Raw genomic sequence first — 72,089 nt, 5'->3', positions numbered from 1 at the left:
CAAATATTTTCTATGAAATCGTTTGAAGTCTTGCCGTGAAAATCATGGATATATGTGTGCATGTCATTACTTTTTTCATCCTTATAAGGAGTGATTTTGAAAAGTAGTGTGATTTGTAAAAAAGTGTTGTGACTGGGAATAGTTCTTTTGAATAGTAACAATCAACCGTCTCAAGATAAATCCCTTATTTTCAAAAAGGAATATGGTTGAAAATCATGTTCCTCTTATTGAGTAAAATTGAGTGTGTGCGTTCTAGTTTATCGATATCGAAATCATAAAAGAATCATTTTCCCCAGAAAATCCTATATTTTCTGCTACAAAATAATCGTAAGTTCTGGTTTATCGTTATCGAAATCGTAGAAATCGTTTTCTCCAGAAAATCTTATATTTTCTGCAATAAAATATTCGTAAGTTCGGGTTTATCGTTATCGAAATCGTAGAAAATCGTTTTCTCCAGAAAATCCTATATTTTCCGCTATAAAATATTCATAAGTTCGGGTTTATCGTTATCGAAATCGTAGAAACTTGTTTTCTCGAGAAAATCCTATATTTCCTACTATAAAATATTCGTAAGTTCTAGTTTATCGTTATCGAAATCGTAGAAAATTGTTTTCCATAGAGTCCTACGCTTTTTACTTTGTAAAATAGCAGTATTTCGACTCTATGCTCGTTAGGAGAAAGAATCATGGCAATTGTGGACATTTTATATGGTGAAAAGAAAGGACAGTCAACGCAACAATTGCGAACCATCACCTATCACGTATAGAACAGTCAACACAACGTGCCAAATTTTATTTATGAGGTTTTCCTTACATAAATTTCTAGTTAATATAACATATTCTAGTGAGTCGTTATAACCATACTAATCATGACGGAGTGCCTGTTTTGGCGTTTCTCAGGCGCCCTCGATTTGGAAAAGACATTTGTCACCCTAGACTGGCCAGTCTAGCTGTAGCGAACAGCGAAGGTGCGGGGTGTCAACCCCGTATAGATCTATACACAAATTCTCGCTCTCCCTACAGGAGACTCTAGCTATAACTCCTTATAGGACTTAGATGTACACTAATATTTTTATATTTAGGTACTTTTGAGATTTGTCTGACTAGAATATTAACAACCTTTTGAGCAATCGTTATAGATCCATTTTTTGTTAGATAAGTTATGAAATGTGTACTCTTTGAATAGAAATATCGTTCTCGTTCCATATCGTTGATTATGCTCGTTAACTGGGTGCTCGTGTTCGTTCCTTTTCATTTATTGGAAAATGAGTCATTTTAGTCAAGAGAAAAAGTGTCAAGTTATAATTTATATAAATTTATAATTGCTGGTTATGACACGCATTTTCTGTTTTATGACATATAGAACATTACTTGTGTTCTCGGAGGTTTTATGACAGCAACTTATGACATGCAAATATTTCTGTCATAAAGGCTCTACTTGTATATTTTCTTGACACCAACTTTTATGTTGAATATTTATAAAATACTCCCTGATAGTTTACAAAATAGTCACAACGTTTCTATTTTCAAAAAATCACTAGAAATGGTGTCCACTTAGTAAGATCTCTTTTATAACTTTTTATCTTTAGACATGAAAGCATAGATAAAGGGGTTAAGTTGGACACACTCAATAGTTGAGAGGCTCTTTTGCACAAAGTACTCTGTTCTTTATGAAATTTAGAAATCCTTCATTCATGAGTATATTACTAAATAATAATTTAATAATATTTCACACACACATACAAACATACGTATATAAGCAATTATTCAAGTATTTAGGCAAGATTTCACTTGTACTCCCCCCAAAAACATTAAAATATAGAAAAAGTGGGGTATGAAGCTCACCTTGAGTTGGTTGAGGAGTTGTTTGGAGTTATGAAGTGAAGAATATGCTTAAAATAATTAATTTTAGCATAAAATAGTGCTCTAAGGGGTTTAGGATAGGAAAAATACAAGTTTGGTGTAATTTCCGGCGTCAAAATGCCTTAAAATGGTGAAAAAGTCCGAAAATAATGAAAATCTGGAGTAGGGGTTGGTTCCTCCGAGGGTCCGAAATGGTTAGGAAGGGTTCCGGAGTCAGCTCTTAATTTGAGTCATTTGGGTCATTTCCGAAGCTGTTGGGTGAGTTCTGAAGCTCTTCTCCTGATTCTGGAGTCCACAGGCGAGATCCAGAGTGGCCTTCTCGGATCGGAAGTCGTGTGCGAGCCAACAGTCCTGACCGAGGTGCGAAACCGGCTACAACTTCCGAAGCGAGGCAGGGTGAGGCAAGTGGCTTCCGGAGCTGTGAGATTTTGGAATGGGTGGTTCGGATGAGAGGCTTCCGAAGTGGTTCCTCCTGATTCCTTAGAAGGGTGTCCGAACTAAGATGGTTCCGGACCAAGAGGGTCCTTTTGGGGTTTCCTCTTCCTGTTTTGAGCTGATTTCGACTAAGGAAGGTATTTAGGGAGATTTAAGAGAGATTTGAGATACGTGGAGAGATTTGGGAGAGATTTCACATACTTGGAGAGATTTAGGAGAGATTTCACATAATTGGAAAGATTTGGGAGAGATTCACTATTCTTGGAGAGATTTTGCATACTTAGAGAGATTTGGGAGAGATTCACTATTCTTGGAGAGATTTGCATTCTAACACTATATGGCTTCTTAGGAACCCATATTGAACACTTAGGAGTGTTAGCACAATCTAACAATAGACTTTACTTACGTGAGGATGGAATTTCCCAGCCAAAAGTGCTAGTTGTGACAGGTGAGATACATAAGAGAGCCAATGATGCCTCTATAAGTATTGTGATCCACAGATTTGCCAGAGGGATCAGCAGAGATCTTATATCCGAAGGCCATAGGGACCTTAGCTGAGGAGCAATTGTCCATAGAGTATTTCTTCAAAACTTCAGTGGTGTACTTCTCTTGATGAATGAATATCCCTTGCTGAATTTGTTTGAGTTGAAGACCTAGAAAGAAGTAAATCTCTCTATTCATGCTCATTTAAAATTTGTTTGTCATGAGCTTAGCAAAATCATTCACCATTCCTTGATCAGTCGATCCAAAGATGATATCATCCATGTATATTTGTACAAGCACAAGGTGGTTGCCGTTTGCTTTTCTAAATAACGTGGGATCAATCACTCCTCTTTTGTAGCCTGAAGAGACTAGAAATTCAGAAAAAGTCTCCTACCAAGCTCTTGGAGCTTGCTTCAGACCATAGACTAACTTATGAAGCTTGTAGCAATGGTCAGGGAATTAAATATTTTCAAAACCGGGAGGTTGTTGCAAATAAACCTCTTCTTTCAATTCCCCATTAAGAAAGGCACTCTTAACGTCCATTTGGTGTACCTTGATGTTTTTGTGGGTAGCATATGTGTAGCACCGGGTTCCTGGTACGTAACATTTATCTTAGTGTTTTTCATTTTTAGCCTTGAACTCGGCGAGTTGTAGGTCCGACTCGCCGAGTAGAGACGGGATCCAGAACACGTTTAAGTTGGCGACTCGGCGAGTCCCCGCTGTCTGATGAAACCCTAAATTTCAAGGGTTTGCACCCTATTTAAACCCTCTTATCCGCCCCCAAGCTCGCCCCCATTCACCCTCAGAGCTCTATACTTTGTTCAAGCCTTGTTCCTTGTGAGTTTGAAGCTTTTTGGTGTGTTTTCTTGAAGATTTGGTGAGGGAAGGAGTGGGGATCAAGAAGAGAAGAAGGAGACCAGGCATATTTGTGTTATCTCAGTGATTTCCTAGAGGTATAACTTAGTTTCCCTCTGTTTTCATGCTTATTGTCCTTTGTAGCTCCATGAAAGTCCTTCTTGAGCCTTTCCCCAAGCTTGTTTGTGCATTGTGGTTTGTAATAAGTTGTTAGCCTCCAGATCTAGGCATGATTGAGCTCCAGGAGCTTCGATCTACTGCCTTTATGGAGCCATATTGCATGAAAGCCCTAGATCTACTCTTTTGGTGCATTTTGAGCCCTAAAACCCTCATTGGAGTTTATTTACATGTAAAGTTGGAAACTTTACGTGTTAACCAGGCCCTAGAAACCCGGATCTATGAATGACATGAGCTAGATTCAAGCAGAATCGCGTGTATAGTATTTGCATATGGCCGACTCGACGAGTCGTTCATCTGACTCGACGAGTCGAGTCGCGAGTCCCCGAGTTTTCCCCCTTTTCGTATTTGCGGGTTGGAGTAGTGAGTTATTAGGTGTGACTCAGTGGGTCGAAAGCCAGACTCACTCATGAAGTAACTCGGCGAGTCAATGCCATGACTCGGCAAGTTCAAGGCAATCTTCTTGCCTGAAGAACAGACTCGGCGAGTTGTTCATACAGCTCGGCGAGTCTCAACATAGAGTGTTCTTCGGATGAAGATGAACTCGGCGAGTTGTTCATACAATTCGGCGAGTAGAATGAAGGACTATTGGCCTTTCGTTTAGAAGGAAAACCCGTCGAGTCAATGCCTAACTCGACGAGTAGAGACGAGTTTATGGTCAGACAAAGGGATAGGGACTCGGCGAGTCGGGTCAACTGGCAGTGACTTTTACTTCGACTCTTGGTTTCGTTGGGGGTAAATTGTAATTTTACCCCGAGGTCAGTTAGCAGTGTTTGATTAAGGGTTTTGTGGGAATTATAGCCGGAGGATTTCCGGAGCAGCAACAGCAGAAGACAGTCAGTTCCCACGCAGATCAGCGGCTACTTTGAGGTGAGTTACCTTCCAGTAGCGGTGGGTCTACGGCCACAATGCCAGCCCACCAGTAGGAGTTGTACACGAGGTTGGTGGCTGGAAGATCACCCGATGGCTACTCCTTAGGTTTAGGGTTTCAGCGTAGAGACGGGTTTATGGTCAGACAAAGGCATAGGGACTCGGCGAGTTGGCAAGCCAACTCGGCGAGTAGGGTCAACAGGCAGTGACTTTGACTTTGACTCTTGGTTTGGTTGGGGGTAAATGGTCATTTTACCTCGAGGTCGGTTAGCAGTGTTTGACTAAGGGTTTTGTGGGAATTATAGCCGAGGATTTCCGGAGCAGCAACAGCAGAAGACAGTCAGTTCCCACGCAGATCAGCGGCTACTTTGAGGTGAGTTACCTTCTACTAGCGGTGGGTTTACGGCCACAATGTCGGCCCACCAGTAGGAGTTGTATGATAGATGATTGTCTCTGTGATATTCATATAAGGTTGCTACTACCTGTGATATGTTTATGTGCTAGTATTATATGCTGCTATGTACTAGTGACAGTAGGGGGAGATAGTCCCCAGATTACCGGTCGATAGGGTCGAAGGGGCGGTCATGCCCAGCCATGCTAGATCGATTATGAGATATATGTGTTATGTGGTAGTAGTAGTAAGGGGTGAAATAGTCCCCAGTATCCGGTCGAGAGGACCGAAGGGGAGACCAGCACCCAGATATGCTAGTCAGTATCCGGTCGAGAGGACCGAAGGGGAGGCAAGCTCCCAGTTATACTGGTCAGTATCCGGTCGAGAGGACCAAAGGGGAGCCAGCTCCCAGATATACTAGACAGTATCCGGTCGAGAGGACCGAAGGGGTAGGTCGGGCACCCAGATATGCCTGACAATATATGTATGATATGTGATTGTATGGTATGTGGTATGTTGGGGGAACTCACTAAGCTTCGTGCTTACAGTTTTCAGTTTTGGTTTCAGGTACCTCATCTTCGAAGGGGAAGGAGCTAACGCGGTAGCGGTACATCACACACATGCTTTGTATTCCGCATTATGATATCTTCCTGGGGAATTGTACTCTGAAACTTTTATGTTTATAACAATGTTTTCCATACATGCAACATCTTTTGTGAAATGATATGATCGTTGAATGATTTATTCCTAAATGTTTTGCTAAGTACATGTTTTAAAATCAAAATTTTTGGCTCGTATTTTTGGGATGTTACAAGTTGGTATCAGAGCCCTGGTGTGAGGGATTCGGACACACCTTCGGGGGTGTTTGAACTCAAATCGAGGGATTAAAAGATTTTGGAAAAATAAAATGTTTTCTAAAAGGCTAAGTAAAGGGTTTTAAGAAAGAACAAAGTGTGTGATGTGCGCGACCGGCCCAGCTCAAGTAAGTATTCCCCAAAGTACCCATACAAGCTTATGTTATGCTTATCAGTTTCAATAGAACAGCATGCTAGAATAGGACTAAGGATCTAGGAGTGATGCCTTATGTGCCTGCTTTATGTGCTTCAGTGTATGAAAAGTTTCATGCTAGAATTGAGTAGACAACAGTAGGATAGCTTGTTTAGGTTATGCCTGATAGTACGAGTTTAGCATTGTATGCTAGTTCAGTTTTTCTCTACGAGGATAGAGTTGCTTGAGATTGTTTCCTTTTGTCCAAATGTTGTTTGCTTTGTGCTATGTGGGCTTGGAGTGATGGGAGTTAGCTATTAGGTGAATACGTTAAAGTCACATGTGATCAGGGTTGAATAATCTCAGAGTGTTGGATTTGACCCTATTGCGTAGCTCTTGTTTGAGTCCTAACCATTATAGGGATGAGTCCCTTACTCGAAGGATTATTCGAGCCTCGTCGCATGTGATTGTATTCAGGTAATAGCTAATTGGCATCACCAAGAGACCTTCATCAGCTGAGGACTGTGCTGGGTGGAGTCAGAGGTTTCCTAGGGTAAGCCTAGGATAAGAGTAGCAGAGATCAGCGGTAGTGAAACGGACCTGGTGGAGTCAAGGAGTCCTTGGAAAAGGTACGGATAGATGTTGAAGGTAGTATGGGCCCGTACTACTGAAAGCAGAGGATCCATACCCGAATCGAGGAAGGCCAAGATAAGACTAGGGAACTTGTAGTAGGTGTGATCCCTCCAGAGGTATCAGTATCGCTAACAGTTGTTATTTCTTTTGTATTTCAGAATGGTGGTACTACGCTCGAGGCCAGCAGTTGGCAGTACAGGAGAGGGATCGGGTTCGGGATCAGGTTTCGAGCAAGTAGATGAGGGGCTACGCGAGTTCATCGCGTCTGAGATCACCAGAGGCATCCTTGAGTCGACCCCCATTATCTTCGGGTCGATCAAGGAAGGGATATTGGAGTTGATGGAGGATCGCCTCTGGGCAATCAGGAGCGACATGGCATCTGGCCAGTTAGGATCTCGCACGCTGTCCTTCAAGGACTTTCGGGGCAGTGGTGCGCCGGATTTTCACGTGGCGAAGGACCCCATAGCTGCCAGATGATGGATTGCAGACATTGAGTCTACACAGTTGACTAGCTTCTACACTGAGGGGTCGAAGGTGGGATATGCAGCAGGATGTTTGAGAGATCGAGCTAGGGATTGGTGGGAGTCCGTTGGTGACTCGTTGGGAGCCTCGACTGTCGAGGCTATGACCTGGTCGGACTTCGTGACCAGGTTCAGGGTAGAGTTTGCGCCGGCTGTCGAGCTTCAGCAGCTGGCCAGGGAGTTCCTAGATATGAGACAGACGACGGAGACTGTGGCGGAGATCACTGCCAAGTTCCGGGAGAGGGCGTTGCTGATGCCCCAGTACGCAGGTGACGAGGATATGAGGAGGACCCGCTGTCATGATATGCTACGAGCTGATATTCGGGAGCATGTCAGTTTTTCAACTTACCCTACCCTGGACTCTATGATTGCCAGGGAAAGGGAGAGGGAGATAGATCTGGAGCACATCCGGAAGAGGAAGGCGGAGGAGGGGCATGTTATGGGGGCTTCGGGGAAGAAGCCCAAGGGATCAGATGCGGGGCCGAAAGGCCAACAGGGGCGGGGCTGCTGCAGGAAATGCGGCAAGACGCACGAGGCAGCGTGCAAGTTGGGATCGTCAGGCTGCTACAAGTGCGGCAAGTTAGGGCACTTCAGCGGGGATTGTACCGCCCCTGCACCTGTGATTCAGACATCAGAGTTGTTGTGTTTACACTGCAACCAGAGGGGCCACAAGAAGGCCAATTGCCCCCAGTTGACAACATCAGCGCCGGTTAAGGCGCCGGCTCCAGCTACCCTGTGGATTACAGATGGACGGCAGGGCAAGGCAGAGGCTCCAGTGGTGAGGAGCCGGGCATTTCAGCTGACGGCAGAGGAGGCACGCGCCGCACCCGATGTGGTGACGGGTATGATTCTTTCCCTCTACTTTATTTTTGTGATGTTATGATATTGATATGTGCTCTGTATATACGCATTAGGATCGTTCCATGTGAACGGTATTCCTTTCCAGGTGTTGTTTGACTCGGGTGCCACCCGATCATTTGTTTCCCTTGCGCTTAGCAAGAGGTTTACTTAGTCTTCGGGCATGTTGGATTGCCCTTTAGAGGTAGAGATTGTCGATGATCGATCGGTGTGAGCGTCAGCAGTATTCAGGGATTGTGTCCAAAGGTTATTCGGGGAGCGTTATTTGGTGGATTTGGTTCCCATCCCTTTGCGGGGGAACAAGGTGTCACACCCCAAAACCGAGAACGGCGGAAATGTTCTGGGGCGGAGGACTTCATGTAATGTATCACAACAATGCAAAGTAGTAAACAAGCAACAACATCGTCCATTGCATTAATAGTACTTGTTTAATACATGTGTGTTCTTTCATAGTAATAAGACATTACAACAAGTAATCAAAATAAAAGACGAGTCTTGACTGCTCCGTCTTCGCAAAACCTGGTCACCGTACCTGTCTACTGGTGACCTGAGAATACAAGTTATTTTGAAAGTGTAGGTCAGCATTTAAGCTAGTGAGTTCATAAGTATTTAATGTCATTGTTCGTATAAGTTTGATAATAACATTTGAAATCGTTCAATGTAATTGTTTGTATATGTTTTGAAAACTCCTAGAAAATCCCATATTTTCTACTAGTATAAAAAGTCGTCTTCTACCAAGACCTGAATGTTTTGTTGTAACAAAGATGGTTTTCCCCTTTATGACTACTATTAACAATATATGTAGTCTACTTCATCATTTACGTGAATGTATCACAAAATAAAAGTAATAGGGAAAATATAGCCATATAAGTATTATCCTTTTGTACTAGGATAAACACGACATCGCGACTGCCGAAACGTATTCACCATGAATATTCGTAGATGTGGAGGGAATGGTTAGTCCCGTAAATGTCTCCCTAGTATAAGTATTAACCGTAGACATCCGTAGATGTCCATTTACCTCTGTTGCTAACAGTCGGGTTTAGGAATGGTTAGTCCCTTATTGTTTCTTACCACATAGTATCTATGTAAAAGTATCCCTATAAGTGTATCCATGTAAGAGGAATCTCTGTAAGAGTATTCATATAAGTGTATCCATGTAAGAGGAATCTCTGTAAGAGTATCCCTTCATATAGCATGCAGTTTAGACTCATGAATGAACTGACTTTGGTGTAATTTCTTGTAATAGGGATAGTGTTTTGTATCCCCCAAACTATTCCTATAATAGTTTACTAGAATGTAATTGATGAGTGTCCAAGTAGGTTTGTACACTCTTGCTACCCAAGAGTGTCGGAACTGAATTAACTGATGGATCATTTATGACTATATATGTACAAATGATATATAACTAATATTTAAACGACCTTCGGAAGAGTACCCGATATCCCACCAGACCACATCCAAATCGAGGAAAAGGAAACATGGTGAATAGCCTTCCTAAGTATTTTAAACATTTCTTATATAACTATACATATAGAGGCATGCAATTTATAATATAAAAGGATAAAAGAAGTTTTGTAAAACCTTTGAAAAGTTTAATAAATAAGAATTTATGAATTGATGTCAGTTTATAAATCGGTTCGAAAGACCGTTTGACAAGACAGTTTAAGTGTGAGAAAACCTTTGTTTGAAGCACAACTATAATAGATTTAAAAATGAAACTTACAGTTTGTAAGACAGTTTCTAAGAGTGTTTTCAACATGTAAAAACGTTTGTGAAAACTATTTGAAGTACATATGAAAATGTTCGTTTGTTCTTGTATATGAATGTATCTCCTTGAAATAGTATTTCGAGTATGTAAAAGTTCGTGATGTTCTCGTAAAACTATACCTATTATAGTTTTCCAAAAGTGTGTCTCGTTTGTATAGTAATCCCTAGTGAAATGCTCACTTGTTATGAAAAGTATAATTTTTGTAGTGCCTAAGATGGACACCTATACATATAGTATAAGCAGAGTGTTTGATTTATACATATATAATAACACTTTTCATTTCAAAAGATATGATGTTATCGTGATACATTTTGCATATGAAAGTTTCCTTATAATAGTTATAAATCACATATGATTCCGTTCATAAAAAGTGTATAATGAAACTTTATATAACACACGATAGTTATCGTGTGTTTTACTTGTATCCCCCCCCTTAAAAGCATATAAAAACATTTATAAAACATTTAAAAGTGTGTATTATAGGGGTATGAACTCACATGATAGATTAAAGAAAGCGAGACGAAAACCGAGCAGAACTTCTACTCAAGCAAGCGGATTTCTCGGGATTCTCGGGAATCTCGGGAGTCTCGGGAGCGTAAAACTTCCTTCCCAACATGGATATGAAAACCGGGCCTTTGGGATGACTCCGAGGGTTGAAACGCAGAGCTTCGGCATGAGAAAGAGAAGAATTTAGTAAAAATGGCCGGCATCCTCGCATCCCTTTTATAGGGTCTGAATCCCTCGCGTACGTTGGGCGTACGCAACGTCATGCATGAGAGCATCCTCGGTAGAAGCATCGGAGCGACGTGGACGAGCCGGAGCCTAGCATCCGAGTACGCTGGGCATATGAGGGTACGATGGGCGTAACCTGGATTGGTCCGATGTTCTTTATATCCACGCGAAGGTGAGACTACGATCTACAACTTTCGTTTAGACTCCGTCGGCAAATCTTGAATTTATTTTTTTATATTATTTTTTTATAGGTCGGAACAGGAAAAGTCCGTTAAAGTTCCATAACTTCCTCATCCGACATCCGTTTCAGTCAGACTCTTTACCGTTGCGCTTCTATCGTTGAGACCTTCGATTCTCATTTAGTTTGTGTCGGCTAAAAGTCTCTCGATTTCTATTTCGAGTTTTTAGTTGTCTACTGCTATATCCGTAACTTAGAAAAATCATAACTTCCTCATACGAAGTCAGATTTGGACATTCTTTTCATGTACGTTGACGGTTTAATAATATCTAAAACTTTTATTTAGATACCTAAGGCTAAAAATTATTGTATTGAAACTTCGCGTTTCACGTCTATCAGTGTTGCCGGTTTCGCCGAGAATCTTCGGTTGGTCATAGCTTCTTCGTTATAACTCGGATTTTAGGGTTCTTCATATGTATGAAAACCTTGATACGATTCCTACTACTTTATTTATCCCAAATAAGATTTTAGGAAAGTTAAATTTTGATCTAAATTTGACTTGTGATCCATCATATTGTCTCGAAATTTCGGGTTGTCACACAAGGTGATTATAGGCATGGATTGGTTGAGCCCTAATGGGGCAGAGATAGATTGCGCACAACAGCTAGTGCGGGTCAGGACCCCAAGTGGGGGAGAGTTGGTGATCCATAGCGAGAGGCCACAGCATGGACCTATAGTATGTTCAGCAGCGAGAGCTAGGCGCGACCTTCAGCTGGGTTGCGCGGGATATGTAGCGTATGTTATGGATACCCGGGAGACGGGTAAGGCGAAGGTGAGCGAGGTTCCAGTGGTGCGTGACTACGTTGATGTATTCCCAGAGGAGCTTCCTGGAATACCTCCGGAGCGTCAGGTGGAGATCAGGATCGACCTAGTTCCTAGTGCGGCCCCGATAGCCAAGGCACCCTATCGGTTGGCTCCTCCCGAGATGCAGGAGTTCTCTACGCAGCTGCAGGAGCTGCTAGACAAGGGATTTATTCGACTGAGCAGTTCACCCTGGGGAGCCCCGATCTTGTTTGTGAAGAAGAAGGATGGGTCGTATCGGATGTGTATAGAATACCGGGAGCTGAATAAGGTAACAGTGAAGAACCGTTACCCACTCTTGAGGATTGATGACCTCTTTGATCAGTTACAAGGAGCATCTTGGTTCTCCAAGATCGATTTGCGTTCCGGTTATCACCAGATGAGGGTCAGGGAGGAGGAGGTACAGAAGACCGTGTTTCGGACGCGTTATAGCCATTATGAGTTCGTGGTGATGCCGTTTGGGCTCACCAATGCTCCTTCTGCGTTCATGGACCTCATGAACCGCGTGTGTAGGCCGATGTTGGATCGGTCTGTGATAGTTTTAATTAATGACATATTGGTTTATTCCAAGACGCAGGAGGAGCACGAGGAGCATCTGAGAGAGGTTTTGGAGACCTTGAGGAGGGAGAGCTTGTATGCCAAGTTCTCCAAGTGTGAGTTTTGGTTGCGCGAGGTGCAGTTTCTTGGGCACCTGATCAACCAGAACGGGATTTCGGTAGACCCAGCCAAGGTGGAGGCCGTGATGAGATGGGAAGTTCCGAAGTCTCCATCCGAGATTCGGAGTTTCCTAGGATTGGCAGGCTATTATCAGAGATTCATTCAGGATTTCTGCAAGATAGTCGTACCCCTGACACGGTTGACTAGGAAAGCCGTGGTCTTTCGATGGGGGCCTGAGCAGCAGGCAGCATTCGAGATTCTGAGGCAGAGATTGTGCGAGGTGCCGATCTTAGCCCTGCCCGAGGGCGTAGAGGATTTTGTGGTATACTGTGATGCGTCGATCTCAGGCCTAGGCGCAATATTGATGTAGAGGGGGCATGTCATTGCTTATGCCTCGAGGCAGCTGAAGCCTTATGAGGCGAACTACCCGACGCATGATTTAGAGTTGGGGGTGGTTGTTTTCGCCCTCAAGATTTGGTGGTATTACCTCTACGGGGTTCGATGTACCATTTACACTGACCACAAGAGTTTTAGGTACCTCATGGATCAGCCGAATTTGAACATGAGGCAGCGTCGGTGGTTGGACGTGGTGAAGGATTATGATTGCGAGATCCTTTACCACCCGGGGAAGGCCAATGTGGTGGCCGATGCGCTTAGCCGCAAGGCGGCACCGATCAGGGATATTTGCATGAGGATGACTGTGGTGACTCCCCTGTTGGAGCAAATTCGGGAGGCTCAACAGGAGGCTATGAAGGAGGAACATCGGAAGAGTGAGCGAATAGTGGGTGAAGTCACCTCTTTTGATTATGATAGTCGGGGGTTACTGACACTACACCGTAGGGTGTGGGTGCCGTATGATGGAGGCGTGCGCCAGATCTTGATGGAAGAGGCGCACAAATCCCAATTCTCTATTCATCCAGGGGCGACGAAGATGTATAGGGATCTTCGCCTAGACTATTGGTAACCCTGAATGAAGCGGGATGTGGCGTGGTACGTCGAGCGGTGTTTGACCTGCAGGAAGGTCAAGGCCGAGCATCAGAGACCGCACGGCAAGATGCAGCCGTTGGACATCCCGTTGTGGAAATGGGAGGATATTACGATGGATTTTATCACAAAGCTTCCCCGAACGGCGCGAGGAGTAGATTCGATTTGGGTCATCGTGGATCGATTGACCAAGAGCGCCAATTTTATTCTGATTCAGGAAAGTATCTCGGCCGAAAAGTTGGCCGATATCTACATCAAGGAGATAGTGGCGCGGCATGGGGTGCCAGTGTCAGTGATATCATATCGAGATGTGCGGTTCACTTCCAGGTTTTGGAAGAAGTTTCATGATGAGTTGGGCACTCGTCTGCACGTTAGCACCGCCTTTCACCCGTAGACGGATGGTCAGAGTGAGCGGACCATCTAGACTTTGAAGGATATGTTGCGGCCATGCGTGCTAGACTTCGGTGGTAGCTGGGATACCTATCTCCCCTTGGCTGAGTTCTCATACAACAACAGCTACCACGCGAGTATTGACCGTCCTCCATTCGAGATGTTGTACGGTCGGAGGTGCAGGACCCCGATATGTTGGGGTGAAGTTGGCCAGAGGGTCATGGGGAGCACCGAGGTGGTGCTCAAAAAGACCGAGAGAATCCAGCAGGTTCGGAGCAGGCTTCAGACTGCGCAGAGTCGGCAGAAAAGTTATGCCGACAAGCATCGATTAGACCTGGAGTTCCAGGTCGAGGGATATGGTTCTCCTGAAAGTGTCGCCTTGGAAAGGCGTCATTCGATTTAGGAAGCGGGGCAAGTTGGGCCCGAGATACATTGGTCCATTCAGGGTTGTAGCCCGGGTGGGCAAGGTGGCATATAGGCTGGATCTGCCAGCCGACCTCAGCCAGATTCAGCGGTAGTGCCGTTAGAGGATATACAGGTTGATGACAGACTGAATTACATTGAGCGCCCAGTCGCAATCCTCGATCGGAAGTCGAAGGGTCTAAGGAACAAGAGGGTGGAATTAGTGAAGCTGCAATGGCAGCACCGAAAGGGGTCCGATTGGACTTGGGAGCCGGTGGAAGAAATAATGGAGCATTACCCCGAGCTGTTTCAGGATCGAGCAGCAGACTTCGAGGACGAAGTCTAAAATAAGTGGGGGAGATTTGTTGCACCTCGTTCCTGGTACGTAAAATTTATCTTAGTGTTTTTCATTTTTAGCCTTGAACTCGACGAGTTGTAGGTCCGACTCGCCGAGTAAAGACGGGATCCAGAACACGTTTAAGTTGGCGACTCGGCGAGTCCATATTCTGGACTCGGCGAGTCCCCACTATCTGATGAAACCCTAAATTTCAAGGGTTTGCACCCTATTTAAACCATCTTATCTGTAACGCCCGCAAATCTGGGCTAGTCAAATTAGAGGCAATAGGGGTCGAAAACGACTTTTCGACAAAAGATTATTTAGAATAAATAATCTTAACCAAGTTGTAGAGTATGTTACAAGGTTTTCGTACATATAAAGAACGCCGAAAACCGAGTTATAACGAAGAAGTTATGACCCGTTGAAGTTTCGCGAGGGAACCGGCACGATACCGGGAAGCGTAAATAGTGAATTTACGATAGAGCGAGATTTAGCCTTAGTGATCTAAAATAAAGTCGTAGAATATGTTAAACTAAGAACATCAATAAAAAGAACGCCCAAATCTGACTTCGTATGAGGAAGTTATGATTTTTCTAAGATTTAGCATAGCAGTACACAGCCCGAAATCTGAATTTTAGATCGGTCGATTTTTAGCCGACGGGATCTAAATGAAAGTTGTAGTACTCGTAAATACCAACGCGTGGATATAAAGAACGTCGATAATAGAGCTCGTATGCAAAAGTTATGGACGAAGCTTAGTCTCTACTTTTCGAGCGCGGCGAATTCGATACAGTTTCGTAAATACGAGATAGAATGAGAATTAGCCAACGAGGTCTAAATGAGAGTTGAAGATCTCATTAATAGGAACTCAACGGTAAAAAGACAGACAAAAACGGAGCTCGTATGCAAAAGTTACGGACGAAGCTTAGAGACTACTTTACAATAAAACTCCTATAAATACAAGGGTGAACTCCTCATATTTTCTTCACACCATAAGCCTCTCTTTCTCTCTCTAACTTCTCTCTAGCCTCCCTAAACCCCTCCCAAGTCTACGGAACCTCCCTAGCACGAGAAGAAAGCCCCGGAGCGCCCGACGGCTCCGAGAAGAAAAGTTTTCGGCTTGGAAACGCTGCTCCAGCGAAGCCCGGTTTTTAATAAAAACTCGCTGTAAGTGAGCTACGCCTATACTATATTTAATATAGATTTTATTTAATTATAGTAACATTATTAGGACCTTAAAATAATTATTTGGGCTATTATTATGAGTTATATTGAGTGTTATTTAACGCTTATATAATAGTAATAATAGCTAGACTATTAATTAGTCGTGGTTAACGTTAAAAACTAAACCCTAGTGGTATTGATACTAGGTTTTGTCGAGGAAAATTGTTTTGAGATAACGAAGTGCTGTCTGAGTTCAGAATCACCACCTAATCAGGTGAGTGCATAGTTACTTTCATCTTACACATAGATATGAAGTATTTTATTATAAATTTACGTGCTATGTGTGCATATTGTCTAAATACTTGCTGTCTATGCTGGTGAAAGATTTTTATACATGTTTTAAATGATGTAAACTGTATAAAGTATTTTATATCTACAAGATATGTTGGGTAAAACATGGGTAGATGAATGATGATGGATAAAAGCTGAAATAGAGGAACATTAGTAGTACGGACCTAGTGCCCTATAGGTATACATTGGCAGCAGTGGACCTAGTACCCTATAGATGAGCACTGGCAGCTGCGCCACAACCCGTAGATGATTTAGATCTATGGTAAACGTCCTAGCAGCTGCGCTCCAAGGATAGTATCGGCAGCTGCGCCTAATAGGGAGCCTTATGACCATGACAGTAGTGTTTAAAGGTCAATACCGGCAGAAGCGCCTCATAGAAAATGTCCTAATTCTGGCAGCTGAGCCTAAGTGACAATATTAGCAGCTGCGCTTGACCAATGTGTCATTGGCAACAATGGACTTCATGTTGTTTCCTTAGGATGATCCTTAGGAATGAATGAATGAGAAATAGCTGATTCTTAGGGTAGATCCTTAAGAATAAAGAAGATAATGGGGATGGGTAATTGGGTTGATTGTTTGATTGTTTAAACATAATAATTATATTATTGTGGGTTGAAAACCCTATGTACTCACCAGGTTTCCCAACCTGACCCACTCAGTTTATTTATATCACAGGTGTTGATATGAAGTGACATTACACTGAGAGATTTAAAGAGATGTAGATCACTAGTGTAAATAATTGTAAGTTCTGTTTATGCTTATGTTTTTTAAAATGAAATAAATACGTTTCTTCGAAAATGTTTTAATAACGTATTTACCATGTTTTTCTGGGAACAAATTCCGCAACATTTTTATAAAATGAAGTACTCTGATTTTTATAAAGCATAAACAACATCGGTCTTTTTTGGCCGTGAAAATGGGGATGTCACAGTTGGTATCAGAGCATTAGTTTAAGCGAACTAGGAATATGGATTTATTTCTAGACTTAAACTTAGAATGCTAAGCGATGATTGTGAGGTGTGAGCACAAGCTTATTTTAGGAATTATGCCTAAAATGCTTTTATGTGCTAAATGCTTTATGCCTTATATGCTGTTATTTATTCGGATCTATGGTCTGTTGCCGACCGGATCTGGAAACCTTATATGTTTAGGATTCTAAACGTACGACTACGATATTAGAACTAGCATGTAAACGTTTCGAAGTGATAAGGATGATTTAAACGTCAATCCTAAGTAAAGGTCTAGATTCACCTTATTCGGTGTATAGATCAAGATGGCAAGGACCCGTAGCGGAAACGTGAATGCAAATGAGAATAGGAACCAACCCCTAGTGGTTCAGCAAATACCTGTTGTAGAAGAAGTTGCACCTGAGCCAGTCACGATGGCTAGAGTTCAAGCCATGATTCGGGCTATGCGAACTGAATAAAGGGAAGAAATGAGGAGGATGTCGAATAGGGATGAACCTACTATGCCCAATGAGCAACCCGAGCTGATTCCCGAGCAATCGGAGGAAGGGAACTACAGTCGCCAAGTGAGTCAAGTGGGGACTCAAGATGGCCTGGAGAGGAGAAACGACAAGGATGGGCGAATGTACAAGAATTTCTTGGGTGCGAAACCACCAAGTCTCTCAGGAAGCCCAAAGCCTGTTGAGATTATGGATTGGATCTCCGAGATGGAAATGGTGTTTGAGAGCTGCGACTGTAGCGAGAAACAGAAGAATGTCTTCGCCGTAAGACAACTGAAAACTAGAGTCTTGAGCTGGTGGAAGCTATTGGCAGATACGATGCCACGAGGAGAAGCCTTAAGGATGTCATGGGAAGAGTTCTTGGAACAGTTGAAAATGCAGTACTGCTCGGAGATAGATCTGATAGACCTAAACAACGAGTTTCAGAACCTGAAGAAAGTGAAGATGTGTGTTGATGAGTATGCCACCGCATTCACCAAGAGGATGAAGCTATTCCCCTACTTGGTGCCTTCTAAACTCTCCAAGATTGATAGGTTTGCTAACGGACTGCCCACTGACTTTGGCCCAATGGTCAAAATGGCAACTACCTTGAAAACAGCTGTTAGGGCAGCTGAGAACGTAGAGGCCCAGGTAAGAGAAAATGGTCTAGAAAAAGATAAGTCCGGAGAGAAGCGGAAGTTTGAAGGATCTTCAAGGTCCAAAAAGGAAAGCAAGACTACCCAAAGAGAGAGGGGGCTACAAAGCCATATGTGCCGCCAAAGCAAAAGGCGAGAACATTTCAAATGATTCTTGACGAAGCAGATGACAATGCGAAGATTCAGGAGTTAACGCTTGACATCCAAGGATCGAGTTATGGAGTAATCGTGTAGATAGTACCTCGCGATGTAGCCTGTTAGGGGCATAGTTTAGGGTGAACTTGAACACCTATGTAAACATTTTAAGGAATAATATAAAACCTTCGTTTTGATATTTTATGTGTTAAACTGTTATGTGATTTTCTTGTATGGTGACTTGGAAAACTGCGAGACAATACTTGGGACGGGTATGAGTAGGTGTGGATGGTAGTAGAGGCCTATACTACCGGAAGCACAGGACTCACACTTGGATCAGGGAAAGTCACAAGGTTACCAAGAAGCTAGTAATTGATTTCGTTTTATTCAAGTGTGTTGTTACCATCGTTTCGGTAATGACTAAGAAGATTGTTGATATTCCGACCCTAGTGATCATATCGAATCAAGTCCGACTACGATGAGTATGTTGTGTGGTTCAGAGAACCAAGTTTGATGTAGCGTCCGACTTAAACCAAACGGTTGAAATCAAAGCGATCAATAGAAGTATCGCACTCGTTGTTAAAGAAGTTGGTGGCTAGAAATGCCTAATGTTAAAGTGTGATTATATCACATTAGAACATGAAGGAAGGCATAGTCTGTTTTAGAATTTAACTCTAAGAGACCTAAGTCTAAGTGTTGCAACATACGATGATAGGTCATTAGAATATGATACATCGATCTATATTAGTAATAAAAGAACTTATCTCAAGTCCCTATCCAGCAGGGATCGAGATTGTGACTTGAAGGTCATAATTTGGAGTCTAACCTGAGGTAGAGAGCAGGTGCACGATTGAGTACACTTACAGTCAATGAGTTTAAGAGATAGAATTGAAGGAATGTAGAAGTTATACTTATTACCTAGGATGAAGAGATGACGTATGGAGTCATTATACGACCCTGTTTTGTTGATGATTCCGGGACGTAATCATCCTAAGGGGGAGATAATTGTAACGCCCGCAAATCTGGGCTAGTCAAATTAGAGGCAATAGGGGTCGAAAACGACTTTTCGACAAAAGATTATTTAGAATAAATAATCTTAACCAAGTTGTAGAGTATGTTACAAGGTTTTCGTACATATAAAGAACGCCGAAAACCGAGTTATAACGAAGAAGTTATGACCCGTTGAAGTTTCGCGAGGGAACCGGCACGATACCGGGAAGCGTAAATAGTGAATTTACGATAGAGCGAGATTTAGCCTTAGCGATCTAAAATAAAGTCGTAGAATATGTTAAACTAAGAACATCAATAAAAAGAACGCCCAAATCTGACTTTGTATGAGGAAGTTATGATTTTTCTAAGATTTAGCATAGCAGTGCACAGCCCGAAATCTGAATTTTAGATCGGTCGATTTTTAGCCGACGGGATCTAAATGAAAGTTGTAGTGCTCGTAAATACCAACGCGTGGATATAAAGAACGTCGATAATAGAGCTCGTATGCAAAAGTTATGGACGAAGCTTAGTCTCTACTTTTCGAGCGCGGCGAATTCGATACAGTTTCGTAAATACGAGATAGAATGAGAATTAGCCAACGAGGTCTAAATGAGAGTTGAAGATCTCATTAATAGGAACTCAACGGTAAAAAGACAGACAAAAACGGAGCTCGTATGCAAAAGTTACGGACGAAGCTTAGAGACTACTTTACTATAAAACTCCTATAAATACAACGGTGAACTCCTCATATTTTCTTCACACCATAAGCCTCTCTTTCTCTCTCTAACTTCTCTCTAGCCTCCCTAAACCCGTCCCAAGTCTACGGAACCTCCCTAGCACGAGAAGAAAGCCCCGGAGCGCCCGACGGCTCCGAGAAGAAAAGTTTTCGGCTTGGAAACGCTGCTCCAGCGAAGCCCGGTTTTTAATAAAAACTCGCTGTAAGTGAGCTACGCCTATACAATATTTAATATAGATTTTATTTAATTATAGTAACATTATTAGGACCTTAAAATAATTATTTGGGCTATTATTATGAGTTATATTGAGTGTTATTTAACGCTTATATAATAGTAATAATAGCTAGACTATTAATTAGTCGTGGTTAACGTTAAAAACTAAACCCTAGTGGTATTGATACTAGGTTTTGTCGAGGAAAATTGTTTTGAGATAACGAAGTGCTGTCTGAGTTCGGAATCACCACCTAATCAGGTGAGTGCATAGTTACTTTCATCTTACACATAGATATGAAGTATTTTATTATAAATTTACGTGCTATGTGTGCATATTGTCTAAATACTTGCTGTCTATGCTGGTGAAAGATTTTTATACATGTTTTAAATGATGTAAACTGTATAAAGTATTTTATATCTACAAGATATGTTGGGTAAAACATGGGTAGATGAATGATGATGGATAAAAGCTGAAATAGAGGAACATTAGTAGTACGGACCTAGTGCCCTATAGGTATACATTGGCAGCAGTGGACCTAGTACCCTATAGATGAGCACTGGCAGCTGCGCCACAACCCGTAGATGATTTAGATCTATGGTAAACGTCCTAGCAGCTGCGCTCCAAGGATAGTATCGGCAGCTGCGCCTAATAGGGATCCTTATGACCATGACAGTAGTGTTTAAAGGTCAATACCGGCAGAAGCGCCTCATAGAAAATGTCCTAATTCTGGCAGCTGAGCCTAAGTGACAATATTAGCAGCTGCGCTTGACCAATGTGTCATTGGCAACAATGGACTTCATGTTGTTTCCTTAGGATGATCCTTAGGAATGAATGAATGAGAAATAGCTGATTCTTAGGGTAGATCCTTAAGAATAAAGAAGATAATGGGGATGGGTAATTGGGTTGATTGTTTGATTGTTTAAACATAATAATTATATTATTGTGGGTTGAAAACCCTATGTACTCACCAGGTTTCCCAACCTGACCCACTCAGTTTATTTATATCACAGGTGTTGATATGAAGTGACATTACACTGAGAGATTTAAAGAGATGTAGATCACTAGTGTAAATAATTGTAAGTTCTGTTTATGCTTATGTTTCTGTATTAACGATGACATCCCAAACGTTTTAAAATGAAATAAATACGTTTCTTCGAAGAGAAGGAGGCCATGCATATTTGTGTTATCTCAGTGATTTCCTGGAGGTATAACTTAGTTTCCCTCTGTTTTCATGCTTATTGTCCTTTGTAGCTCCATGAAAGTCCTTCTTAAGCCTTTCCCCAAGCTTGTTTGTGCATTTTGGTTTGTAATAAGTTGTTAGCCTCCAGATCTAGGCATGATTGAGCTCCAGGAGCTTGGATCTACAGCCTTTATGGAGCCATATTGCATGAAATCCCTAGATCTACTCTTTTGGTGCATTTTGAGCCCTAAAACCCTCATGGGTGTTTATTTACACATAAAGTTGGAAACTTTACGTGTTAATCAGGCCCTAGAAACCTAGATCTATGAATGAAATGAGCTGGATTCAAGCAGAATCGCTTGTATAGTATTTGCATGTGGCCAACTCGGCGAGTCGTTCATCTGACTCAGCGAGTTGAGTCGCAAGTCCCCGAGTTTTCCCCCTTTTCATATTTGCGGGTTGGAGTAGTGAGTTATTAGGTGTTACTCAGTGGGTCGGAAGCCAGACACACTCATGAAGTAAGTCGGCGAGTCAATGCCATGACTCGGCGAGTTCAAGGCAATCTTCTTGCCTCAAGAACAGACTCGGCAAGTTGTTCATACCGCTCAGCGAGTCTCAGCATTGAGTGTTCTTCGGGTTAAGATGAACTCAGTGAGTTGTTCATACAACTCAGCGAGTAGAATGAAGGACTATTGGCCTTTGGTTTAGAAGGAAAACCCATTGAGTCAATGCCTAACTCGACGAGTAGAGACGAGTTTATGTTCAGACAAAGGGATAGGGACTCGGCGAGTTGGCAAGCCAACTCGGCGAGTCGGGTCAACTGGCAGTGACTTTGACTTTGACTCTTGGTTTGGTTAAATGGTCATTTTACCCCGAGGTCAGTTTGCAGTGTTTGAGTAAGGGTTTTGTGGGAATTATAGCCGGAGGATTTACGGAGCAGCAGCAGCAGAAGACAGTCAGTTCCCACGCAGATCAGCGGCTACTTTGAGGTGAGTTACCTTCCAGTAGCGGTGGGTCTACGGCCACAATGCCGGCCCACCAGTAGGAGTTGTATGATAGATGATTGTCTCTGTGATATTCATCTAAGGTTGCTACTACCTGTGATATGTTTATGTGCTAGTATGATATGCTGCTATGTGCTAGTGACAGTATGGGGAGAGAGTCCCCAGATTACTGGTCGATAGGGCCGAAGGGGCGGTCATGCCCAGCCATGCTAGATCGATTATGAGACATATGTGTTATGTGGTAGTAGTAGGGGGTGAAATAGTCCCCAGTATCCGGTCGAGAGGACCGAAGGGGAGACCAGCACCCAAATATGCTAGTCAGTATCCGGTCGAGAGGACCGAAGGGGAGGCAAGCTCCCAGTTATACTGGTCAGTATCCGGTCGAGAGGACCAAAGGGGAGGCCAGCTCCCAGATATACTAGATAGTATCCGGTCGAGAGGACCGAAGGGGTAGGTCGGGCACCCATATATGCCTGACAATATATGTATGTTATGTGATTGTATGGTATGTGGTATGTTGGGGGAACTCACTAAGCTTCGTGCTTACAGTTCTCAGTTTTGGCGTACGCATAGCTTTATGACTTTTGCCTGAGTTGCAGCCACTTCTTGTTGTAGAACCTCATTATCTATCTAAGCTCTCTCAGGAGCATCTTCCAGAGGACGAATGCGGACTGTACTTACTGCCGCATTGGCGTCAACCTCCATGATTCGGTGGATGACTGTCCTACCCTACACTTTATTATGAGCAACCCTGCGGACCAGAATGGGCAGGACTCTGTCTACTGACCCTAAACCTGACTCCATGCTCCCAAATATTCCGCCAACAAAGGTGTCAGCCCTTGAAAAGTCGGATGAGGGTTAGGATTCGGGATTGGAGCCACCAAGGGCAAATCATTGACTTCTGGATCGGAGTTAGAATCCTCCGGAAAGTTCTCGGTGAAGACATCATCCAAAGGGATTGGATGATTCTCTTCTGGCTCGTTATCGAGCCATCCATCATTTCCTTGGTTGGGGAAGTACGGATTGCCACAGAGATTGAATCCAGCCATGATATTTACGCGAGAAAAGGGATGAAAGAGATAGGTAATAGACGTACTAATTAAGGTAATTTTAGGATGATCTTTATTAGTTACTGCAATACTTGCGTAGTACATACTAGTTACATGTAATCAAAATAGGATAGACCTTCGAATAAGTGACCCTAACTCCAAATCCAAAACCAAACAAGGAACAAGAAATAAAACAAAGATCACAGATTCTAAGTCTATGACACCTTAGTCACATAAAACCTTAGCGTATCCACCAAGCAACTATTGACCTACTAATAAAGACCTTTAGTTCTCATATAAGTAATTATAGTAACACAAAATACTCCTATAGTATTTTAAGTTTATGTTATGTTCTAATGTTTCCATTGTAGTGGTGTTGGTAAGTTTTTAGACTTGTTGCAACACCACAAACATTCTTAGGCACATGCTAATCACTTCTCGAAAAAATATAGTTGATCATGCTGTATTATTCTCAGAACTGATTACATGTCTCTAACCCTACTTGTGCAGTTCATCAATCGCAATACTTTTGTTCTGTCCTAGTGACACTAATTCTAGTATGAATGCAGGTGTGTATACTTCGGTTAAATATTTTATAATTTAAAAGTACAAACTCTTGGTCAGAGTATTTTAATCCCGATGTGTTTATAGTATTTATATCTTTTATGGGTTGATATACTCAATTCACTATAAACATGTCACAACTAGAAATTTTGATGCCTTGTAACTACAACACTTATAACAACTATGAATCAATAACATGAAAGCATGCATGATGTTTACTCTATAATAACAAAACTTCATCAAATACTTCATTCTAGCCCTACAAACGGTTAACAAAGAATTGGAAACCTTTGAAACCCCAATTTGAGTTCATTTTGGACTAGGATTTCCTTATTGGGCCTAATGGACTAATAAACTTCCAAATTATCCATCTTGAATCTAGAACTCTCTAATGGGCCCTAAATGGACCCATATACATGAAACATAATATTTTGGGCCTTAATGGGTCACAACCAAATTAATTTAGCCCTATTAGGTCATAAAAATTACACTTTGATTTATTTGGGCCCAAACATCTGTTGGATTAATGTCTAAGTCCATAACTATATTTGGTATGTACTTGACCCGACCCGGCAGGGTCCATTTGGGTTGCACTTCACCGGCACAATTTATATGGATAGTCTTTTGAGAATAGTATATTTATGATTTATATTAATATATTATAAGTCCTCATATATTAATATATAATCATATTATTTAATTAGTATTGATCAAGAATTAATTTATAATTAATTAAGTGATCAAAATGAACTAATTAGATATGGACTCTTATATATATGGAATGGGCCAAGTTTATTTAGGTTGGGCTAAGATTTCATGGATAGTCCATGGAGTGTTTAACCCATGGATCATGTGAAATGAAAGGTCATGGGTTTAACCCTAGTCTTCATACTATATAAAGATGTCATTGGTGGTGAAATTGGCACTAGTGTGGGTATACTAAAAAGGGCTAGCCGATTTCACTAAAGAGAACCAAGTATCCATATTCTCTAAAGTCTTCCAAGGTGTTTTGGTGATTTGTGATTCCACTTGAGGCTTCCACACTATTGTGGCTAAGCTCTTAAAGCTTGAAAACATCAAGCTACACCAAAAGGTATGTCGTCTAACTAGTCTTTGTAGTATAGTTGCTTCTTAATATGCTAGTTAGGATTCAAGCCTTGGAAAGTTCTTATTTGCATGTATAATAGAGAAAACATAGATCCAAGGTTTATAGGGTTGCATGTACACCATAAGAGTGATACAATGCTCGAAACCCAACAATGGTATCAGAGCCTAGGCTTGTTTTCTTGTTATACTTGCAAAAGTAGCATAAAATTGAGTTTTGATGTTGTCTGCCCAGCAGACTCGCCGAGTCCATGAATGGACTCGCCGAGTCCAAGGCAAAATGCATCCAACTCGTCGAGTTGGTTCGTGCACTCAACGAGTTGGACCCCCATACAACATAAATTCGACTTTTTTGGCTGGAATTGGACTAGGAACATTACCCTAAGATGTTTTTGGACTTATAAACTTGTTTTTGATGTGGTAATGTTCATGCTAATCAAATTTCAAAGATAATTGTCAATAGATTCATGTTTTGTATTAGTTTAAGGTTTAGACTAATTACATGAAAAAGTTTAATTTGAATTATCCCGTTCTTATGAGTTGCTTAGATTAATAGATAAGTTAATTGAATAGTTGTTTTCAATCCATTTTAATCTAAGAGATGATTCTAAAATGTGTTTGTATAACTTGTCCTCAAGTTATATGAAAGGTCACATTTAAGTTTCATAAAACTCATGAAAGTTGGCAATGGTTACAAAAATGAAGAGTCTTGTCTCATTGAATGGTTTATGACTCCATAACTTGTCCTCAAGTTATGGAAGTTCAAGAGTCACTTCATTAAGTTATAAAATGTGTAAAATTAATTAATTCCATAAGTTATAAAATAAAGAAAAAGTTAATTCTTTTATTAGTTTAAAGTCTTCCATAACTTGTCCTCAAGTTATGGAAGTTGAAGAGTTTTTTGGATTAAAACTACTTTAAACACATAAGTTATGGAATAAGAAAAGTTTTGAAAGTTACAAAACTTACCCTCAAGTTTTGGAATTTGAAAAGTTCTCTCTTATGAGTACTTTAATTCCAAGTTAGCCCTTAGAATTTTAGAAGTTAAAATTCAACCCTTATACTTTATAATATTATAAGTTAATAATATATATATATATATATATATATATATATATATATATGTATAAGAGTAAAGTCAGTCTTACCCTTATACTAAACCTTTTATAAATACCCAATCTTAGTTACTTAGGAAAAAGTGAATAAGGTGCTAATCCATGAAATTACACTTTGCACTTTGTTTAAGTCGGTTAGTGGAGCGTGTTTGGTTAACCGGCACACTAACTCGTATTTAACAAGGTCGGCAAAGGGTAACTTAATGTTTATCATAGTATCGATGGAGTGTGTGTGGTTAACCAGCACATTGATTGAGGGGTAAACACTTAAGGGTACCAAGTACTTTACATGGTTACTTCACACCTTCTTTTGTGATCCTCGGCATCCCATTCACAAAACCTGAAGGGCACACTCGAGATTGAAACATGCCATTGAAAGTTCAATGAATCTCAAAGATCTAGGAGTTTCAAATCCAATTAAAACCTAATAAATTATTTCATTTTTCATGGTGAAAATTGGTGAATCGTCATTCACCTACCTTCAAATATTCTATAGCTTGGATTACGGCATCCCTCTTCCAAGTTATAAAATAGTTTGTTGGGTCCTAGCCTTAATATTTCATATTGGGTGTTATATTAAGGACTTTAAATCAACTATCTTGAATATCTCCCAAAAGATGTCAAGTTCAGACATCTATGATCTTCCCAAATATCTTGGAACCTCACTTCCTCCACCTCCTGCAATTATTCTCCTAACCCACAAGTTCAAGGTCATTCAAGCCCTATTGGCAAGGCAAGGTCTAGGTGTGATCACATCTTGGAGATGAAGTCACATGCTGACAAGCCGGGAGAGTTGGGTGTCAAAGTCTTGAGAAAGTTAGTGGTTCAATCACTTTCTAAGTCACATAGTGAGTTCCTTTGGGAATCCTATGAAATAGACTATGACAAGACCCTTAATGATCTTATCTATTTGCTTGGTGCTGGTAAATCAAAAATGATTTAGTATACTAATAAAGCAAATTTGATTAGGAGATCAACTTCCCAAAACTTTATGGACAAGGACAATAGTGACACAGGAAATCCAGAAATGCATTCTCTTCCCAATGGAAAGGGATTGGCCATAGTCAACTTGGTTGACCAAATGGTAAAGAGAAAGGCTAAGTCTGAGATAGTCCCATGTACTATTAGCTAAGGGTCCATATATTTCTATTGCCAAAGGAAGGGGCTTTTGTTATGAAGCTGCCAAACTTACCTAAGGATGGTAAAGTCAATAAGTTTGACTTTATTTCAGGTAAATTCCATTGTCTAACTCTATTAAGTTCCTACTTGGAGATTCTTATTACATGATGTGGTTGGGTTAGATGTTGATGTTTTAAGAATCAAAGAAAAGTAAAGAAACTTAAAGGAAGTATATGTTGATTCTGATCGCGAAGATGGATGGCATGGTTCGGTGATCAGAATTTTGAGCATGTGCTTAAGAGTTATGATAGATTGCTTAGGAATAGATGACAACAAGTTTTCATATACATTTGCATTGTAAGGATTAGTTTGTCCGCAAAGTTTTAAAATAAAAAGAAAAGTTTTTAATTTTATTTATTTTAAAATATCCATACAATGGCATTTGTAGAAAAAGGAAAAGATGTTGCTTATATGATTCTATTGATAGCAATATTGGAAATATGAATTTGATTCTTTCATTTGTGGTAGTGTCTAAATTTACCAAATAAGGAAAGATTTTCATCACCCAAGTTTCAGTTGGATAGAAACTTGGAATCATGCAAGTTGTATAGTATGATGAATGAGAACTTTCGAGCATTGGAAAATTAAGACTAACTGCTTGTTCACATGGATGTGTGAGTCAAGAGAAGGACTAAGGGATCAAGTACACTTTCTTGTGCATTTGTCAAAGTCCACCACAAAAGATGGATAAGACTATTCGTCATGATTTACTAAGGTTTAGTAAATATGATTATACTTACAAGCTTAAGTATAATTCTGAAGCATTGGAAAATTTTTAATGTATGACAGAATGAATAAGAAGAATCAAATTAGACAGAAGGACAAAAGTTTCTCAAATCTGAAAAGATGGGAGAGTACTTTAGTATCACGTTTTAAGATCATCTTAATGATTTTGAGACCTTATCACAATTCATCGTCTAAGTACATTCTGATAGTTAAGAAGAGGAGTTATGAATTGCTGAAGTGGTTAAATCAAGAAGATGATTCATACTTCATTCCAAAACAATTCTTAGAGTTATGCTCTAAGATTCTAACTTGAGTGCCATATCTTAAAGAAGTTTTAAAACACTTGTCAAATGTAAGAGTAAAAGTTTTCTACTCTTGTACATTTGAAATTGGTAAGTTGTGATGTTTTGGATAAAACAAAGACCAACTAGGGCTAATTGTGTTAAGTGTCTGTCTTGGTTAGAATCCATACTATCTCTTGAATATTTGGCAAGAAGGTCTTATAGGTCAAGGAGACAGTGGGAGTCTAAAAGATCCTGAAAGGGTTTCAAGAAGTAATCAAGAACAAAAACCTGTATTTCATCACCAGCACACAACTAGAGGTTTATAACCTATCTTGTTGGCATTTCTGTGCACATTCCAATTAAGTTGGCTATACATTTGAGTTCTACATGTTCTTAATTGTTTTCATAACTACTTGGAAGCAATGGCAGGCCCTTGAGCTGTCAGGTAGCAAGAAGTTAAGATTGCACAAGTTCAATCCATATGAGTTAGGATTTGTCACTAACCGGCACACTAACATTGACTTATGAGAAATGGCAAAAGGTCTAAACAATTTAGACTATGATTACGGCATCCCTTTTCATAGTTCTGAAATTGTTTAGACACACTTGTGAGCTATCTAAGAGATGTGTGTGATTTTGATAAAGTCTTATCAAGGCAATCTAGTATCAGAAATCTAAACTTTGGTAAGAAAGTCAATAAAGTATTGATTTCTAGAAGTCCAGTTGATTTCTGGGTATATGTCAAAGCTAGTGGGAGCATAAGTGTTATGCTATTAATCATCATGTTACTGGGAGCATGATAATTATGATAAAGGTTGCAAGTTAGCAATGTTAAAAACAAAAGGTCTCAATTGGGAAAAAGTTGTTTTGCTATAATTAAGGGAGAGGATATTATACTTCATCTCAAATCTAAAAGCTTAGCTTGAGGTCTTAATCGTATTTAGTCAAGAATATATATGAATTTCATGTTGGAATGGCTCAACATAAGGAAATTCTATATATGGGTTCATTATTTGCGTTCTAAAATTCGATTATGATTACGGCATCCCTTTTCATAATCTGAATTATGAGAACTTGGCAAATAGAAATGGAAATATTATAGCAAAAGAGTGGTTTAGTCTTTATATGAGACATCATGAATCGTGTCCCATATGCTTCGGATATAGGATCGATTACATGTGCTATATTCATCCTTTCTAAAATTTTCCAAATGCCTGGGGCATTAAGAAGGGAAAAGGTCTAGAATTGGATATGACTAAAATGATTAAGCAATTGTTGAGGACAATCTAAGGTTTACCAAAGATTGGTTGCTCAAGGACAGTTAGAAGTATAGTATTAATTCTGGAAGGACCATATTGACATAATCTGTAAGGAGGAAACTCTTGTTCAGAAGTGATAGTCAAAATGGAATATGGAAATGTTTCAAAGTTAGAAAGTATTCAATCTGTAAGATTAGGAAACTTAATGCAAGAAGGATGTTTCCAAGGAGTTGATCTCCTTTGGAATACTCTGTAATGATTGTTGCCAAGTCTTTGTGAATTTGTGCATAATCATTACAAGAAGATCAATGCATATAAGTTTAAAATCTAACAGATTTCAGTAAATGGCATGGATTTGGAATTCTTGCATTTGCAGTAAGGGTTTGGGACTGTGAAAAGATGATCATTGGAGTTATGCTCAATTGATATATTTCACAAAGTAAAGATCATAGACAAACATAGTATGCATACTTTGTGTATGGCATGACTAGTGTTTAGAAAACATAGTGTACATGCTTGGAGCATGGGACAACTATTGTTTTAAATTCAAGTATAAAGTTGATAAAACCGAAACAATGAATAATGAGTAATGAGTATGGTGATAAATAAAAGTGTTTATTTATATTCATAGGGTTTGATACCATATTTGATTCATCTATTCTTGTGTTTCACTTTGCATGTTTTGACTTCCAGAATAAACTAGGTTATTCTTCTGGAATGACTAAGTTATTCAAACCATCCACAGTCGGTCATATGTTGGAAGTAGATATGAATCAAGACTGTCATGGGTTGGCTTGTAGAGGTCTAAGTTGTTGGACAAAGGGCTACAACACTCATGAGTGCTCATAAATTATTAGTATTGGATTAAACCCGCGCTCATTGGAATCACTTCATGGATTTTATCACGAGTGATCATGGGACGATAATATCTTATATTCTTCAAACCTATAGATATGAGTTGTTACTATGAGTTGGTTGTACATTGATTGCACGAAAACGCATTTCGTAACTCGGTGTTATAAAACGTGCCTTTGTGTATGATTCAACAAGTAGTAGAACAAGCCATATGAGTCGAAGTTTATCCATTCCTTTTACCTTCGGGATAAAAGCGATATATGTGGGCCCCTCGATGATTTAATGATGACACATGTGAGTGCTTGGCCAAGCCAGGACTGATTTGATTTGTTCAATCAGTCAGTCGTCATGAATCGGAAATCGGGAAACAACAAATGGATAGAGAGAATGATTATATTCCATGTCTCAGTCCATATGATATCTAGAATGGAGGAATATATGATCCCTTATCTAATGGACAAGTTCGTTGACAAGATCATAGTTCAACAGCGGATTTAAGAGCTACGATTGCCAGTTAGGTTTTGAAGTCATACTCAATAATAGTATTAGACTTATCCAAGTGGGAGACTATTGGATTAATATCTAAGTCCATAACTATATTTGGTATGTACTTGACCCGACCCGGCATGGTCCATTTGGGTTGCACTTCACCGGCACAATTTATATGGATAATCTTTTGAGAATAGTATATTTATGATTAATATTAATATATTATAAGTTCTAATATATTAATATGGAATCATATTATTTAATTAGTAATGATCAAAAATTAATTTAGAATTAATTAAGTGATCAAAATGAACTAATTAAATATGGACTCTTATATATATGGAATGGGCCAAGTTCATTTAGGTTGGGCTAAGCTTTCATGGATAGTCCATGGAGTGTTTAACCCATGGATCATATGAAATGAAAGGTCATGGGTTTAACCCTAGTCTCCATACTATATAAAGATGTCATTGGTTGGTGAAATTGGCACTAGTGTGGGTACACTAAAAAGGTGTAATAACCCGAAATTTCATATCACTTCTTGTAACTCAATTAATTAAGTCAATTAATTAAGTCATTAACTTGTATTAACCTAAAATGACTTAATGGGTGTCTTAATGCCATTTGAAATCATTCTAACACCCCATAATAGTCATCGGAATAATTCTAGAATCGACCATATCGGGTTACGGCAACTTGGTCGGGTGTAACCAAAAGCCCCGCCTAACGCCGGTATCGGGTAGAATTCCGTCATGTCCAATTCCCGAGCACTATATAAAGGATTCAAAGCTTCCATTTGAAGCTTTTGGCCATCTTTCCTTAATCACTCTCCAACCTCTCTCCTCATCCATAATCAAAGGTCCAAAAACAAAGATTTAAGGCTCCAAATCAAAGAGGTAACATCCCTAACTTGTTATCTAACCCCTTTAGCCTTCAAATTGATGTTTAAATTGAGTTTTAGGACCTAGAACATGTGTTTACGGCCAAGGATCAAGCTTGGGCCGTAAACACTTAAAAATGGGGTTTTTAAGCCAATTAACCCTTCCAAATCATTGTTGGGACTTAGATATGACTTTAAGGCTTACAAATTGGGACTTGAAACACTTAAAACATGAATTTTGAAGGACATAAGAGAGTTCACGACCAAGGCTTGTTCTTGGGCCGTAAACTCCTCAAAAATGGGGATTAAACACCTTAAATCATGTCTAAATGCCTTGTAACTCAACCAATAGCCTTGTGGTAAATCCTAGATCCATCTAAAAATAGTTTGGGGGTTTATAACACATCAAAATACCACATATAGGAGTTTACGGCCTAGGCACATACCCTTTGGCCGTAAACTCATGAAACCATGCCAAATGATGCCCCTAATTCACCCAAAGGCTTGGAAAAATTTCTAGAAATCACATGTGATTGTTTTAAGTGTCAAAAATTCATTATTCATGAACATAGGAGAGTTTACGGCATGAGAACATATGTCTGGGCCGTAAACTCCTAATTTGATGTTATTTGATGTCCAAAAGTGATACAAAGCCTTAGAAAATTAATTAGAATCACATGTGATTACTCCTTGTGCCTCAAATCAATTTTTCTTGACCCTAGGAGAGTTTACGGATGTAAACTCCAAGTTTAAAGCCGTGAACTCCTTTTAAGTGGTATTAATTCATTCAAACTATTCTAAGGCATTTTAGTAAGTCATTCCAACAATCCCCAAGTCCAAACAAGTCATTAAACCCTCAAAATCACATCCACATGAGTTCACGGCCGTGAACTCATGTATGTGGGTGTTATATGGCTATAAACTCCCTAATATGTTTACTCTTGGAGAGTAAACTCAAAATCCCAAGTCCCTAGTGTCATTACACGTCCGAAGATGTCACCCAGGTCACTCCAAACGCTCGTTTTGAGGTGTTTAACCTCGTTGGAGTTTAATGTTCCCTATAATTAGTAATTTTAAATCTAATTAGATATATATGGGCATTATTTCATTTTACATAGGGACATCGTGAGTAATCAAGCTCCGAACCAACGTCTAGTATCTGAAACCGTCGCATTTCCGAGTCTGGTGAGTTCGTACCCCTACCCTTTTTCACTGTTTTTCACTGTTTTCAGGGGGGAACACAAGCAAAGTACAAGGGTTTCTTGTACTCAAAAACTTGTTTTCGTGTGTGTGTTTCACATTTTATATGCTTTAAATACTGATTGATACAACTGGTAACTATTCGAGCATGCAGATCACGTAAACATTTATTTGTGAAATGAGGTTTATAAACTGTTATGTTTTATATATTTCACAAATGTTTTCCACATTTTATCAGTTTAAAAGCATGACATTAGAACATATGAACATGAAACTTGTACACTGTCTTGTCCTCAGTAACACTCCACAGAGATACGCGAGTGGAGGATTATCATATTATTACTAGTAAATTTGTTATTCCTGTATGATTGGAGACACGTCCTCGGCGAACACTCCACATAGATACGCGAGTGGCGGACTACACCCGTAACCAGAATCTCTGGGATTTAGAGAGCGTAGCTTGAGTGTATAGATCTATACGGGGCTGACTACACCACACCTGGCTGCTAGCTACAGCCGAACCGAAATGGTTCAAGGGTGACGAAAGTCATAAGGATGTGGACTACTTATTGCCACAGGTTCAGTCTATAGTATGGTTATGGAACTCGCAATTAGGATAACAGAGATTTACTTATAGTAATAATGAACAACTTTATACACTTCACAAGATAACCAGGTTTCGGAATACATCTTTTACATTGATAACCAACATTCAGGAAAGTATGGGACTTTCCTGGGAAACCTTGTACATAACCAGGTCTAATGGAATACATCTTTACAATAAAAACCAACATTCAGGAAAGCATGGGGCCTTCCTGGGGAACATATACATACCTAGAAAAGTGTAACAAAACAGATAACATTACATCTTTTACAATTGATAACTCACAATCAGGAAAGTATGGGACTTTCCTGGGGATAAATTGGAACTCAAACAGAACAGTTTAACAAACCGTATATTCAAACTATACATTTTTCACATGAGTAAACGTGTTTTCAGTGTACAAACCTACTATACTATGTAATTGTGAAACAACAATCTACTTTTAAGAAAATGTGGGATTTTCTTGGCGTGTGTTACATTTTCAGAAAACAGAAAGGAAACATGAACATTTTCACAAAACAAAACTACTTATGAACTCACCAGCGTTATACTGATTTTCAAACCGCTTGTGTTCTCAGGTCAACGTTAGAACAGGTACTGAAGACCCTTTTTACTCGAAGTCGGAGTGCTCAGAAGACCCGTTTCATTTTGTTTATATATATATATATATATATATATATATATATTATGTAACACAACTGTACAACTTTACTTTTGAAAACAATTGTAAAACTTTTATATGTAATGTAATGGTTGTTCTACTTTACTTACTATGTACATTGGATTTGATACTCAACATGGAGTCAACCCCGGAAATGTTTCCGCCTTCGGTTTTCGGGGTGTGACAAAAGGGCTAGCCGATTTCACTAGAGAGAGCCAAGTATCCATATTCTCTAAAGTCTTCCAAGGTGTTTTGGTGATTTGTGATTCCACTTGAGGCTTCCACACTATTGGGGCTAAGCTCTTAAAGCTTGAAGACATCAAGCTACACCAAAAGGTATGTCATCTAACTAGTCTTTGTAGTTTAGTTGCTTCATAATATGCTAGTTAGGATTTAAGCCTTGAAAAGTTTTTATTTGCATGTATAATAGAGAAAACATAGATCCAAGGTTTATAGGGTCGCATCTACACCATAGGAGTGTTAGAATGCTTAAAACCTAACATAAATAGTCCCCAGTATCCGGTCGAGAGGACCGAAGGGGAGACCAGCACCCAGATATGCTAGTCAGTATCCAGTCGAGAGGACCGAAGGGGAGGCAAGCTCCCAGTTATACTGTTCAGTATCCAGTCGAGAGGACCGAAGGGGAGGCCAGCTCCCAAATATACTAGACAGTATCCGGTCGAGAGGACCGAAGGGGTAGGTCGGGCACCCAGATATGCCTGACAATATATGTATGTTATGTGATTGTATGGTATGTGGTATGTTGGGGGAACTCACTAAGCTTCGTGCTTACAGTTTTCAGTTTTGGTTTCAGGTACCTCTTCTTCGAAGGGGAAGGAGCTGGCGCGGTAGCGGTACATCACACACATGCTTTGTATTCCGCATTATGATATCTTCTTGGGGAATTGTACTCTGACACTTTTATGTTTATGACGATGTTTTTCCGACATGCAACATCTTTTGTGAAATGATATGATCGTTGAATGATTTATTCCTAAATGTTTTGCTAAGTACATGTTTTATAAACGAAATTTTTGGCTCGTATTTTTGGGATGTTACAATATGCTAAAAAGATTGAATTGCTTCCATTCTTGCCACCGGAGCATATGTTTCTTCGTAGTCAACACCTTCCAGTTGACTATACCCTTTTGCAACTAGTCTTGCCTTATTTCTGTTAACCGCACCAGATTCATCTAACTTGTTCTTAAACACCCATCTTGTTCCAACAATAGTATGGCCTTGCGGTATGGGAACAAGTTGCCGCACTTTGTTTCTTTCGAATTCTTCCAGTTCTTCTTGCATTGCAGAAATCCAATAGGGTTCCAATAATGCTTATTTGATCGATCGTGGCTCGACTGCGGACATGAATTCTGCGTAGTGACAATGGTAAAATAAGTCTTTGGCAGATCCAGTCTGGATACATGCAGATGGATTGCCAATGATTTGACCTGGTGGGTGGTCCTTCGTCCATACATGTAGACAAGGCATCAGATGGTCAGCGGCTGCGATAGAAGGAATGTCTTAAAAATTAGAGGTTTCTTCGGATGGGGATGGCAGTTTCCCCTGGATTTGAGAACATCCTGTAGAGTTATCTTGGTTTGTTGGAGCGAGAATGAAATTTTCTTGAGCAGCTTGGAGAGGTTCCCCCTGGATTGCTGATGGGAGTTCCTCTGGAACCTGAGAAGGTTCCCCCTAGACTGCTCATAGGAGAGAAATGATTCTTGAATTGGTTCAAGTGTCAATGGTCTCTATGATTTCATCATCCAAATCCAAAGATACGTTTGATGGTAGTGATCTTCTGAGGAGAGGAGCTTGAGCATCATCAAATACTGGAACCTCGATGGTTGTTGTTTGATCCGGAGTAGAGCTTTCCACCTCAACCAGAGAGGTGAAAGTATTGAGAGATGCTACTTCGGATAGAGACGGACCAGAAACATCAGCGTGTTGTTGTTGAGTAGTTGGTGACACAAGAACTTCAGATAGTTTTGTAGTTTCAACAGGGTCGAAAAGATCATCATAATTGACTTCAACCAGGTTTAGAGGACCTGAGGAAGCAGGAATGTCACTTTCCATGATGGCAGTGGTTTCAGTAGATGGAGGGGTGTTGCAGATGTAAGAGTCGTCGAACTTCACATCGAAACTTTCAACGATTAGCCTCGTACGTCTGATGAGAAGCCGATAACCAACCTTATTCGTGGAGTAACCAAGAAAGATGCCTTCATCAGACTTCGGTGCAAATTTGTTGAGACGATCTATGTTGTTGATCACAAAAAATCTACAACTAAAGATATGAAAGAAATGAACATTTGGTTTACGGTTGTTGAGGCCCTCATATGGTGTCTTGTTGAGCCGTTTGCACATAATACTTCGGTTCTAAACGAAGCAGGCTGTTGCTACAGCTTCAGCCCAAAAGTAAAGAGGAAGATGCGCGAAGTTGAGCATGGATCTGACTGCTTCGACAAGAGTATGCTTCGTTCGCTCCACTACACCATTTTTTGAGGTGTATAAGGAGCTGAAAAGTTATGAGAGATACCTTTTGACACCAAGAAGTTGTTGAGAGGATGATTAGTGAATTCAGTGCCATTATCACTGCGGATGCGTCTAACAGGAAGCTTGATCTAGTGTTCTATTTCTTTGATGAAGTTTATGAGAATTTACGGTGTTTCGGATTTGAGTATGAGGAAGAATACCCAAGTGAAGCGAGTGAAGTCATCAACTATAACCAGTATGTACTTTTTATGATGGAGACTGGCTACGGTTGATGGACCGCAGAGATTAATGTGTAGAAGTTCAAGTGCTTCAGATATTGAAGAGTCAATCACCATGGGGTGACTTTCCTTGGACTGCTTACCACATTTACAAGCGAGACATAGAGTGTCATTGCTGAACTTGAGAATGGGTAATCCTCTTACCAGCTCTCCAGTAACCAAGGTGTTGATATACTTGAAGTTGAGATTAGCGAGCTTGCGCTGCCATAACCAGCTAACTTCGGATATAGCTTTGCAGAGAAAGCACAGCTGCTGTTTTCCAATTATGAGAAAGACATCCAGAGGATACATGGTGCCTTCGGATCGGGACTTGATCAAACAGGTGCTTCTATCACTTTTCATAACGTAACAGAATCGATCATCAAACTCAACTCGATCGCCTGCCTTACATAGTTGGCCAACACTGATGAGATTGTGTTTAAGGCTTTCTACATAAGGAACCTTCTGAATTGAGAAGTTCCCCATAGTGAGTACACCATAACCGCGGATGATTCCATTCGCATTGTTGCTGAATGTAACATTTCCACCATTACATATAGGCCTGAAATCCCGAAGGTATTCTAACCTTCCGGTCATCTGCAAGGAGCAGGCACTGTCGATCAACCATTCTTCTTCTTGATCCTCCTTGCACAAAGTCTACAGAAGTTAAGAGGTTAATTTGGGCACCCAAGCGAGTTTGGAGCTCGGAGTAACATGTGATGTTTTAATCGATGCATGATGTGAGATATTAGGGACAGGTTTCAAGTCAACTTTCAAGCCTAGTCCTGGGTGTTTGAGATTTTTTGGAGTTTTGTGAAATTGAGAATAGTTACGAGTTTTTTGAGAACGATGAGATTTGTCAAGAGAGAAAATCTTTTGACACTGACATTGACACGTGAACTTTTTATCATTTACCCTGACACTTGGCTTGGTCTGCGGTTTTGAGGAAAACGTATGCTTTTGTCCAGTCCGAGGATTGTAAGATTTGACTTTTTTTGTTTGTGCGTTTTGAAAAGATGTTCTTTCCAGGTCTTGCAGGTGTGTAGGCACGTGCAAGCCTTTTGTGAAGTGATTTCTTAATCTCTTGAGGTGACCTTTTGAGTGCCGGAGTTGGCAAAATTCCTTTCCATTTTGAGTTTTTGAAAATGATTTTGGAAGGGTTGGGATAGGTAGAATACCTTTCCATTTTGGATTGTCTAATGAATAGACTTGAAAACCATTTGATCGAAATGGCTTATCCTTTGTCTCAGACGATTTCTGAGCAGTGTTAGAAACAGTGAACTCCTTCCTTTTTGTTTTCTTGGAAACGATTGATTTGAAATGATAATTTGAGAAAACAAGTTTTTCTGGACTCTTTGACTTGGGACATTTAACAAATTTCTTTTGTTTTGAATGAATTTCCCATTGCTTGCTGCGGGAACGAAATTCTTCTTTAAAAACTCTTTTTGCTTCGGTTTTAGGAGAACTGCAGTCAGTAACATTTAGTTGCGGTTTCCTTAAGTCATTTGGAGATTTTGAAAAACAAGGACTTGATTCATCCGAACTGGAAAAGTCACGACTTTGAGAACATTGACCAAATTCAAAATTTTCGATTGGTAATTCATGATTAATTGGTTTAATAGTCCCAGAACTTTTGACTATGGTCTGCGGTGTAGTGCTTTGAGCAACCGCAGAGTAAGTCTTGGTGGACACATTAGTGGGACATTTGATATTAGGTAGTGGGACAGATTGCAGTTCATGACAGCGGTTAGGAGTACTGCAGTCAGTCTGAAGAGATGTGAAGTCCAATGTGACTTCAGGACGTTCTACAACAATTTCCTCATCAACTACGGATGATGTCTGAGAATTGGAATGAATTATGTTATCAACATGATTAGAAAATTCAGGGACAATTTCCTCGATAACACAGTTATTACTCAAATCATGGATTTTACCAAAATGAACTTGGATATCCTTAGGAAACATTTTGTCATTGACCGGAAACAAAAAAAATTGTGGTCTGGAGGGACATAGGAACGTTCCGGGGTGAACCGAGGTGAGGAGTCCGTTACGGTTGGGTACCCATTGGACCAATCTCAATTGAAAGTGTTATCAACATTTCCATTATTAACTAGATTCTAAATGGCTTCACTTTCATTAAAAAGCTTTTCAATTACAAGATTTAAGAGTACAATTTCACTCTGTGCTAAACCTCTCTGATTCAAAGCTATCTCTAGTTATATTTCACTTAACATTCTAGCATCTTTTTCTAGCATCAAGTCTTTTTCTGACATTTCCATTTTAAGTCTTTTATTATCCAAACAACCTCTAATGTGGAACATCTCCTGCGATGCGATGTTCTTCTCATCTAAGGTTTTATGGTAGTCTGTAAGGACGACAACACATGTGTCATTGAGTGTGTCTATGAAAGGTTGACAATCATGCATGCTATAATTTAAAGTTTCAATCATAAGTTTTACCTGTTCCACAATACTTAGAGTTCCATCTTTCACCATATAGCAATGGTTCTTCTTTAGTTTGGTTGAGCCGTCTTCATCAGCAGTTGCTACCATACAGATCTTGCCTTTTCCTTTACTGTGATTGTCTTCATCTTCATCTCCGGATGACCACACTTGATGATTCCTTTTCACTTGAGCAACATAAGCTTTTCCCTTTTCTTTGTCCTCCAGTTCTTGAGCCATTTTGAGATAGAAAGATCTGTCTTTCACTATGTTTTCCTTGTAGTCCATAGCAAAATGGTTCTCTTTGTTGCATTTGTGACATATAACAATATCACTTTTGTCTTCTAAAGAAGTACCGGAGTCAGTTGATTGAGACTGGGGTGGTGCGTCTTTAGACTGTGTTTGCTGAGGATGCGGTGGAGGAAGAGGATTCTTGGTGGAATGAAAGTGATTGTATTGAAAGTTGCAGTTGAAAGGTGTTCGATTGTATTGTTCATTTTTATGAAATGAAGATGGTAAGCGATTGAATTTTTGACTGATAAGGGTGATGGCATTTTGAAACTCTTCTTCATCGTCATATTTTGAGTCTGCTTCATATGAATGTGGTGGTGAGTCATACGAGGTGGGATATGTTTGAGTGTGAGGTGATTATGCTACAAGAGCAAGTGGACCCCCGAAGTCTGAAAGTCCTTAAGTACAGTGGACTCTTGAGCTTGCAATTCTCCATAGAGCTTATAGAGGGACAACGAGTGAATCTTCCTATCTCCTTGAACGATCATTTTGGCTGTTGTCCAATGTCTTCCCAAGCCATTAAGGAACTGTAGATTTGATTCATGATTGCTGCGGACGGTGCCTGCATTGGATAGTTTCGTGACAATCAAGTTGAATCTTTTAAAGGAGTCTTCCAAACTTTCACCGGTGTGAGCTTTGAAGTTGTTGAACTCATTGAGTGCAGTTGTGAGCTTCTTGGCTTGAGCTTGCTCTGAGCCTTCGTACAAATTTTTGAGAACATCCCAGATCTCTTTTGCTGATTTGCAATTTATGATAATGTCAAAGTTGTTAGGAGCAACTCCACAAGAGATTTCATAAAAGGCAATAGCATCATTTTCCATCTTATCGAGATCATCCTTGGTGGGACGGTTCAAAGCTGGTTAACCTCCTCCTAGCCTTGCTGTGGCTCCGTCAGTTTGGACTGGTGTAAGGACTGGTACATGTGGTCCTTCTTCTATAGATCGCCATATATCTCGACCAAGACTTCTGAGATATCTTTCCATCCTTTGTGACCAGTGATGATATTCATTCGCAACCAGTATTGGGGCTCGATTAGAACCACCAACACTGTTGGAAACATTCAGAGATAACGATTGTGCCATGTTGAAGTTTTTTTTTGTTTTTTTTTTTTGTTTTTAGAAATGAGCTTTAGTGGTATAGAAGGCTCTTCGAAAAATCAGAGTTCCGATTTTCAAAAAGCAACCACTATGGCTCTGATACCCATTGTTGAGAAAAAAACTTTGAGACACACTTGAACAAACGTTAGAACAAGTATATAGCAGAATAGTTAATCTCAAAGGATCTAAAAGCTCAACAATAATATTAAGAGTTAGAAGTTAGAGAGTTAGTTGCGGAAAAGTAAAGAAATGTAAATGAAAACAATTGTTATATCAAGTATACACATAAGTTGATTCATAACGAGGAGTGCATTCAAACCAAGTTAATAAGTGAGATCAAACTTAGTGATCAAGTCACAGAGGACTTGCTCCGAGGAGAGATTGTGATTGATTAAGAGAGTAAGAAGATTGGATAAGTAAGATAGAAAGAGAACTTTGAGATATGTATTAGAATTGGATGCGATACTCTATTAATACATGAGGACGAGCTCTATTTATAGAGTCTCATAAAAATAACAGATTTACAAGTTTAAGAGTAGCCATGCAAGGCATACTGGACAATAGAGTGTTTCACAGAAAAGACAAATTTAAACTAGATAGAGAATGCGGTACTAAAGACTTTGGTTGATGATTGCTGATGAAGCTTGCTTGACTGCGGTGGCTTGGAGGCTGTGGTAGCTGAAGTTTAAGAGGGTCACTTTTTTGATTCAACAAATGCAATAAGGTGTCCTTAGAGGATCAATTGTGATATGGTTTCATGATCATTAAGATGATCATAAAACACGATACTAAAGTACTCTCCTTTCCTTTCAGATTGGAGAAATTTTTATCTTTCTGCCTAATTGATTCTTCTTATTCGTCCTGCTATACATTGAAACTTTTTCACAGATTCAGAATTACACCTAGTGTTGTAAGCATAACCATACTTACTAAACTTTAGTAAGTCATGATGAATACCCTTATCGTTCTTTGTGGTGGAATTGACCAGTGCACAACAAAGTGTACTAGATCCCCTAGTCCTTCACTTGACTCACATATACATGGTCTTAATATCCCAAAGACGAAGGTTCTCATTCATCATACAATACAAGTTGCATGATTCCAAGTTTCAGTCCAATCGAAACTTTGGTGATGAGAATCTTTCCTTCTTTGGTAAATATAGACACTACCACAAATGAAAGAATCAATTCCATTTGCTAAGAAACATACAAACATCAATTTTCACAAATGCCATTGTAAGGAAATATAAAATAAGATAAAATCAAATTTTTCTTTATTTATTAAATTGCGGAAAAACTTGTCCTTACAATGCAATTACAAATGAAAACTATGTTACTACAGATTTCTAAGAAGTCTCTCATAACCCTTAAGTAGCAGCTCAAAAATCCGATCATCGAACCATGCAATCAAAATCCATCACTTCGCAATCAGACTCGGCTTACTCTTCCTTTAAGCTTCCTTTGATTTTATAAAACATCAAAATGTAATCTTAACACATCATGTATTAAGAATCTACATATAGGAACTTAATACAGTTAGGTAGTGAACTTACCTAAAGTAGAATCATACAATTTGATTTTACCCTCTATTAGATCTTTCAAGGTAGTCGGGGCAGCTTCGCTTCCGATGTCCCTTCAAATGGCAATAGAAACAAGTAGACTCTTTGACATTTGCACATGGAACTATCTCAGAACTGGCTTTCTCTTATGGTAAAATCTTTTGACCATAGTCAACTCCCTTCCCATAGGAGAAGGGATCGTTTCTAGACTATCTATGTCATTGCCTATGTCCATGACAGCTTGGGAAGTAGATATTCCAATTATATTTGCTTGACCAGTGTACCAAATCATTGTTGATTCAGCAGCAATTAGCAAATAGGTAAGATCAATAAGGTTCATGTCGTGATCTGTCATATAGTAGTCTTTATCAAACTGACTATACGACTCGGGAAGTGACTAGAGAACCTAGTCAACAACCAACTTCGTTGGGAAAACGACACCCAACATTCCCATCCTATCAATGTGTGACTTCATATCCAAGACATGTGCATACACATACCTTCCATCTTGGTCTTTTCTAGCCAATAGGGCTTGTGTGATCTTGAACTTTTCAAGTCGATGAACATCTGGGTCAGGGAGAATAATTGGAGGAGGTGGAGGAAGTGAAGTATGATATTGAAGAATATCATCTTCATGTGGAAAGCTTTTTCCAAAAGATTCGGGAAGACCATAGTTGTCTGAACTAGACATCTACAAGGGAGAAATTCAAGTTAGTTGATTTAAGTCCTTAATATAACACGCAAAATGAAATATTAAGGCTAGGATCCAACACAATATTCTACAATATTCTCAATTTAATATATTATACTTATAATACATTAATAAATCACAAATAAACTCTTTCTCAAATATCCATCCTATCAAATTGCCCTGGTGAATGCAACCCGAAATGGACCATGCTACTGTCGGGTCTAGTACATACCAATTATAGTTATGGGCTTACACACCTAATCCAACATGATGTCCATTCAAAGAATGGTGCGAGAAGAAGTGGATCCATCGTCGCTTTACCTCAGTCGCATACCCCTAGGTGAATGGCCAGACCAAAGTATCAAATAGGACCATCGTGAACGGGCTTAAGAAACGCCTGATGAAAACAAAAGGGGTCTAGACGGAAGAACTGTCAACAATATTGTGGTTGTACCGTACTACCGTGAGGTCAGGGATGGGAGAGACGCCCTTCAACCTGACATATGGAACGGAAGTCGTGCTCCCACTCGAGATTCTGACTGAATCATTGCAGGTAACCGGTTTCGATGCAAGCTCTGTTGGAACCTGAAAGTGAACCTCTAGCAATCCTAAATCTGAATTACGAAGTACTTGTGTTCCGAAATAAATGGTTCGGAGTCAATTGTGAAGTGGTCCGAAATATGTCCGGACCAGAAGAGAAGAAGATGAGAAACTGAAGGCATTCCGGAGTGACTCTCATGTCCGGAATGGATGCTGATCCGGAGTCGCGATATTTTGTCTTTGTGCATTTATTAGGTTTGTCTTTGTATTGATGTAACGTTTCATAGGACATAGTCTTTTGTAATATTAGACAATCAGAATGTTAGAAACATTTCTATTTTCCAGTCCTATGTATGTTTTCTAGTTAATTTGATGTAACCTTCACTCCTATTTATAGGAGCTTTCAATGCAAAGTCAATATAGGATCATTCACTCAAGTTTTGGCATTTACTAAGTTATTTCAAACTTCTTTCAAACATTCTTCTTGTTCTTCATTTATTAACTTTACCTTGATCATTTATTCTCATACTTCATTTATGACTTGATCATTTGTTGAATACATTATCTAAGACTTGATTGGTCTTTCGAGGCTTGACTTGAACATTTGTTAGCAAGCAGACATTGATCATAAGCATTCACTCAAGGTTTGAGTTCTTAAACCTTGTCCCTGCGCATCAGATCTATTTTGTTCTCTCAATTGGTATCAGAGCTTGAGTGGTTTTCCTTTGCATCCATAAGATCAGTTTATAGTTGGTTTGAAATTACCTTGGTGTTTCAACCATTTCTGTGATAAGGATAAAAGTTCTTCTATATACCACTTTAGCTTGAAGATATCTTAACTTCAATGGCTACTTCTAATCCTCAGCAAATGATTTCAATGCAAATCACAAATAGTATGGGTGGCCCTACACGTGCCCCATTACTAGTTGTGGAAGAATATGATCACTAGAAAGTTAGAACGAAAAGATTTTTACTAGCCAAAGATAAAGGTGAAGAAATCTGGAGATCCGTCAAAAAAGGTCCTCATGTTCCTGTGAGAATAGTTGTGAGAGATGTTGCTGCTCAGCTTATGGGTCAAGATAAAACTCGTCCAACTCCTCTAACTGCAGATGATATTGAGAAGTTGCATGCTGATCAAGTGGCTTTCTCATAAATGGTCTTTGTTGTTCCTCCCTCACTCTTCGATTACATCAAATTATGCAAAATCAGCCAAAGAGATTTGGGATACTCTTCAGGACCTGATTGAAGATTCGAAAAATATGAAAGACAAGCCCCTCACATCAGTTGTCAATGACTTCGATACCTTCACTATAACTCCTAGTGAATTAGTGGCCTCAGCCTCCAACCATTACCGAATCGTGGTCAACAACATGACTGCTCATGGGATTGTCCGAACTCCATTGGAGTACAATCTCAAATTCATAAACAGTCTCAGCAAAGGATGGGGAAATGTGAAATCTTGTCTCCAAAGCAATGGTTCCTTGAAAAAGTTGAAGCTCTAGCAACTTTTTGATGAACTTCAAGCACACGAGTCTAATGTTGCTCAAACCATAAGGGAACACTCTGGAGGTCCTCTTGCCCTTGTCAGCTCTTTCGAACCAGCCATTCCAAACTTGTCTACTTCGGATCCTTTTCAACCCATTGTTCCATCTATTCAATCATCCATACCCATCTTACCCACACAAATCTATCATGTTGATGATTCCGAAGCCATGGACTCTGAACTCTGTTTCCAACCGGAGTTTTCTTTACTCTCAATGAAATAAAAACGTCATTTCAATCCCTCTTACAAACCATATCAAAACCGATTCCATGCTCCTCACCACAAAAATCCTCAACCATACTCAACTTCGGGACCTAAACCATCTTCGAAAAATCCTCCCGCATACAAACTAAACCTCTCTAAGCCAAACTTTACTCCAGAACCTTCTCAGAGTTCCAAATTGGACAAACCAAAAATTGTGTATAATAATTGTGAACATGCAAACCATTTTGCTAAAGATTGCCTGGCTAATGCTCCGCAGAAACCAAAAATCAAGGATTCTGCCTACTACGTCCGAAAAGCTCAAGAGATGGCTGAAAGCGAAAAAAGCCTTTTTAAAAACAGTTTCAAGAGATGTTGAAGGATATTGGTCATCCGGGGATGATGATGACATGGTAACTGGAAGGAATATGTGTCTAATGGCAATACAAACTGTTGAATGTGATGAAGGGTATTAGTCATTTGGGTCAGAAGATGAAGATGATGTTTCTGAACCTCACTATTGCTACATGGCCACCAACGATCCACCTGGTCGAAGCATCGTTCAGCAGGTAAGATTAATGATCTCTGATAATAATTTTGACTTGTCTCTCTATAAACCTATCTAACCCATGTTCAAACAGATATGAATACCACCTATAAAGCCTATGAGTCTGCCATAGACGCGAGTGATAAGGAGTGTGAATTAAATTGTCTTAGGTTATGTTTCGAGGATAAAAACTTGAAAATCGAGTCATTAGAGCGTGAACTTGTAATGTCAAACGATGAATGTATCATTTTAAAAGACAAATGTGAAATCCCATATTCTAAACGAAATGTTTTGATTTCTGATAACAACCTTCTCGATGCTAAGACAGATGCTTTGCATAATTCCATAGACATACTTGAAGCGGACATTCAGATGAATCATAATTTTCATCATAAAGCACCAGGTCTCAGAAGTGAGTTTCCGAAACCAATCGTTAGTCCCTTGAAGGAATTGGAAATTTGACATTAATGGGAGAGGTTCCAAACATCAAACATTCGGACACCCCTGTCTCTCCCTTGTCACCACTTCTTGAGACCACAGACCATTTTGAGTCCCTAATTCCTGAGTTCTAACTAATTGTTGTCAAGTGTCCTGATTTCATGCCTCTTCCGCCTCTGATAAAACTGGACCTTAATCAGACCACGGAATTTCATCACAGTCTTTCAAATTGTGTAGATTATGTTTCTAGGGGTAATCATACGAACAACTGTGTGGTTGAAGAAATCATTCCGGTAACAACTGAAACTGATACCTCTGAGTTTGTATTGGAATCCTTAGATGATAAAGTTGAAAAATCAAACTGTGTCTCCTCTAAAACGAAATTGGTTCCCATTACTCCTAAGTTTAGTAATACATCCGTAGGACAAACTTCAAAATCCTCGTCTCAACCTAAGAGTAAAACAATGTTAAATAGAAAGGATATTATAGATCCCAAAGTAGAAGCTCGAAATGCACACAAAAAGGAGGTTAAGACCAGACAAAATTCCAGGTTCATTGAAAACTCCAAACCGAGTGTATCTCGGAATTCTCATGCATCAACCCATAGTCAAATCCCCTTTGCTCCCACTAAGATCCTAAAAAGACCTTCTGAATCTCTCAGTCGTGTAGAACCCAAGAACGTAGTTAGTTCTACTCAGCCTAAATCTCGTGTGAATGCCATGACCGTCCAAAACACTTCTCCTCAGACTATTTCATCTGTTTTTATTACTAAATCTGATGGCACAATTTTTAAACCCAATCCTTCAAAAACCAGTGTATCATCAAACAAATCCACAAATACAAAGAAAACAAAATTTTCAAAATCTTCAAAGAAAAATCTTGTATGGAAAGTCAAATCTCTTATTGATGAAACAACAATTCTGGAGGATACAACTGTTTCCAACACTCCGGAAGTCAAAGGTCCAATGAAGATTGTTCGGAACCCCCAAGTCATTGAATATGACTAATGGATAGATGAAATTACATTAGCCTTTTGTCTGTTTCCAAAGAATTCGAAAAATACCACCTAGAAACACAAAGTTGTTCCTAAGTCACAATCAAAGTCCAAAGACTATGCCTACGTCCCAAGGTGTAATTCGGAGCCTAAAAACTCCATTACTCACTAATTTTGCAGGCACTTTCAGCTTTGGAGCAAGAAACAATAAGGTATATTGATAGTGCTTGCTCCATGCGCATGACGGGGCAGAAAAACTTTCTGCGAGATTTAAAGCTTTCTCCAAATGTTGGTTATGTGACATATGGCAACAACTCCAACTTCCCAATTCGTGGTTGTGGAATTCTCACCAATGGAAACTTCTCTATCTCAAATGTGGCTTATGTAGCTTATCTGAAACATAATTTGATAAGTGTTGCTCACCTCACTGACTCAAATAAACGTGTGGAATTTTGCAAAAAGTACAATTATGTAATGATTGAAGACCAGAAAGAGTGCTTAATCAAGTCACTTCACAACAAGAACATGTACCGGCTTGACATCAACATGATTATTGGCAAACCGCAACTCTGCCTTCTCACCAAAGTTGTTCCTGACTTCAATTGGTTATGGCACCAAAGGCTCGCTCATCTAAACTTTCGTTACATGAATGATCTCGTATCCGGTGAAATGGTGATAGGTTTACCTCTTCTCAAATTCGAAAATGATCATTTGTGTGCTGCTTGCGAGTGTGGTAAGCAATCGAAGAAGGGTCATCCTGTTATCATCGAACAATCCATTTCAGAACCATTAAAACTTCTACACATTGATCTTTGTGGACCATCCATTGTAGAAAGTTTTCATCTTAAGAAATACATTCTTGTGATTGTTGATGATTTTACAAGGTTCACTTAGGTCATCTTCCTAAGGCTGAAATCCGAAACAGCCTCAGAGCTCATCAATTTTATCAAAGGAATAGAAATTCTTATCAAACTCCCAGTTAGGAGAATCCGAAGTGACAATGGTTCGGAATTCACTAATTCCACCATTGATAAATTTCTCACTGAGAAAGGAATCAACCACAACTTCGCAGCTCCTTATACTCCACAACAAAACGGTTTAGTCGAAAGACGCAATAAAACTCTCGTTGAAGCTCCTCGATCCATGTTGAACTTTGCAAATCTACCACTCTACCTTTTGGTCTGAAGCCGTATCTACTGCCTGCTTCACTCAAAATTGGAGTATCATCAATCGACACCTCAACATGATACCATACGAAGCACTGAATGGTCGAAAGCCAACAATCTCGTTTTTACAAGCTTTCGGATACAGATGCGTCATCAAGAACAACCGTGATCAGCTTACCAAGTTCCAACCTAAAGCTGAAGAAGCCATCTTCCTTGGGTACTCCTCAAAATCAAAAGCTTATAGAGTTCTTAACTGGAGAACTCGTGTTCTGGAAGAAAGCTTTGATGTTACTTTTGATGACAACTTCGTTCGGAATTCTGGCCCAACCCATATTACAACTCACATTATGGAGTCCGATGCTCCTCCTCCAGGATGTCCGAACTCCCAAACAATTCTTGAAGTTGAATTTGAACTCTCTTTGGTACTTCCGAAACCACCCTTGACTTGGAATCTCGAACAAGGCCAACTCCCAATCCAATCTTTCCTTTGGAAACCTCTATCTCTCAAAATGTCTCCGGTACGATCCCAAGCCTCCCTCTATTTGATTCCGAACCATTTCAACCTTCTCAGGTTGAGGGGGAGAATTCTCATCCCTCTTTTGAATCAAATGTGGATGGCTTCCAAGACGTAGCTGCTGATTTCGATGACTCCAGTCCTCTCAACATTCATGGAAATGAAAATTTATTTGAGTTCCCTTCTGATGATGATGTCAATCTCTCTGGTTCAGAAGTTCAGGGGGAGCATCATCCTCACATTCAAGCCATTGAGGGGGAGCAAATCAATTCCACTGTTGATATTAGATCGACGGCCGCACAAGAACTCCCAACGTTACACGTCTGGACAAAGGATCATCCTCCGAACCAAGTAATCGGAAACCCCAATGCTGGTGTACAGACTCGTTCTGCTACAGGTATCCAAAATGAATGTCATTTCTCAGCATTCATATCCATGGTTGAACCTAAATCCATCAAGGAAGCATTAGAGCATGCTGACTGGATTACATCCATGCAAGAAGAACTGGCAGAATTTGACCGAAATGAAGTTTGGACTCTCGTGCCTCCTCCTCCGAATCATCCCATTGTTCGTATGAGATGGGTATTTTGCAACAAGCTAGATGATGTAGGAGTTATCATTCGAAATAAAGCAAGATTGGTGGCAAAAGGATTTACACAGATTGAAGGGCTCAACTACGATGAGACATTTTCTCCTGTTGCACATATTGAAGCCATTAGAATTTTTCTTGCTTATGTTTCTCACAAAGGCTTCAAATTTTACCAAATGGATGTTAAGAGTGCTTTTCATAATAGTGAACTTGACATTTAAGTATACCTTCAACAACCCCCCGGTTTTGTTAATCTCTCCTTTCCGAACTACTATTACAAACTTCAGAAGGCAGTCTACGGACTCAAGCAGGCTTCTCGGGCATGGTACAAGACCCTCACTGATTTTCTCAAGCGCTCTGGTTTCGAAAGAGGAATTCTAGATTCTACCTTGTTCCGCGGATCAAATGGAAAGCATCTCATGCAGGTACAAATTTATGTGGATGACGTCATTTTGGATCTACAGATTCATCTATGGTTGCTGACTTTGCTAAACTAATGATCAATCGATTCCAAATGAGCATCAATCGGGAGTTAAGCTTCTTTCTTGGCCTCCAAGTCAAACAAACTAACAAATGAATCTTCATTCACTAAGAGAAGTATATTTCGGAACTCCTCAAGAAATAATCAATGGACACTTGTGCCTCAGCCAAGGTACCAATGGGCTTCGGACACAAGATCTTTGTCGACCCTTCCGGTGTTTCAGTTGATGAAAAGAAGTATTGTAGAATGATTGGATCCCTGCTCTATCTCATAGCAAGTCGTCTGGATATCATGTTTTCCACATGTTTATGTGCCATATTTCAAGTCAACCCAAATATGTCTCATCTCTTGGTTGTGAAAAAAAAATTCTGATACCTCAAAGGTACAAAGAGTCTCGAAATTTGGTACCCAGCAAATGAGAGCTTCATACTTCAATCCTATTCAAATTCAAACTATGGTGGTCTTCAACTTGATAGAAAAAGCATGTCAGGTGGCTATCAATTCATTTTTGTTCCATCTGACGATGATATTGCTGATGTCTTTACTAAGGCATTAGACGAAACCAAATTCAATGGTTTTCTAAACAAGATGGATATGATGATACAAGATCCTCAGTTCTTTCAAGAGACTTGCTCTCTTTGATAGACTTATTCGAAAGAAAATTAGTTCCGATCTCAATTGTTTATCTCGGAACTACTTTCTCTCGTAATACATAGGATCATTTTACTTGTCTTTATTTCTGACCATCACTTGAGTTGTTTTTAAGCTGTACAGTTCATCTTGATTTTTTGTTATTCAAAGTCTACATTGTCGTAGTGCTCGAATTTTCATCTCGGAATATACTTCATAATGGCGTCCCGGAATTCCACTTCGGAATGGTATTGCATTTTGCACTTCGAAAATTCAAAATTCACTCCGGAAGTTTTTCTCAAATGTCACTACGGAAGTTTTTCAACTCTCACTCCGGAATGCTTTCTAAATCATGTTCAAGAAACTTTTTCAAAACCACTCCGGAAATTCTTGAAAATCATTATTTCAGAATTTTTGTTCTGAAATCACAAACCTTTTCCGAAATCGCACTGAGCTTTTGACTCCGGAATCGAAAATCTCTCAGAATTATTCCTCATTCCAGATCACTTTTCAAAACAACCATGTTCCGGAGCACAACTCTTTATCCTCCAGATCATACTCTATTCGGAACCGCTCATCCGGAATTCCAAAGGTTAATAAGGTGAAACGTTTTTGCAATGGTTACCTTTTAAGAAGATCCTTATCCTATCTTCCTTGAATTTCGTGACCCGATTGCACGCCCCCATAAAGCAACCATCTATTCGCCATTTAGGGTTTTCCATTTCAAGGTACAAACAACCCAACCTTTCCCCTCCCAGGTTAACTCAACCCCCAAAAGCAGTTACTCACTTAATGCAACCCGTTTTGAACTCGGATCCTCATCATTACCACCACTAACCCGACTCACTTCCCTAACCTAGAAATACCAATTAAAACGCCCTTTTACCTCTTTACACGCCCAATAGTTCCAAAGCCTTCAATTCTCTTTGAGTTCTTCGTGTTCATCAAGCATTCATAACTCTGCAACAATGGCTTCCCATTCTTCACCGCCAAAAACTACTCCAACCGCCTCAACTCCCAAGAAGTCCATTGCCAAGAAGTAACGATCAAAAGGTTCTTCATCATCAACATCCCCTAAACCATTTCTAAGGGACAAAACGCAACTGTTTTCCCTAAATCCTGAAGATTATGATGAATTTGTTCGTGTAATGATCGAGTTTATCGTGAATCATCCAGTCTCTGCTCCTCTCACTAAAGTTCCCAAACCACCTCTTCCACTTAATCATCTCCACAGAGCATTCACAAGCATCAATCTTGATGAAGTTGTGTTGTAGGAGAAGATCATCGGTGATAGGATTGTGCCTATTTTCATGTCTACTTTTCTTAAGGCAATCGGTCTGAAAGAAAACCCCCATGGTTTCAGAGTTCAAGAGCCTACCACTGAAGAGTTTCAGACCTTTCTGAATCACATTGGCTATAATCAAGATTACAGGGCAAATAACTTCAAGAAATAATGTAACGACCCAATTTTCACGACCAAAAATTTTCATTTTTAAATCAATACTTTGGAAAACATTTGTGAATAAGCATCATTTGATCCCATCATTTCATAAACATATTTTGTGTCTGAAAACCAAAACATAAAAACAACCATAATATCATAGTACAAATCCCAGAATAACTCATGGTGCGGAAAACAATGTGCGTGTATGATGTGCCACTACCGCGCCAGCTCCTTCCCCTTCGAAGAATAGGTACCTGAAAACAAAATTGTAATCTATAAGCACGAAGCTTAGTGAGTTCCCCCATAATACCACATACCATAAAACCATATAATGAACAGCTAGGAGATATGGGCCTCGACCACACTCATGGAGACACGGGCCTCGCCCACACTCCGCTATCTGGGAGATACGGGCCTCGCCCACACTCCGCTATCTGAGGGATACGGGCCTCGCCCACACTCAGCTACTAAGCCACAACATATAAGTATCACACAGACAACGAGTATAAACAATTCTATCATACCAGCATATATCATAATCAAACTCAACTATGAGATACGGGCTCTATCCACACTCCGATACTACATATCATCTATACGAGCCGGCCTTGATGCCTTAGACCCGTTCCTACTGGAAGGAAACTCACCTCGAAAAGTAGCTACTGAAAGTCTGCTTGCTAGACGTCTGACTGTTGTACCGGTAATCCTCCGACTAATAAATCCATAAACATAGATTAGTTACTCATAAATACCCTTAGGTCAAATGACTGACCAACCTCTAACACAAGGTCAACTCCCTGGTCAAAGTCAACTTCCAGTTGACTGGACTCGCAGAGTCATGGCATAGACTCGCTGAGTCCCTCTTCTACTATCCCAGTTCTACTCATCAAGTCCCTCTTCCCACTCACTGAGTCACCCATAACTCACTACTTGGGATGATTGGACCGACGCGCAATCTGACTCGCCGAGTCCGAGAACAACTCGCCGAGCCCTACGAGCAGATCTCCTACTCGATTCCAAATCCTTACCAGAGCATCCATCTTGAGGATTTGGGTTTCTGGGACAATTTCTACACGTTAAATTGCTAATTCCGCATGCAGCTACGAAGGGTTGGACCCTCCACACTTAAACCCTTCTTAACTCAATAATAGCTCATATGACTCGCCGAGTTTGAAGAACAACTCGTCGAGTTCCTAGCAATCCTCATAGGACTCGCCGAGTTGTTCATCCAACTTGCCGAGTCCACTTTGGAACTCATCGAGTCCCTTCAGCCCTCCTCCCATACAGACCAAATCTGAGACATGCAACGGTTCCAAACCATTGATCTAGGCTCCTAGGGCATGCTTATCACGTAAAGTTGCAAACTTTACGTGCATGCATGGCCCTATGAGCTCAAAAAGGCAATTCCAAGCTCTTTATGAGGTCATACACTCAATAGGGACCTTAATCACTTCAACCACAGAAACTTTATACTTTTAAGACGTCTATAAGGTCCAGATTCGAAGTCCTTTCAGAACATAGAGCATAAACACATGGAGTTTGAGGTTTTAGGGCTTGAAAACCACTATGTTGGGCTGAAGTTCTGTTTTGTATTGCGTCCTTTGGGCTCATAGATTAGCCTAGTATTCTCCGGTTTGGGCCTGTCCAACCGAGAGCCGTTTTATGTATTGTATATAAGTTATCGCTTGCATGCATATTAGGTTAAGATTTAAGATTCAAGATTTCTGGTTTAGGGTTCCAGAGTTTACGAAATTGTGCTCTTGTAATCTTCCAATCCTTTACAGTTGATGTTCTTAATCGAGCTCTTCTAAGGATTTTGTTTAATCATTCGACACGTTTGATTCAAGCTGTTTGTTCTTATTATTTCGTTCTGCCTTGTTATTTATATTGTGTTCTTGCGTTTCATATTCATATACTTGTTCACGATCTAATCGATCTTTATTGATTAAAAGTTATTATTTTGATCTCAACAATTGGTATCAGAGCGGGAGGCTGTGTAATCGACACACTTCTTTTGTGTGAAAAAGATTTTCATTAGGGTTTTCCACAATCATCGATATTTATTGAGCCGTCATCTTAATTGACGTATCTTAGTATTTATTGTTTTGCCCTAATCTGCTTTATTACAAGTCTGATCGTTGAACAGGTTATTACGATCGTTATGGACGCAACGCAATCAAACCCTATTAATATTTCCAACAGCATTGGTTCGACGACAAAGATTCCAATCTTATACACCCATGACTATGAAGTATGGGCACATCATTTTGAAGATTACGTGATTGGATCGGAGGACAATGGTTTTCTCATATGGGAAGCTATTATCAATGGACCGTTTTCTCATTCCGCGACATCCAGAGTTATTAAGACGCAAAAAGAATACAACGATTTGCTCAAGGACGTGACGAATATTGCGCAGGATGAGAAAGATAAATTCCAGTGCAATATTAAGGCACTAAGGTTGATCAGATTCGCCCTTCAGTCCGACACATTCAGACTAGTCAGCTCATGTACTATGGCAAAGGAAGTGTGGGATAGACTTCGCGAACTGTATTCAACAGACGAAGATCTTGAACACTCCATCCAAACCTTGCTTCTATCTGAGTTTGGAGAATTCAGGCAAGGGGCCGAAGAAACCGTGACCCAGACGTTTGATCGCTTCAATCATCTTCTCAGCAAGATGATCAAACACGACATTGAAAGGAAGCTCATCGAACAAAAGGTTACTTTCTTGAACGGATTGAGATCGGAATGGAGAGCAGTAGTGTCTACAGTCAAGGCCCATGAACAGTTTAAATCATACTCTTTGGCGAAACTGGTGGGTATTCTAAAGTCCCAAGAGAAGATTGTTGTTCAAGAGAAGAATGTTGTGTCCAGTCTTGGTTCGTTGGCCCTCCTATCTAAAAGTAAAGCCGTGATGGAGGATGAAGAGCTCAACTTGGAAGATTATGACCTCACAACTGAGGATTATGCCATGATGGTATCCAATCCTAAGAGGTTCATAAAGAAGAGATTCCCCAGCAACAAAAACCGAAACTGGCAGGGGAGTTATAGCTCTGAAAAGGCAAACAATGAACCGAAGGCTGAGGAGTCCAAGAAGGAACCGAAGGCAGATGGCGATTCAGGAGTAAGCTGCTTCTACTGTGGTGGCAAGAACCACTATGCTAAGGACTGTGTTCTTAAGAAGATGGCTGAAAAGGACGATGGAAAGGATGAGGAAGCCGTACTGCAGAAGAGGTTGGATGAGTTGAGGAAGAAAAAGTCTACCGCTAACCCTTCTATTAATGCTCTTATTGTGCAGGGTTCGGTTAATAACGATGAGTTCGGTAGCACCGAAGTTTGGTCTACTGACTCAGAAGACGAAGAAGTGAGGAAGCCTACTCATGGAAAGGCTTATATGGCTAAGGAGGAAAGCAGTGGTGGAAAATGCTTCATGGTGTCAAGCGCATCTCAAATGAGGGGATACAATACCGATGGAGGAAGCAATGGACCGAAAGCGCAAGAAGATATGTGCTTCACAGCCAAACCACTCAGCCAACAGTTCAATGAGCTTGATGAACTGATAAAGAAGGTACAATCTGCCTTTATTTCATCTAAAGTACCATCATCCTCATATGAGAAAGAATTAAAAAACGTTAACACAAGAATTTCTCATTTAGATAGTAGCTTAACTCAAACTAGAGTCACCAATTCTAACCTGACTGATCAATTAAGCAGGGTGGCGTCGAAGAGTGAGGAGCGGCGTATGTGGATTGAGTTAAAAGAGTCGGAAATAATTAAAGTCAAAGACGAAAACATTTATTTGTAGAGAGACAATTTGAAATTGTTAAAACAACGAAATGTTTTTTGTTTAATAGCTAAACGTTTATATTCCAATATTACTCAGCTGCATTTGGACTGTGAGATAGGCAAAAAGATCCACCGTATGATTTTACCATTCCTAGAATTTAAGGAGGATGAAATCGATGCTGAAGCTTACAATTGTGAGAGTGTGATTTCGTCTGATGATGTCAACCCAACTTATCAAATTGGACTGGACAAAATTGAATCCTTCATTAAATCCAAAGACCATAAGGACATGCTCAAAAATCTGTTGGACGAAAATGATAGACTTAAACTGAGAACCGAAACCATACAAAAGTTTGACTCTCTAAATGCCAAGGTAAGCTCAGAAAATAAAATTGATGTTGAAAATGCATCTGAGCTTAACGAGGACGAAAACATGAGTGAAATTTCTGTAGAGGATACGGTTGACTGCTCAGAATTTGTGAAAAGCGAAACTGAAAACCACAAAAATCTTATTTCTGAAAATTCTGTGGAATTCGCTAGATTGTCCCAACAAAAGTCCCCGAAATTAGTAGAAAAGGCTGTTGTCTATCTCAGGTCTATGCGACGGCCTACTACGACAAGGGCGTCGACAGGATCTTTTTCGAAGTGGCGGAACATAAGACGTCGATTTCTCGTTCCCGCTTCTGCTCTATGCTTGGATTTGCTGCTGACCCATCGCGTGTTCACCCGGAGACAATTCCGGTTGGTATGCTCTACAGCATGTTCTACAACATGGGCTACACGGAAGTTCTCACCTCCGTTGCCAGATTCAAGAAGTCATGCCTACCGCCCCAATGGAATGGGTTATTCACAGTTCTCTTCAAGGGACTGTCAGAACGAAGCTCAGGATCGGACGGGGCTAGTCGTCTTTTCCTGTCAATCATGTATGGGGTATACAACGGGATCAACCTCGACTACGGGTTTGTCCTTTGGCAGCAGCTCATTCAGAGCCTTTCTTCAACTTCTCGACACTCTAAAGTATCGCTGGCCCGGTTCTGGATCTTGATCACAAGATGGGCCATGGACCGGTTTGACGTCCAAACTGCTGACGGTGCACCGATGTCTTCGATTGGTACGTTCCACACCACGAAGATCATCGTATCTGCTGCATCGAAATTCTCCTTCATTGGCTCTATCCCGGAGTCGATGTATGGTAGTGTGCCATCCGAAAGCAGTATGATCAAAACGATCAAGGAGTTAGGGCCATCTGGTCCAAGGGAACTGACACCGGACATGCTGCGATCAATTCATGATGCTGACAAACCGGTGGCAAGGGGTAAGAAGGCAGACAAGGGGAAGAAACCATCAAAAGCCCCAAAACCCACTCCCAAGAAACGCAAACAACCGAAAGCTGCTTCCTCTCCAAAACCGAAAAGGAGGAAGACCCAACCGAAACGGACGCTCGTTCTTTCGTCAACCTCCAGTGAATCCGAAAGTAGGAGTTCGGACTCTGAGGGGTCACAAGGAGACGAATCTCCACAAAGAGGCAACACACCCCCTCGGTCCCCAACCCCGGAGATGGAACTTCACCAATCCCCAGTTCCTTCCCCTCCACCCACAATTCCTATTTCCACTCCCACCATAACCCCTACTATACCACCAATCTCATTCCCTATACCACCACCCATATTCACCACCTCAACCGAAACACCACCTGTAACCGAAACCCCTCCCGTAACCGAACCTCCACAAACCGAAACCCATACACAACCACCACCCGAAACTAACCCCCCACCTACTCAACCTGAACCAACCAAACCCATGACACCCCCAGCTTCACCACCACCTCCATCTCCAGAAGACGCCTCCGATGGCAATGATCAATACCTCGGTGGTGACCATCTGAACTTTGATTCGGTCTACTATAGTCCGTTTCAAGTTCAAAGTGATGAGGAGGATGATGCTCCTGTAACCAAGAAGCATCTCCGCGAGCTGAACGAGAAGGTTGATCAACTTCTCGCCTCCTCTTCCAATCAGCAGTCATCCTTATCTGAAGCTGCCCTTCAGAGGATAGTTGATGCCTTCTCTAGGGCTCAACATGACTCAGTGGCCTCTGCTACTGCTGCAATAGACGCCTCCACCCGAGCTTGTGAGGCTGCGACCGAAAAAGTCGATAAACTATTCCATGACGCTACAATCCTGCTGCAGTCTATGCAGGAAAGCGCCGAAGCCACCAAAACAACTCTGGAACCACTTGTTAATCAATTGGCCCAGTTTGTAAAGACGGAGTTATCCTCGTTCGCTACCCTCAGACAAAACCTTAGCGACGACAACTCGGCACTCCGTGCCTCCATTGAAGCCCGCTTGGCAAAGCTTCAAGAGGATCTTGCGGCTGAAAATAAACTAATGGACGTCCTGGCAAGTAAGACTACTGCCCTCAAGGTCAAGAGCACCCAACTTTCCAACTCCGAACAACAATTGGAGGCTCTTCGATCCGAAAGGGAAATCATCAAGACGTGTGTTTCGGATGTCCACGCCGCTCTGTCAAACATCCTGGAAGCACACGACCCCATCCTCAATCACTCGGTAAGGCGTACCCTTGCTGAGAAACTCTCTCCGGCCATGGCTCTCTTGAGTAAAATTGAAGGCCTACCCAGTTTCGTGTCCATTCCGAAACAAGGGGGAGATGAGAAGAAAGGATCGAAACCACCTCCTTCCTCTATAGCAACTCACACAACCGAACCACCCCCAACTGGTCATGCCTCGGGTTCGGGTGTGAAGGACAAGGGCAAAAACATTGCAGAGGGAGGAGATGAAGATGAAGATGAAGATGAAGACAAGGAGACTATTGCGGACATGTTAAAGAGAAAGAACAGTCGCAATACTGATGACGATGTCAGTCGTGTGGCACGTGAAGCTGAAGAAGCCGAACGTAAACAAAAAGAAGCCAACGATCTCCTTGAGAGCCGAAAGCTGCTCTTCCCTGCCTGGACCAGGGATCGACTGATAAAAGAGGCCATAGAGACCCCTAGTATACTATGGCTCGAGCCGGTGATATCATTCTAAAACCAAACACATAGCACTGAGGTATCACTTCATCAAAGATCATGTGGAAGATGGAAATGTCGAAGTTCACTTCGTAAGAACCACTGATCAACTGGCTGACGTCTTCACCAAAGCTCTTCCAGAAGCCTCATTCAATAAAATTTTGCAAGGACTAGGTATGATGGAATCAGAGTCAGTACCTCACACTACCTCTCAATCTCAAACGTAAGAAGCGAAACCAACCGAACGTTCGGGTTCGGTTCACCCATTTCACTCGCTCATTAATTCAAAGGTAGACTTACTAAGTTGTATATTTCTTGTGCAAAATTTGTTTCTCTAATTAGGGACAAAAAGGGGATCTAACGAACTAGTGATCAAGATAGGAACTTTTCTACCTGAATGGAAGCTCCCTACAGTGTAGATGTCAGATCTACTTCCCCTTCTTGCACTCTTCAACCTCCTCCTTCTTCCACTAAGCTCCAAATCTCCTTTACAAGGCCAAGATCACTCACAAGAACAATATAAGGGCTAGGGTTTCGCTCTACAGCTCTCTGGAAGTGTTAGGGACAAAGGAGGCCAAGTTAGAGCGTTTAAATAGGGTGCAAACACCTGGGTTAGGGTTTTTGCCCAGACAGGGTCTACTCGTCGAGTCCGGGAACCGACTCGCCGAGTCCACAGCTTAGACCCTGCGTCTTATCCTGCTTCTACGCGGCGAGTTGGTCCTTCAACTCACCGAGTCCATGGCCGAAAATGCAATATTTAAAGATTTAATTACAAAGAATACGTACCAAGAACCAAGTGCTACAAATCTCCCCACTTATTTTAGACTTTGTCCTCGAAGTCTGTTGCTCGCCCCTGAAACAGCTCGGCGTAGTGCTCCATCATCTCTTCCACCGGCTCCCAAGTCCACTCTGATCCCTTCTGGTGCTGCCATCGCACCTTCACGAGTTCCACCCTCTTGTTCCTCAAATCCTTCGACTTCCGGTCGAGGATTGCTACTGGCCTCTCAATGTAATTCAAGCAGTCATCGACCAGTATATCCTCCAAAGGCACCACTGCTGAGTTGTCCACCAGACATTTCCGCAACTGAGAGACGTGGAAAGTGTTGTGGATCTGGCTGAGTTCGGCTGGCAGATCCAAACTATATGCCACCTTGCCCACCCGGGCTAATACCCGGAATGGTCCAATGTACCTAGGCCCTAACTTTCCCCACTTCCTGAATCGGATAACACCTTTCCAAGGCGACACCTTCAGGAGAACCATGTCTCCGACCTGAAACTCTAAGTCTGATCGGCGCTTGTCGGTATAACTTTTCTGCCGACTCATAGCAGTCTGAAGCCTGCTACGGACCTGCTGAATCCTCTTGGCCGTCTTGAGCACCACTTCGGTGCACCCCATGACCCTCTAGCCAACCTCTCCCCACCATATCGGGGTCCTGCAGTTCCTCCCATACAACGTCTCAAAGAGGGGACGGTCGATACTCGCATGATAACTATTATTATCCGAGAACTCCGCCAACGGAAGGTAGGTATCCCAACTACCTCCGAAATCCAGAACACAAGCCCGCAACATATCCTCTAATGTTTGGATGGTCCGCTCGCTCTGACCATCCATCTACAGGACTCGTCATGAAACTTCTTCCAAAACCTAGAAGTAAAACGCACATCCTTGTCCGAAATCACTGACACTGGCACCCCGTGTCGCGACACTATCTCCCTGATATAGATGTCGGCCAACTTTTCGGCCGAGATGCTCTCCTGAATCAGAATAAAATGGGCGCTCTTGGTCAATCGGTCCACTATGACCCATATCGAATCCACTCCTCGCGCATTCCTAGGAAGCTTCGTGATAAAATCCATTGTAATATCTTCCCATTTCCACAGCGGGATATCCAACGGCTGCATCTTATCGTGTGGTCTTTGGTACTCGGCCTTGACCTTCCTGCAGGTCAAGCAACACTCCACGTACCAGGCCATATCCCGCTTTATGCAGGGCCACCAATAATCCAAAAGAAGATCCCTATACATCTTCGTTGCCCCGGGATGAATGGAGAACCTAGACTTGTGCACCTCTCCCATCAGAACTTGGCACACGCCTCCATGGTACGGCACCCACACCCTACGGTGTAGTGTCAACAACCCTCGACTGTCATAGTCGGAAGAGGAAATCTGACCCACAATCCTCTCACTCTTCCGATGTTCCTCCTTCATCGCCTCCTGCTGAGCCTCCTGAATCTGCTCCAGCAGCTGGGTCACCACTGTCATCCTCAGACAGACATCCCTGATTGGTGTTGCCTTGCAGCTAAGTGCATCGGCCACCACATTGGCCTTCCCCGGGTTGTAAAGGATCTCACAATCATAATCCTTCACCACATCAAGCCACCGGCATTGTCTCATGTTCAGATTTGGCTGATCCATAAGGTACCTCAAGCTTTTGTGGTCCGTGTAAATCGTACAGCGAACCCCATAGAGGTAATGATGCCAAATCTTGAGGGAGAACACCACATCCCCCAGCTCTAAATCATGTGTCGGGTAGTTCACCTCGTGAGGCTTCAGCTGCCTCGAGGCGTAAGCAATGACATGTCCCCTCTGCATCAATACAGCACACAGGCCCAACATAGACGTGTCACAATAAACAACGAAATCCTCAACGCCCTATGGCAAGGCTAAGATTGGTTCCTCGCACAATCTCTGCCTGAACGTCTCAAATGTCGCCTGCTGCTCAGGCCGCCATCGGAAGACCATGGCCTTCCTCGTTAGGCGCGTCAAGGGTACGGCTATTTTGGAGAAATCCTGGATGAATCTCCAATAGTACCCTGCCAACCCCAGGAAACTCTGAATCTCGGATGGAGACTTTGTAACCTCCCACCTCATCACGACCTCCACCTTGGCCGGATCCACCAAAATCTCGTCCTGGTTAACAAGGTGCCCAAGAAACTGCACCTCGCGCAACCAAAACTCACACTTGGAGAACTTAGCATATAAGCTCTCCCTCCTCAGGGTCTCCAACACCTCTCACAGATGCCCCCCGTGCTCCTCCTGTGTCTTGGAATAAACCAAGATGTCATCAATGAAAACTATCACAGACCGGTCCAGCATCGGTCTGCACACGCGATTCATGAGGTCCATGAACGCGGTAGGAGCATTGGTGAGCGCAAACGGCATCACCACGAACTCATAATGGCCATAGCGTGTCCAGAACGCGGTCTTCTGCACATCCTCCTATCTGACCCTCATCTGATGGTACCCCGAATGCAGATCAATCTTGGAGAACCAAGATGCTCCCTGCAGCTGGTCGAAGAGGTCATCACTCCTTGGGAGTAGGTAACGGTTCTTCACCGTCACCTTATTCAGCTCCCGGTAATCTATACACATCCGGTTTGACCCGTCCTTCTTTCTCACAAACAGAATCGGGGCTCCCCAGGGTGAACTACTCGGTCTACTGAATCCCTTGTCCATCAGCTCCTGCAGCTGCGTAGACAACTCTTGCATCTCGGGAGGAGCCAACCGATATGGTGCCTTGGCTATCGGAACCGCACCAGGGACTAGGTCGATCCCGAACTCCACCTGTCGCTCCAGAGGTATCCCAGGAAACTCCTCGGGAAATACATCCACAAACTCTCGAACTATGGGCACATCGCCCACTATCGCCTTACCCGCCTTCGGGTGTCCATGACATAAGTGACATATCCTGCGCAACCCTGTTGAAGGTAACACCTCGCTCTTGCCGCCGAGCATAAGGATGGCCCTCGCTGTGGTCTCTCACCCTGAATCGCCAACTCTCCCCCACTTGGGGCTCTGACTCGCACTAGCTGCTGCGCGCAGTCTATCACTGCCCCATTGGGGCTAAGCCAATCCATACCAATAATGACCTTGTTTCCCCGCAATGGAATGGGAACTAGCTCGACCAGATACCACTCTTCAAACAATCTCAGTACACAATCCTGGAAGACCTCTGATGCTCGCATCGACCGGTCGTCCGCAATCTCAACCTCTAGAGGGCAATCCAACATGCCCAAGGACTCAGGAAACTTCTTGCTAAGCACAAGAGAAACAAATGATCAGGTAGCCCCCGAATCAAACAACACCTGAACTGGGATACCGTTCATATGGAACGATCCTAAACTAGGCACAAACATGTAACATATCAAAATCACAGCAGCATAAAATAAAAGCATAGATAAGAAATTATACCCGTCACCACATCGGGTGTGGCGCATGCCTCTTCTATAGTCACCTGAAAGGCTCGGCTCCTCACCACTGGAGCCTCTGACTTGACCTGCCGGCCATCTGTGATCCGCAAGGTCGCTGGAGCTGGAGCTTTCACCGGCGCTGCTGCTGCTGTCAACTGAGGGCAATTGGCCTTCTTGTGGCCCCTCTGGTTGCAGTGGAAACACAGCAACTCAGATGTCTGAACAACCGAAGTAGGGGAAGTACAATCCCTGCTAAAGTGTCCCGTCTTGCCGCACTTGTAACAGCCCGACGATCCTAATCTACATGCTCCCTCGTGCGACATGTTGCATTTCTCGCAGCGGCCCAGTCCTCCTTGGCCTTTCGGCCTACCATCTGATCCCTTGGGCTTCTTCCCCGAACCCCTAGCCACCTGCCCCGCCTCTGCCTTCCTCTTCCGGATATGCTCCAAATCAATCTCCCTCTCCCTTGCCCTGGCAATCATGGACTCTAGGGTGGGGCAAGCTGAAAAGCTAACATGCTCTGGGATGTCAGCTCGTAGCATGTCATGGTAGCGGGTCCTCCTCATATCCTCATCACCTGCATATTGGGGCACTAACAACACCCTCTCCCAAAACTTAGCGGTGATCTCCGCCACAGTCCCCGTCGTCTGCCTCATATCTAAAAACTCCCTGGCCAGCTGCTGAAGCTCGAAAGTCGGCATGAACTCTGCCCTGAACCTGGTCACAAAGTCCGACCAGGTCATAGCCTCAACAGCCGAGGCTCCCAACGAGTCGCCGATGGACTCCCACCAATCTCTATCTTAGTCTCGCAAACACCCTGCTGCATACCTCACCTTCGACCCCTCTGGGCAGAAGCTAATCAACTGCGCAGACTCAATGTCCGTAATCCATCGTCTGGCCACAATGGGGTCCTTCGCCCCATGGAAATCTGGTGCACCACTGCCCCTGAAGTCCTTAAAGGACAGTATGTGGGATCCTAACTGGCCTGACGCCATATCACTCCTGAACTCCCTAAGGCGATCCTCCATCAGCTCGACTATCCCTTCCTTGGTCGACCCGAAGATGATAGGGGTCGACTCAAGGATGCCTCTAGTGATCTCTGACGCGATGAACTCGCGTAGGATCTCATCAACTGGCTCGGACCCTGAACCCGAACCCGATCCCTCTCCTGAACTGCCAACTGCTGGCCTCGGGCGTAGTACCACCATTCTGCAATACACCATAATAATCATCATTAACACTAACACACTAGAGGTATTACATCTATCACAAGTTCCTTGGTCTTGCCTTAGCCTTCCTTGACTCGAGTACGGATCCTCTGCTTTCAGTAGTACGGGCCCATACTACCTTCCACATATATCCGTACTTTCCTCAAGGACTGCTTCGACTCCACCAAGTCCCTTCATCACTACTACTCTCTGCTATCCTCATCCTAGGCTTGCCTAGGGAACTCCCGACCCTACCCTAATCAGTCCTCAGCTGCCGAAGGTCTCTGTGTGATGGTGGTTAGCCATCACCTGAATACAATCACATGCAATGAGGCTCAGATAATCCTTCGAGTAAGGGACCCACCCCTACCATGGTTAGGACTCAAACAAGAGCTACGAAATAAAGTCAAACCCCTCACTCCGAGATTATCCGACCCTGATCGTTTGTGACCTAATGTATCCACCTGATAGCTAATCCCCATCACCCGAAGTCCCTCAAAGCACAAAGCAAGAAACATTCAGACGAAGAGGGAACGATAACAATCACATCCTCGAAGCAGGAAACTATACTAGCATACAATGCTAAGCTCACACTATCAGGCATAAACTATACAAGCTACCCTACTGCTGTCTACTCAATACTAGCATGTAATTTTCATAAGCAGTAACACATATAGCAGGCACATAAGGCATCATTCCCAGATCCTTAGTCCTATGCTAGCATGTTGTTCTATTGAAACTGATAAACATAACATATCTCGTATGGGTACTCTGGGGAATACTTACTTGAGCTCGTCTGGTCGCGCACATCACACACTTCGTACTCTTCCCAAAACTCTTTAGTTTACCTTTTTTTTTTTGGAAAAATCATTTTCTTAGAAAAATTCTTTTATTCCCTCGATTTGAGTCCAGACACTCCCGAGGGTGTGCCCGAATCCCTCAAACCAGGGCTCTGATACCAACTTGTAACGACCCAATTTCCATGACCAAAAAATTTCATTTTAAATCAATACTTTGGAAAACATTTGTGAATAAGCATCATTTCATCCCATCATTTCATAAACATATTTTGTGTCTGAAAACCAAAACATAAAAACAACCATAATATCAGAGTACAAATCCCAGAATAACTCATGGTGCGGAAAACAATGTACGTGTATGATGTGCCGCTACCGCGCCAGCTCCTTCCCTTTCGAAGAAGAGGTACCTAAAAACAAAACTGTAACCTGTAAGCACGAAGCTTAGTGAGTTACCCCATAATACCACATACCATACAACCATATAATGAATAGCTAGGAGATACGGGCCTCGCCCGCACTCCACTATCTGGGAGATACGGGCCTCGCCCACACTCCGCTATCTGAGAGATACTGTCACCCCCCGCAACCGAAGGAGGAAACGTTCCGGGGCGGAGGACGTCATGAATTATCGCAACCATTGTACATAGTAAGCATAGTAAACACAAAACTTTACATTACATAGATTCATTTACATTGGTTGCGATACTTCATGACGTCCTCCGCCCTGGAACGTTTCCGCCTTCGTTTTCGGGGTTTGACAGATTCGTATCAGAGCCCTTGTTTATAGTGAACTAGTATACCAAACCTTACATGGTATAAGACCATAAAAACTAATGGGCCTAAGTGCTCTGAACTAAAAGTATACTTTAAAATTATAAGTATTTTCAAAAGTATACAAGTGTACCTAACCGTCGAAATCTGTAACTACAAGTAGAACAAAATATAAGTAAATGGGTGTTGTACGCTGCGGTTAAACCTGGGCAGTTATGTTGTCGTGTATAGGATCAATATAGCCTGATCAACTATATTCATTCGAGACACCGCCAACATGTGCTTGGGAGTGACTGTGGTATGCGGCATGCCTAAAACTTACCCAATACCCAAACAACAAGCCGTCGTCACAGCGAATCATGAAATACTATGGGAGTATTTCTCGAGCCAAATCCGTCATAGAAATCCTCATTCCAATGTTGCTCCTCAATCATTCCTTTAGCGATAGTTTATCTGCTTTGATAACTCTTTCCTACTTTATCACTTAATAGAATTCTATATATGTCTTAATGAGATATCCCCTGTTCCATATCTCTTGATTCAATTCAGAGGACTTATGATCCTCTCTTTCCTGGCTATTTTAGATCAAGATGCCTCCAAGGAAAAGACCCAGCTCAAAGAATAAATATCCCCCTCCGCCACCACCTCCTCCTCAATTTGATCCCGTCATGTTTCAAGCAGCTGTTAATGCCGTTGTGGCTGCTACCATATCACAAATGAACCTCAGTGGTTTAGGTGGGCAAGGAGGTGGTCCCCAGCCCCAAAACCGGGAAGGTAGCCAGGGACACCGGAAGGAGTGTTCCTATAAGGACTTTATGAATGCAAAACCCACATTCTTCGATGGCACAGGAGGTTTCATTGCCCTAACTCAATGGTTAGAGAAAATCGAATCTATCTTCGAGATTTGTGCCTGTTCAGAATCCGACAAGGTGAAATTCGCCGCCTGCACATTCACCGATAAAGCTCTGACTTAGTGGAACGGCCGAGTCAAATCTCTAACCCTACCTGTAGCCAATGCTATGGGTTGGGAAATCATAAAGGAGCTTCTGCTTGCGGAGTACTGCCCTCGAGGTGAAATGCAGAAACTGGAGCATGAACTCAGGAACCTGAAGATGAAGGGTTCCGATATCGCCGCCTACACTTCCAGATTCGATGACTTGGCATTGCTCTTTCCGGGAATGGTTACCCCGGAGAGTAAGAAGATTGAGAGGTTCATCTGGGGGTTGACCCAGCCAACCAAAGGGAACGTTTTAGCTGCAAAGCCGGATACCTACGACATCGCCAAATGCCTAGCGCAAACCCTGATCGACCATAATGATGACCTAGAGGAAGCAACCACCTCTCCTGAGCCGCCAGAGAGAAGTGGTGAGAAAAGAAAGTTTTGGAAGAAGAAGAAGAAGAAGAAGAAGAGTTAGCCTTCACAGGAGTCCTCGAAGAAACAGCTGATAGTGGCAGTCCACGCTGCCACTACCCCTACTGCTGTTTCTGTTGTCGGTTCCTCAGCCCAAGCACCTGTCACTGGATATGTTGGTATTCTTCCGTGGTGCACCAGATGAAGTTACCACCATCGTATCCCTGGTCCGTGTCATGATAAATTTTGCAAAAACTGTGGCCAAGAGGGTCACCTTGCGCGAAGCTGCAGAACACCAACCCAATCAACCAGTCAAGCTTCCGGAGCGGGTATCAGTCAGGCCTGCTACGGTTGCGGTGAAGTCGGACATTATAAGCAAAACTGCCCCAAGGCAGCAACAACTGGCAACACCCGGAGAGTCCTTGCTATTGGACAAGATGAGGCAGCCGCCGACCCCACCGTTGCCACAGGTATATTCCTCCTCGATAAATCTTATGCCTGTAATCCATTTTGATTCTAGTGTTGAAATAAATTTTGTTAGTTATTCATTCAAAACACCTTCCTAAACTTAGTTCTTCATTAGTAACCGAAACGTTTACTGTCGAGATAGCTAACGGTGAGAAAGAGAACGTTAACGACATATCCATAGGTTGTATCCTTACCCCAGAAGATTATTCCTTTCCATTCGACCTAATGCCAATTTTTCATGAAGAGTTTTGATGTTATCATTGGGTTGAATTGACTGAGTCCAATCATACTGATATTCTTGGTTTCGAAAAGGCCATCCGTCTCATTCTCCCCTCTGATCCGACTCTCATGATCTACGACGACAAACCTAATTCTAATTTTCGTATCGATCAAATTCCTGGAGCTAACCCTGTAACTAAGTCTCAGTATGATTAGCGTCAACAGAAATACAGGAGCATTCCAGTCAGCTTAATGAGCTACTGAGCAAAGGGTTCATCAGGTCAAGTTCCTCACCCTGAGGAACCTTGGTATTGCTATTCCTTTCGAATGTGTATCGACTACCGTTAGCTGAATAAGTTGACCATCAAAAAAACGATATCCTTTTCTTCGAATAGATGACCTCTTCGACCAACTTCAGAGAGCCATCTACTTCTCATAGATAGACCTTAGGTCAAGGGACTATCAGCTACGAGTTCACAGGAATGATGTTTCCAAAACAGCATTCAGGACTCGATATGGTCACTATGAAGATGTAGTGATACCCTTCGGTCTAACCATTTTCTTTGGTCATGCAGTAAGCGAAGAAGGCATGATACATTTTGAAACGCGTAAAACTTAACCCGAGGTACGTAGGACTTTTCGAAATCCTCATTAGGATCGATCCCGTAGCCTACAAACTTTGACTACCCTCAGAAGTTAGCAGCGTCCATCAGGAATTCCACATCTCTGTTCTTAAGAAGTACCTATTCGATGAAACCCTAGTAATCCCTTTGATGAGACCAAAATCAATGAAAGTTTGAACCCCATGGAAGCACCAATTGAAATCATAAATCGAGAGATTAAACGTACGAAACAAAGACGTATCCCGATAAGTGAAGGATCCGAGTTCACTTGGGAGCGTGAAGATCCGATGAAACAGAAGTATCCGTATCTCTTTCCAAATCCTTGAGTTGTATCTAAAGTTTGAATTTCTGGACGAAATTCCCTCTAACGGGGGGATAATGTGACAACCCGAAGTTTGTTCCATCGCCGTAACACGTTCCGTCAATAAAATTCATCTTTTTCGAATTGTTTCCGTTTAAGTTTTTAAATTAAGTCTTTTATTTCGAGACTTTTATTATGACTTAATTGTCATCCAAAAATGTTAGAAACTCAAGAAAACATCCCATGCTAGTGATTAGAAAAATTTTAGTTTCGACCATATCGGGTTACGACAACTTAATCGGGTGCGACCAAAAGCCTCGCTTAACATCAGTATCGGGTAGAATTCCACCGTGTCCCAAACTTGAACCATATATAAAGTTCAAAGGACCTCATTTGAAGCCTTTTTCACTCTCTCTCTACTCTCTCTCCTCCAATCCAAGCTCTAGGTCCAAAATCATCAAATTAAAGCTCCAAATCATCAAGGTAACAACCCTAACTCATAGTACAACATCTTTAGCCTTAAAACTTGTGTTTAATCTATGAAATAGGACCATTAACATGAGTTTACGGCCCTAGAACAGTTCTAGGCTGTGAACTCACATAAAATGGGTTTTGGAGCCCCAAAACCCTCCCAAATCATTTTTGGAGCTTGGAAACGACTTAAGGACTTATTGGAATGGACTTGGAACATCTTGAACTCAACATTTAGGGAGTAAATATGAGTTTACTGCCCAAGAACATGTGTGGTCTGTAAACACCATATCATGGGCAGTAAACACATCTTCAGGTGTTAAGATGCCACTTAAACACCTCATAAGCCTTGGAATAAAGTCTAGAAGCAACCACAAACGAGTTAAGGACCTTAAACTTGATGAAAACCAGCCCCATAGGAGCTTACGGCCTTAAACCCCCCAAGGATAGGTTCATGGGCCGTAAACTCCTATATCTTAGGCAAATGATGCCCTAAATTCATCCCAAGGCTTATATAATGACTTAGAATCACATGTGATTGATCTAGGACCACCAAATCATGAAAGGAAAGAATACTTAGGAGCTTACGGCCGTAAACTCCATAGAATGGTCCCTTTGGTGGTTTAATTCCTTCTTATGCCCTAGATTTAATCCTAGCCAAATTTCCCAAGAGTTGTAAGACCATTTAGCACCCAAAAACACCCCCACCATGAGTTTACGGCTGTAAACTCGTGGGGAGTTGGTCATTGGGCCGAAAACTCCATTAGGAGTTTACTCTTGAAGAGAAAACTCCATATCCAAGCCATACACACCCTTAGATGCCACTCGGGTCACTCCAAACACTTGTAATGAAGTGTTTTCGCGTATCGAAGTGTTTATTCATATTTGATTAGTGGTTCAGGGTCTAATTAGATACAAATGTGTATCTCTTCACATTACATAGGAACCTCGCGCATTTTAAAGTCCCGAACTGATGTTTAGCATCCAAACCGACACATTCCTCGATTAGTGAGTTCATACCCCTACTCTTTTTCCGTGTTTTTCAAATGTTTTCAGGGGGAATACAAGAAAAAGTACAAGGAAATCTTGTACTCAAACTTATTATTTCAGTTCAAATGTTTATATTTTTTATGCTTTTAATAACGAAAACCGTATTAACTAATAGTTTGAATTGCAGAGTTAGCCTTCAGACGAATTGTAGATTTCTTTATAAAATGTTATAATCTATGTTACATTTTATAATTTGCAAAGAATTTATACTAATCATAAATTAGGATTAATACTAATAAGATACGCCTTCAGATAGTAACAGAATGACGAAAGTTCAGTTAGGAACAGAATGACGAAAGTAAAGTTAGGAATAGAACGATGAAAGTAACAGAACGAATACGAAAGTACGCCTTTGGATGACACCAAGACTTCGGAAATACAGCTAGTGTACGCCTTGAGTGTCACCAGAGTTTCAGAAATAAGTCGAAAGTACGCCTTTGGATATCGATAGAGTTTCGAAAACATACGCCTTTCGATGTCGACAGAGCTTCGGAAATACGTCTAAAGTACGCTTTTGGAAGTCACCAGAACATCGAATATACAGTTAGTGTACGTTTCTGAGTGTATCCAAATATTCAAAAATATGACTAAGTATAGTAGATATTCGACATTTATGTGTAGGATAACTAGGATATCAGAATACCTAACTAATACTACAAGTATGGTAGATACTAGTACATTGCTTTCCGAATCAAGAACTAACCACGACTATTAGGAAAATAAGGTTTTTTCCTGGGATAACATAACTACTCTTGACTAAACCATGTAACGAATGGATAACTAAACTTCCTTATAAGAAAATATGGGATTTTCTTGGATAACGATTTTTTCAGAAAACCAAAGGAAACTTATTCTTTTTCAAAAATAAACCGCTTATGAACTCACCAGCTTTATGCTGATTTTCAAACTGCTTGTATTCTCAGGTCCACATTAGACAGGTACACCGCAATCTTTTGGAGAAGACGGAGCGTATAGAAGACTCGTCTTTACTATTGTTCATATGATATATATGGCTAACACATGTAACTCTTTACTTTCAGACAATGTAAATGAATCTATGTAATGTAAAGTTTTGTGTTTACTATGCTTACTATGTACATTGGTTGTGATACTTCATGACGTCCTCCGTCCCGGAATGTTTCCGCCTTCGGTTTCGGGGTGTGACAGATACAGGCCTCGCCCACACTCAGCTACTAAGCCACAACATACAAGTATCACACAGACAACGCGTATAAACAATTCTATCATACCAGCATATATCATAATCAAACTCAACTATGAGATACGGGCTCTGCCCACACTCCAATACTACATATCATCTATACGAGCCGGCCTTGGTGCCTTAGACCCGTTCCTACTAAAAGGAAACTCACCTCGAAAAGTAGCTACCGAAAGTCTGCTTGCTAGACGTTTGACTGCTGTACCGGTAATCCTCCTGCTAATAAATCCATAAACATAGATTAGATACTCATAAATACCCTTAGGTCAAATGACTGACCCACCTCTGGTCCAAGGTCAACTCCCTGGTCAAAGTCAACTTCCAGTTGACTGGACTCGCCGAGTCATGGCACAGACTCGCCGAGTCCCTCCCTTACTATCCCAGTTCTACTCATCAAGTCCCTCTTCCCACTCACCGAGTCACCCATAACTCACTACTTGGGACGATTGGACCGACTCGCCGA

The 72,089-nt window shown here is 41.4% G+C and overlaps 1 pseudogene; it reads left to right on the top strand.

Annotated features, from left to right (window-relative positions):
* The first annotated feature begins 49,488 nt into the window (after window positions 1–49,488).
* Window positions 49,489–49,806, top strand: LOC145064288 (putative mitochondrial protein AtMg00820 pseudogene; annotated as a pseudogene).
* The last annotated feature ends 22,283 nt before the right edge of the window (window positions 49,807–72,089 follow it).

Source organism: Lactuca serriola, chromosome 7 (assembly GCF_051521515.1).
Source record: "Lactuca serriola cultivar US96UC23 chromosome 7, Lser_US96UC23_V15, whole genome shotgun sequence".
In the NCBI taxonomy this organism is placed as follows: domain Eukaryota; kingdom Viridiplantae; phylum Streptophyta; class Magnoliopsida; order Asterales; family Asteraceae; genus Lactuca; species Lactuca serriola.
Note: the sequence above shows the minus strand (reverse complement) of the source record. Positions and strands in the feature narration are given on the sequence as shown.